Source organism: Saccopteryx leptura, unplaced genomic scaffold (assembly GCF_036850995.1).
Source record: "Saccopteryx leptura isolate mSacLep1 unplaced genomic scaffold, mSacLep1_pri_phased_curated manual_scaffold_20, whole genome shotgun sequence".
Lineage (NCBI taxonomy): Eukaryota > Metazoa > Chordata > Mammalia > Chiroptera > Emballonuridae > Saccopteryx > Saccopteryx leptura.
The window spans coordinates 13,187-85,275 of NW_027095702.1; the positions used below are offsets into that span (position 1 = coordinate 13,187).

The following is a 72,089-nucleotide window of genomic DNA, read 5'->3' on the forward strand; positions in this document are numbered from 1 at the left end:
AAAAGGAACTAAGTGAATCAGATATAACCAAATTACCAGATGCAGAGTTTAAAATAACGATTGTTAGGATGCTCAAAGATATTAGAACAACCATAGATGGCCATTACGAAAACCTAAATAAAGAGATAACAAATATAAAAAAGGACATTGAAATAATAAAAAAGAATCAGACAGAAATGACAAATACAATGTCTGAAATAAAGAATACAATGGAAGGAATTAAAAGCAGGATGGATGAAGCAGAGAATCGAATCAGTGAGTTAGAGGACACAATAAATAAAGGCACGGAAGCAGAGCAGAAAAAAGAAAAGAGACTCAAAAATTCTGAGGAAACTCTAAGAGAGCTCTGTGACAACATGAAGAGAAATAACATCCGCATCATAGGGGTTCCTGAAGAAGAAGAGAAAGAACAAGGGATAGAGACTTTGTTCAAACATATTATAGCGGAAAACTTCCCCCAATTAAGGCAGGAAAACATTTCACATGTTCAGGAAGCACAGAGAACTCCATTAAGGAGAAACCCAAAGAAACCAACACCAAGATACATCATAATTAAATTACCAAAGCTAAATGATAAAGAGAAAATATTAAAATCTGCTAGAGAAAAAAAGATTATCACCTACAAAGGAGCCCCCATAAGGATGACTTCTGACTTCTCAACAGAAACACTTGAGGCCAGAAGGGAATGGCAAAAAATATTCAAAGTAATGCAGAACAAGAACCTACAACCAAGACTACTTTATCCAGCAAGGCTATGATTCAAAATTGAAGGAGAAATAAAAAGCTTTACAGACAAAAAAAAAAACTCAAGGATTTCACTGCAACCAAACCAAGGCTGCAAGAAATGCTAAGGGACCTGTTGTAAACAGATCAAAGGAAAAAAAGAATATAGCAAAAGAGAAAAACAGTTTTAAAGAAAAAAAATGGCAATAAACAATTACATATCAGTAATAACCTTAAATGTTAATGGATTAAATGATCCGATCAAGAGACATAGGGTAGCTGCGTGGATAAGAAAACAGGCCCCATACATATGCTGTCTACAAGAGACACACTTTAAATCAAAAGATGCACACAGACTGAAGATAAAAGGATGGAAAAAAATATTTCACTCAAATGGAAATGAAAAAAAAGCTGGGGTAGCAAGACTTATATCAGACAAAATGGACTTTAAAACAAAGACCATAGTTAGAGATAAAGAAGGTCACTACATAATGATAAAGGGAGCAATCCAAAAGGAAGATATAACCATTATAAATATCTACGCACCTAATATAGGAGCACCTAAATATATAAAGCAGACTTTGATGGACTTAAAGGGCGAGATCAATAGCAATACTATAATAGTAGGGGATTTCAATACCCCATTAACATCATTAGATAGATCCTCAAGAAAGAAAATTAACAAAGAAACAGCAGATTTAAAGGACATATTAGATCAACTCAATTTAATAGATATCTTCAGAACCTTTCACCCTAAAACATCAGAATATACATTCTTTTCAACGCTCATGGTACATTTTCTAGAATAGACCATATGTTAGGGCACAAAAGCAGTCTCAACAAATTTAAGAAGATTGAAATCATATCGAGCACTTTCTCTGATCATAATGGCATTAAACTAGAAATCAACCACAATAGAAAAATTGAAAAACATTCAAACACTTGGAAACTAAATAGCACATTATTAAACAATGAATGGGTTAACATTGAGATAAAGAAAAAATTAAAAAATTCCTAGAAACAAACGATAATGAGCATACATCAACTCAAAATTTATGGGACACAGCAAAAGCAGTCCTGAGAGGGAAGTTTATAGCATTACAGGCATACCTCAAGAAGCTAGAAAAAGCTCAAATAAACAACTTAACCCTGCTCTAAAAGAACTAGAAAAAGAACAGCAAGTAAAGCCCAGAGCTAGTAGAAGGAAGGAAATAATAAAGATCAGAGCAGAAATAAATGACATAGAGGCTAAAGAAACAATACAGAGGATCAATGAAACCAGGAGCTGGTTCTTTGAAAAGGTAAACAAGATCGATGAACCTTTAACAAGACTCACCAAGAAAAAAAGAGAGAAGACTCAAATAAATAAAATTAGAAACAAGAGTGGAGAAATAACAACTGACACAACAGAAATACAAACTATTGTAAGAAAATACTATGAAGAACTGTATGCCAAAAAACTAGACAACCTAGATGAAATGGACAAATTTCTTGAATCATAAAATCTTCCAAAAATCAATCTGGAAGAATCAGAAAACCTAAACAGACCAATTACAACAAATGAGATTGAAACAGTTATCAAAAAACTCCCAAAAAAGAAAAGTCCTGGGCCTGATGGCTTCACAAGTGAATTCTACCAAATATTCAAAGAAGAACTAACTCCTATCCTTCTCAAGCTATTTCAAAAAATTCAAGAGGAAGGAAGACTTCCAAACTCCTTTTATGAGGCGAGTAAAATTCTGATTCCAAAACCAAGCAAAGACAACACACAAAAAGAAAATTATAGGCCAATATCCCTGATGAACTTAGATGCAAAAATCCTCAACAAAATATTAGCAAACCGGATCCAGCAATATACGGAAAAAATCATACACCATGATCAAGTAGGATTTATTCTTGGGAGACAAGGCTGGTACAATATTCGCAAATCAATCAATGTGATTCATCACATAAACAAAAGAAAGGAGAAAAACCACATGATAATTTCAATAGATGCAGAAAAAGCATTTGATAAAGTCCTGCACCCATTCATGATCAAAACTCTCAGCAAAGTGGGAATACAGGGAACATACCTCAACATGATAAAGGCCATCTATGACAAACCCACAGCCAACATCATACTCAATGGGAAAAAATTAAAAGCAATCCCCTTAAGATCAGGAACAAGGCAGGGGTGCCCCCTTTCACCACTCTTATTCAACATAGTTCTAGAAGTCCTAGTCACAGCAATCAGACAAGAATAAGAAATAAAAGGCATCCTAATTGGAAAAGAATAAGTAAAACTATCATTATTCGCAGATGACATGATATTGTATATAGAAAACCCTAAAGTATCAGTCAAAAAACTACTAGACGGATAAATGAATTTGGCAAGGTGGCAGGATATAAAATCAATACTCAGAAATCAAAGGCATTTTTATACACTAATAATGAACTGTCAGAAAGAGAAATCAAGGAATCAATCCCCTTTACCATTGCAACCAAAAAATTAAAATACCTAGGAATAAATCTAAGAAGGGAGATTAAAGACTTGTACTCGGAAAATTATAAAACATTGATAAAAGAAATCAGGGAAGATACGAATAAGTGGAGGCATATACCATGCTCATGGTTAGGAAGAATAAACATCATTAAAATGTCTATATTACCCAAAGCAATTTATAAATTCAATGTAATACCGATAAAATACCAATGACTTACTTCAAAGATATAGAACACATATTCCAAAAATTTATATGGAACCAAAAAAGAACATGAATAGCCTCAGCAATCTTGAAAAGGAAGAAAAAAGCGGGAGGTATCACACTTCCAGATATCAAGTTATATTATAAGGCCATTGTACTCAAAACAGCATGGTACTGGCATAAGAACAGGCACATAGATCAATGGAACAGAACAGAGAACTCAGAAATAAACCCACAGCTCTATGGACAACTGATATTTGACAAAGGAGGTAAGGCAATACAATGGAGTAAAGACAGCCTCTTCAACAAATGGTGTTGGGAAAACTGGACAGCTACCTGCAAAAAAATGAAACTAGACCACCAACTTACACCACTCACAAAAATAAACTCAAAATGGATAAAAGACTTGAATGTAAGCCATGAAACCATAAGCATCTTAGAAGAAAACATAGGCAGTAAGCTCTCTGACATCTCTCGCAGCAATATATTTGCTGATTTGTCTCCACAGGCAAGTGAAATAAAAGACAGGATAAACAAATAGGACTTTATCAAACTAAAAAGCTTCTGCACAGCTAAAGACAATAAGAACAGAATAAAAAGACAAACTACACAATGGGAGAATATATTTGACATAGCGTCTGATAAGGGGTTAATAACCAAAATTTATAAAGAACTTGTAAAACTTAATACCAGGAAGACAAACAATCCAATCCAAAAATGGGCAAAAGAAATGAATAGACACTTCTCCAAAGAGGACACACAGATGGCCAACAGGCATATGAAAAAATGTTCAACATCACTAATGATTAGAGAAATGCAAATTAAAACCACAATGAGATATCACCTCACACCAGTCAGAATGGCACTCATCAATAAAACAACACAGAATAAGTGCTGGAGAAGATGTGGAGAAAAGGGAACCCTCTTGCACTGCTGGTGGGAATGCAGACTGGTGCAGCCACGGTGGAAAACAATATGGAGATTCCTCAAGAAATCAAAAATCGAACTGCCTTTTGACCCATCCATACCACTGTTAGGAATATACCCAAGAACACCATAGCACTGTTTGAAAAGAAGAAATGCACCCCCATGTTTATGGCAGCATTGTTCACAATAGCAAAGATTTGGAAACAGCCCAAGTGTCCATCAGAGGATGAGTGGATTAAAAAGCTTTGGTATATATATACTATGGAATACTACTCAGCCATAAGAAATGATGACATAGGATCTTTTACAACAACATGGATGGGCCTTGATAACATTATACTGAGTGAAAGAAGTAAATCAGAAAAAACTAAGAACTATATGATTCCATACATAGGTGGGACATAAAGATGAGACTCAGAGACATGAACAACAGTGTTGGGGTTACAGGGTGGGGGGAGGAGAGGGAGGGGCACAAAGATCATGGCCTTTCAGCATTTGCCATATAAAGAAAAAAAAAAAAGAAAATTTTAAATATCTATGTAGAAAAAAAAAGTATTTTAAGTTGCCCTAAAAGTTAATTTACCTTTCTTCACTGAAGTGACGACCAATCTTGACTTTACACTTGTCCTGGGGGAGGCATGCTGCTAGTAGAGGAACTGTCAGCAACACTTTGCTTTCCTGTAATTAAAAAATTAATTAACATGTAGATTTTATTTTACTTAGACAAACACAGTTTTAAACATTTATGATGAACATCTGATTCATAACATACAGAATTTTCACGTTTTTCAGACCAGTTTTTAATAAAAAGAACTATAGTTTCTCTGATTTATCAGTAGTAAATATACTACAGATATAGGTTTTAATTCTACCTGAGTATGTTTAGAGGTTGATCAAACAAGATAACATCAAATCATGGTTAAAATAATAAAAAATATAAGTTTGGCCTGACTGGTGGTAGTAGTGGATAGAGCATCAACCTGGGACACTGAAGTCCCAGGTTCAAAACCCCAAGGTCACCAGTTGGAAGACAGGCTCATCTGGCTTGAGTGCAGGGTCACAAGCTTCAGCGCAGAATCATCAACATGATCCCAAGGTCGCTGGCTTGAGCCCAAAGGTTGCTGGCTTGAAGCCAAAGGTCGCTGGCTTGAGCAAGGAGTCACTGGCTTGACTCGAGCCCCCTACCCTGCCATCAAGGCACATATGAGAAGCAATCAATGAACAACTAAAGTGACACAATTACAAGTTGTTGCTTCTCATCTCTCTCCCTTCCTGTCTCTCTCTCTCTAAAAAATAAGTAAATTCATGTTTAACTAAATTCAATTATTTATTCTAAAAAACTTTTTATTCCAATAGTAATTAAATTTTCTAGAATGTAATCTCGAAGATAACTGCCTAGATATTTATGCCCAGAAAGCAAGGAACTGTTCAAAACTAGACAATGGAGCATATCAATGGCACACAGAAGCCCATCTTAAAGAGCTCCCAATGGCCAAACTGGAACATTGAGCAACAAATAAGTAACACAGTATTTGGATTATAACAAAGTATAAAATATAAAGCCCAAGCTGACACAAATAAGTAAATGGGAGAAAAGAGACAAACCTTCCTTACAGAAAGAATTTCCAATAATAAATATAAATAATTTCCACTCAAGGGAATGGAGCATAATCTCTCCCTCCTACTTGAGTATGGGCTAAATATATAACCTTGCTTCCAAAGAATAAAGAGGATGGACATGGAAGAAAAATTACTTTAGAGTAGAGAAATCTGGTGACCATTTGTATAAATTCCATTAACTATCACAATCATTTCTTTTCTTCAATGTCCTACCATCCAACACTAAAAACTACCTTTCATGTCACAGAATTCTATGCTTTATCTCAGTAGAGTAAGGTGATTAGCTATTCTGCCTTAGCCTCCTAGCTTTCTTGGTTATCTTCATTTACAATGCTCAGTCACTCTCTGGCTTTCTTCATTGGCCCAAGTAGGAATATCTGCTTCATCAAATAAGTAACAGAGCCCCTTTCTACTCGGCCTACCTACATCCAGCCCAACATTATCAATTTATATAATTCTGTTTATATGTATCTTCACAGTGAATATTTTGACTATTTTAAAAAATGACAATGCCCTTAAAGAATATAAAACACTGCTTACATTAGGAATATTATTTACTCAGCAAATTAATACACAGAACCATAATGTTACATATAAATTTACTAGAATAGGTAAAAATAAATAAATTTATAATTAAATTACTTTAATAACAGAAAAGAAAAAGTATTGCACCCCTCTCCCCCCATCCCCATGGAAGCTGTTCTGGGCCTGCATGTTTGTAGTGAGCTATGGGCATGAGTCTATCTTTCACAGTAATTACATTTTTAAAGTTGTCTCAAAAGTAAGACCTACTTCAAGAGATGCAAAGTGAAATTTAGAAGACGAGGAAGAGAGGGTAAAACCAGTTACTATGCCTGGAAATACATGATAATCAGGATAAAAATAAGTGCAACACACCCAAATACAGGATAACAGTTCATGTAACCAACAGAGATATCATTTGTTAGATTGCTTGTGCCCATATAGAAGGATGTATGAAAGTCTGTGCATCTTATGCTCATGAACTCCCAAAGTGTGCTCTAAAGGTTGGCTGCATCACATTGTACTGGTCTGGTGCTGGCCTGCAGGCTTCTCAACACATTTGAAATGGACAAGATCTCTGAAGGTCAAATGGAGGTGACTAAGACGAATACAATTTGGAAAGCACCAGGTTGATGGTCAACCTGCTGCCTTCACCTGCTATTTGGATGCAGGGCTCTCCAGAACTACTACTGGAAATCAAGTTTTGGGGAGGTGTGATTAGAGTCTCGTCTATCCTCATAGTACCAAATGATTCCCTGGTTATGATTCAGAGAACAAGGAATTCAATGCAGAAGTACATTGGAAGCACATCATGGGTCAGAACACTGCAGGGTGTATATGTTACCTACAGAGAATCAACATTAGAGTAACTAAAGTTAACAATCAAATCAGTAATTTGGAAGATAAAGCAGAAAACACCCAATCAGAACAGCAAAAAAGAAAAAAAAGAATCCAAAAATATGAAAAGATTTTAAGGAGTCTCTGGGACAACATCCAGCATACCAACATTCACAACATAGGGGTGCCAGAAGGAGAAGAGAACAAGAAACTGAAAACCTATTTGAAGAGTGAATGACAGAAAACTTACCTAATCTGGTGAAGGAAGTAGACATACAAGCCCAGGAAGTATAGAGAATCCCAAAAAAGATAAACCAAACGAGCCCCATATTAAGATACAACATAATTAAAATGCTAAAGGTTAAAGATGAAGAGAAAAATCTTAAAAGTAGCAACAGAAAAGCAGTTAGTTACTTATAAGGAAGTTCCCAAAAGACTGTCAGCTGATTTTTCAACAGAAACTGCAGATCAGAAGGGACTGGCACAAAATATTCAAACTGATGAAATGCACAGACCTACAACCAAGATTACCTAACAAAGTTATTATATAGAATCCACAGACAGATAAAGAGCTTCCCCAACAAGAAAAGCTAAAGTTCATAGCCACCACACCAATATTACAAGAAATATTAAGGACACATCTTTAAGAAGAAGGGAATGAAGATTAAAAATACAAATAATAAAATGGCAATAACTACATATCTATGAAAAATCACTTCAAATGTAAATCAAGACATTAAAAGACATAGGGTGGCTAAATGGATAAGAAAACATGACCCTCACATATGATGCCTACAAGAGACTTACTTCAGATCAAAAGACCAAATAGACTGAAAGTAAAAAGTTGGAAAAAAGACATTTCATGAAAATGAAAACAAACAAAAAAGAGCTGAGGTAGCAATACTTCTACCAGACAAAACAGACTTTTAAGAAAGGCTCTATATCAAGAGACAAAGAAGGACCAGCAATTCTACTTGTGGACATTTATCTGAAAAACCCAAAAAACTAAATTGAAAAGATCTATACACCTATATGTTCATTGCAGCATTATTTACAATAGCCAAGATATGAAGCAACCTAAGTGACCACCAGTGAATTAATGGATAAAGAAGTGGTGCAAATATGCAATAAATGAAATGTGACTCAGCCATAACAAAGGATACCTTGCTATCTGCAACAACATGGATGGGCCCAGGGGGTACTGAGTGGAGTGAAATAAGTCAACAAAGAAAAACAAATGCCATATGATTTCACTTGTATGTAGAATCTAAAAAACAAAATATACAAACAAATAAAACGAAAGCAAACTCATAAATACAGAGAACATTTTGACTATAGCCTGATGGGAGGGGGGTCGGGGAGACAGATGAAAAAGGGGAAGGTATTAAGAAGTACAAAATGGTAGTTACAAAACAGTCGTGGGGATATAAAGTGTAACATAGAAAATATAGCCACTAATACTGTAATAACTATGTATAGTGTCAGATTGGTACGAGATATATCAGGGTGATCTCTTCATAAGTTAAATAAATGTCTACTCACTATATTGTACACATGAAACTAATATAATACTGTATTTCAACTTTAATTGAAAAATAAAAATTATTATAAAACAGTAGAAATAAAAACAAAAAGTTGAAAGTTACTTCTATTTTAACACGACATTAATGAATATAAACTATGATCAAATCATTTAAAAAGCAATGGTTTTCGTAGCTCTTTACTCACAAAAGTCTCATTTTTCCTTCACACAAAATTGTTGAAGTTCCGTATTTCTATACTATCCAAAAATAACAGCTTTTATAAAATAACATCATTTTATCTATTTCCAAAGCATATGGCACTATACTACTATATAATATATAAAAGAAACTATTTTCTCCCAAAAAGAAAGCATTTTTCATTGATTAATTTCCAGAAATGCTGAAGGGCTAGGAGGAATGAGTGTGTTCATCTGTGTCTTTCCTCTTGTACAGTAATATTCTATTTCAAATTCTGTTTTTTACAAAATCTTACCTCTGCCGGATGCTGAATTATGTACAAGTGGGTAGAGATGTGCAGAGGATGCACTGGTAGAAATGGACACAAACACACTTTCTGAGGCCGGCTAAAGGGCAGAAGGAAAAAGAAATGTTTACAATACAATTATACGGCAAAAACCTATAACTTGAACATAATCCAATTTCATTATATAAAGATCTGCTAACGTTGCTTTCTTTTAAAATGAAACATTAAGAATGAATTTAATCACTCAGACTTTAAATATGAGAATTTGGGAAAAGATTCAGGTAAATTCTTTACCATCTATATAGATCAAAGTACCTGAAAATATCTTGTCTTAGTTATCTGTAGTAGAAGCAAACTCGTAAGTCACCACCACGGTCTTTTTTTTTTTTTTTTTTTTTTGTATTTTTCTGAAGCTGGAAATGGGGAGAGACAGTCAGACAGACTCCCGCATGCGCCCGACCGGGATCCACCTGGCACGCCCACCAGGGGCGACGCTCTGCCCACCAGGGGGCGATGCTCTGCCCCTCCGGGGCTTCGCTCTGCCGCGACCAGAGCCACTCTAGAGCCCGGGGCAGAGGCCAAGGAGCCATCCCCAGCGCCCGGGCCATCTTTGCTCCAATGGACCCTTGGCTACGGGAGGGGAAGAGAGAGACAGAGAGGAAGGAGGGGATGGGGCGTGGAGAAGCAAATGGGCTCTTTTTTTATGTGCCCTGGCCGGGAATCGAACCCGGGTCCCCCGCACGCCAGGCTGACGCTCTACCACTGAGCCAACCGGCCAGGGCCCCAACAGTCTTTTCATTCATGAAGCAACACATTCCAAATCAAGAACATATCTCATATCAAAGAGAAACCTGGCAACTTTTCTAAATCATCTGAATCTGAAGTAGGAGGAAACAATATGATGATAAAATATTAGAACAAAATTATTACCACCTAGAAGAGAGTTCTAATCAAATTTAGGCATCGATCAACAGAGAGAGCTGACTAACTGAAAAGAAACCCAAATAGCAGCCACCAAACTACACTTGGCTAGAATTATATCCACAGAGTGTCTACCTATTTTCTGTTTGCTATTGTTGATTTTGTTGTTTTTATTTTACTTACTTTTTAGTGCTTTACTGCTGTTTCAGTACCATTTAATACTCATTAAAAAACTCAGATATAATAATAGGGTGTGACTCCCATCTGAGTCTTCCATCCTAGAGCATTCTCTCTAGGGGTAACCAATAATCAGTTTCTTGTGTGTCCTTCCAAAGGAATTGTAGGAACATATATGGATATTTCACCATGAAATCCTACATTTGATATGTGTGTTTATGGTACAAAATTCACCAAGCACCCATATACAGTATATGATGAAAGTAAATTTTCACAACAGATCACTAGTACAGACATATAACATTACAGTAGTATACACGTGAATGTTCTAACAAAGGAAATTCACAACAGCATACTAACTACTACAAAACTGGCCGCTATCATTTATTTCTGTAATTTTCCTTATGCAGTTATAGCTTAAAGTCAGAAATGTTTGTATTAACAAACCATAAAGTGTGAGTAAATGAGTTCAATTATATCTACTACCTTATTTTACAAGAAACTGTCAAACCCATGCTCCTGCTTAAGAAATTATCTACATGGTAATCTTACAGAGAGGTATAAATGTATTTTACAATATGACCATACTCCCCTCTCCATCATCAAAACTAAAATGGATGATTAACACACAGAAAACCAATATACGTGCTTTCCAGTGACACAGGAAATGATCTGGTATCATTACTGTGCCCTACACTGAATTTCCTCTCAGGAATGGGAGCAGATTTTAGGAATAAATTCATTCAGTAGTCACAAGAAGAGTAAACACAGAAAGGAGTAGAGAGTGACTCATTTAACTAGGTTTATAGACAAACACATCAAGGGCTATGATTGAAAACGATTCTTCATTCAGTGGAATAAAGAGAATGAAGCACATTAAACTTCTAAAATTTTAAGTTTCTGACTTTTTCATATGAAACTATATGACTGAAATGTGCAATTATCAGTAAGATTCTTTTATAAAATGTAATTTCAGATCAGATGAAGCCATTTAAAAATTCAGAATTTAATTTAATATAAACTTAAGTATCTGTAAATTGTATGATTCTAAGAATACAAAAGAATGCAAACAAATAATAATAAGTCAAATGACCTAGGCAGGAAACGTCGGTATATCAACAGAGCCAAAGGACAGCAAAATCCAATCAAGTCAACAGGCTGGGGGGGAAGCTGCAGATTTCTATGGGTGGCAGAAAACTAGGTAAATAAATAAAAAAAATAACATCTTTAGCTCATTATATAATGGTGATTTATAAGTCCTTAGTATGATAGTTCAGACAGTGCAAAGACTGCTCTGATATAGGTAGTTTTGAATTTCAAAATTTCATCTCTGATCAAAACGTCTGTTCAGAAAAGTAAGGAGAAAAAACAGCAACAACAAAACCTGTTACCTGGGATTGTAATTTCCTAACTGAGAAGATATCTTTGAACTTTAGGAATATTGAGTTCCACTTCCAGGATGATAGGGAATGTTGCTTCACAGACCCACTCCACAATGAAACAAGCAACTGACAAAAATTATTTTTAGAAAACAACTAAAGTCTGGAAATTGTCTTAAGGGCATATTTGAATAAACAAAAAACAGAGAACGAGATAGGTAAGCAGAGCACACCTGAAGTCAGAACAAATCTCAAAGAGTAGCCACCAAAACTACCTCTATCACAATGAGTATCAGGCTGCTGAGCCATTTATGCCAAAGAGCAGTGTTTTTCAACTACCAACCCATAATTCACGGACTGGTCTGCAAGAAATTTCATGCCAGTCAAAAAAAAGTTAATCACTCTGATTTTATATGAAGATTGTAGACCTTAGTTGAATTTGCTTATGCTCAGAGTAATTTCTGCCTGAGCAGTCCCTGAAATAATTCTCCTATTTTCACCTGTCCCCAAGTGTAAAAAGGTTCAAAACCACTGCCCTAGGGCACTGCATCAAAATGTAGAACAGTCATCTAGTAATTAGTGGAGCCTAACTGGCAGGACCTAATACCAAAAGAAGAAAGCAGCTTTCAGAGAAAGATCTGAAAAGGAGACACTCAAAGAGAACTCTGCTAAAGCCACTGTAATAGTGGTTTGCAAAATTGGGCTAATAAAACAAAAACCTCAGAATTGTACACTTTAAAAGGATAAATGTCATGGCATGTGAATCATATTTTAATAAAGCTGTTATTTCAAAAAGTGGAAAATGGAATGGAAAATGAATGTTCAACCTAACTAGTAACAGAGGCATTTTTATCAGTGTTTGACATGATGTTATTTATCTGAAGGTGGGTTTCCTCTATACAAAGTAAACCACATGAGGGCAAGAACCTGGCCTACATTTTCCACTTTTATATCTCAGCCTCTAGTATAGTGGGCTATCAATAAATTCTGATGAATATATGAAGGAATATCTGGATGCCTTTCTCCAACACATAATTTCTTATCCTATTCCTTCATTTTCTTACATATTGTTGGGCAAATGAATTTGTAAAATTTGTATTATTTGAGTTTGCTCACTTTCATTGTTAAAAATGGCACTGTTCTATGAAATTGCTAATTACCTTCCTGCTTGGGAAGGTCCATTGCTATGCTAATGTGAGATGGAGGAATGGTTTTTGACACCAGAAAGGTTTAAAAAGGAGAGAAGAAGAAGAAGGAAGAGGAGGAAGAAGGAAACCAAGATGGCAGGGTGCTGAAGAAGCCAGTTTGTGCAGAGAGAAGGGAGAAGATGTGCAGATGGGGAAGCAGAGGTGACTGAGCCGGTGGGGGCCTCTGATTCAAGGAAAAACAGGAGAAGATTCTCCATGTTGCGGAACCGAAATGTGTAAGTGGGTTTGGGAGCCGTAAGTGAAAGGGAAGTGCTTTTCCCTTTGTGTATTTGCTCGCCTGCCAGTGTGAGGCAGAATAAAGGAATAGCCCACCATTTTTTGGCTCCACTGTTCCGTCTGTCCGAATTCAATGAGAACCTACACCTGCAAGACCACAACAGCAGCGTCTGCTGGCCATACACATATCAAATACAGATCTCTTCTTCAATTCCTCTCTAATACTTAAGCAATTCTTTATTAATTTAAACGAAATTCAGAGTCTCAGATCTTCCTTTGTTATCATTTGTGATCATTCTAGTAAGGAGCAGTACAGGAGGCAAAAATAATTACTAAAGAAAATATTTACTAAACAAAAAAGAAAATATTTACTAATAAAAAGAGCTAAGCACTTTATATGTAAATACTGTAATAGTAGTTTGCAAAATTGGGCTAATAAAACAAAAACCTCAGAACTAATTGTTTTGGCTTATGCTTTGACATGCTCATAAAACATCATTACCTATTTATTTAAAATCATGTCTCCTTTATTAACCTAAATCTAATTTCACTTACACCAAACTAAAAAACTATAGCTCTTTAGAATATTCTGTATTACAACTGATCAACTTTATATTTAGCAAGTTACTTTACAATATGAATTTGTGCTTGAGTATAATTTAACAGCAATTTTCCTCATAATTTCCTCCTCCACAATGATCTGTATACGATGTGCTGATGATTAGCTTTCAAAATGTTAAACTATCTCCTACCAAACTAGTAGACAACTGTACAATAATGCCTCTCCTCAATCTAAAATCTTACAAAAATTCTTCCTACATCCAAACTTAACTCTTAAAGATTTAAATATTTCAAATTAATACTGGATTAAACGATTTATAAATTCAGCACATTTTTATTCAAATATAATTGTATGCCCAATTTATATGCCAGATTAGGCACCTGGGACAACAAAACAAAGATTCCTGTTCTCGTGGAGCTTATTTGTCCTGGATGTGCCAGAAAATTCCTTCCTTCCTTTGAACTTATATAGTTCACAGGAAAAAAGTAAAAGAAAAATTACACATCAAAACACTGTTTATAAATAATGAACATTAATTTAAAATAAAAACGAAACTGCTTCTAGAATTTGTATAGAATAAGAAAGGAAAACTGATAAGTGAACAAGCATCAACTGACAATGCCATTATCTTGCTATGTCATCTTGAGTGCATCACAGGTTTTCCAAGCTCTTCCTTTAAATAACTAGAAATAAAGTACCAAGAAAGTTCTAGGGAATAACTACTGAGTGAATTGTAGGCAAATGTTATAAAATTGTAATCACTTATCACTATTATTTTGCAGCTCATGTATAACAGAATGACCTAAGTAAGAGCTGAGCTCTTTCCCTCTTCCCCATGTATAACACATTGGAAATGTATTATAAGTACTGTTTTCCATCATTGTGGTTTATTTTCTTTAAAATACAAATGATCTAATTAATCTTAATTATATTCCTAAAATATAAATGAAATTTTCAAATAATTTCCCTGAGGAAATTTTATAAAATAAGCTTTTTTTCTTTATTTTCTCATTAAGGATTATAGGAATAAATATGTAGGATTCCTGTCAGACTCAGATTGACAGGCTTCTGAAGTGAAATCTGTAATACAAGAGTAATCTGTCTCTCTGGGCATGCTATCTCTGATAACCAGAAGGCAAATGAAATGAAAGCTGAAATGTGACCAGAGATGCTAGAACCAATAAAACACATTTTTCAAAAAATTTAATAAAATTTCATACATAATATTCATTGAAAATGACTTTTCTCCTAATACTAATTTATCAAGAAAACCTCACATAGACTAGTGAAGGTTTTACAAAGGGAAATTATTAGTTTTAAAGATTGATTTTACCCACTTAAAGAAAAGCAAAGTACAATAGAAAACACAGTTAAAAATAGCTGCACCTCAAAATTTCTCAATAATCACATACAAATTTTTATAGTCTCAACAGAATGAAAAAGCAAAGAAAAAAGAGTTTTATCACATTCAATGATTAGTGAATAGAGCACTCCATTACACATAAAAATGCCAACAACTTGGTAATTTTTTAAATACAAGCATTGAAAAGCTAAACAAACCAGTGCCCTCTCTGTCACTGTAAAGAAAAACTTTATTTGCCACTATTAACTGTAGTTTTTAAATACTTCTGAACTATATTCAATATAACCAATTTTTTAAAAGGCTCTTCTTTATTAATTTATTATGGTAAACTTTTACCTCATAAAGAGAAGAAAAATAGATAACTTCTACTATGTCTGATTGCTTCAAATATAAATAACAATAATATTATCATACCTCCCCAAATTATTTTTATCACTACACTTTTCCGACTTCAGGAGTAGAGGAAGGATAAGCTTAGAAAATAAAATCATGTTATAGGAAAGGAAGCAAGTCTATAAAGAAAATAAGTATCTTTAGTTGAGACTTTCAGAGACTCGTGCCCAGACCACGCCTAAAGCAGGGCTCTCTAAAGTAAGTTAAATAAAATGACCCAATGGGGTATAAAAGAAAAGAAAATCACTTCTATTTATAATTAAGTGTTACTAATAATTAGTATGTAGAATAACAAACCCTCCTTGGATTGGTATAGTAGATGCTAATGCATCAAGATATGTGGTATCCTGATAGAAAAGGAGAAGTTCTATATCATGGAGTGTTAACAATGGCACTTGCAAAAAACTATATACAACCACAAAGAATCTATATTGAAAAAAGTCTAACTACACAGTCATTATTAACAAATACATGACAGAGCTGTTTCTTATATCTAGTTCAAACTCTTGTTTAGAATTAAAAATCTAATCAAAGGATGACGTCAGAGTAATGGCGGGGTAGGAAGCGATTCCGATAAATCTCCCCCAAAACTCAACAAGATCTTCAACCAGAAACAGAAAAACCTATACCTGGAGCCTCCAGATGCTTCGCAATACACCCAAAGGTATGGTCGAGTGAAAAATTGGCTAAATATATAACCAAACCCCGAAGGAAATAGGGAGTAAGAAATGCTCCACCTTCCTCACTAACCTAAACAGGGCGGCTTTCTCTGGTAACTGTGAATATAGAAACTGAGGCGGGCAAAGGGGGTGAATAGATTCAGGACACGGCACAAACGGCTGAACCAGGCTGTGGCACGGAGATCCAAGCCGAGGAAAAACTGATCCTGTGGCAACCCGGGCAATACAAGCTAACACTCACGCCTAACCCAAACAAAGAAAGACAAGCGGGGCGGCCATTTTACCCAGTCTCCTGGTTGGTGCGCAGTTAGTGGGCGAGAGATTTCTTCCTAGGCCCCGAAAGTGGGTGCCCGTGTTGCCCCATGGAGAGGCAGGGTCAGAGGCCTTTCTGTGGGCCGAGGGCAGAGTCTCTGGGCAGCCCCAGCGCCCTGGGAAAGCCACGCACGGGAGGGAGTGAGAACTAATTCCAACGGTGGAAATTTTCCGTGCTGCTGGGGGTTTCACTCAGAGGGAAACGCGGCCGGCCTCATATCCTGGTTTGCGCGCGCAGATAGTGAATGAGAGATTCCTCCGAGTGCCTCGGCAGTGCGCGCCCGTGTTATCGCACAGAGGGGCAGAGTCAGGGGCCTTTGTGTGGGCCAAAGCGGAATCTCGGGCCGCCCCAGCGCCTTGCAAAAGCCGCGCACTGGGGACGGAGCGAGACTCAATTCCAACGCTGCAACTTTTCCCTGCGGTTGGGGGTTTCACTCAGAGCGTGAGACTGCTGGCCGGATATCCTGGTCTGCGCACGCAGCCAGTGAGTGAGAGTTTCCTCCAAGCGCCCCGGAAGTGGGCGCCCGCCTGTGTTACCGGACAGAGTGGCAGACAGAGCCAGAGGTCTTTGAGTGGGCGGAAAGCCCGCCTGATTATGCTAGCAGCTCTGACTGACTGAGCCTTACCCAGAGCCCTGTGCTGAGTGGAAATAGAGTGGGGAGTTGCCAGCTCTTTGAGCCTCTTACTATCCAGGCAGAGGCAGCAGCAACTCCATAGCTGGATTATCAGGCTACTAATTGAGGAAGGAAAGACTAGGAGAAAGGCTCCAGGAACACGGACTCTCTCACTGTCGGAGCCTATAAATGCTAATAGCCTCGACTGCCAACGAGACTAAAGCACAATACATGACATTGCCATAGAGACTTATCAACTGCAAACCTCTACCTGAGCGTGCCAAAGGGGCAGAACCCGGGGTACAGAGTCACTGACCAGGAAGAGGGAGAGAAAAGAAAAAGCAAGAAGATAACCTCTCAAAATCAAGAATAATCTGCAGACTTTATAACCTATCCCATTTTATTATATTTGTTCATTTGTTTCTCTTATCTTCATTCTTGATACTTTTTTTCCTCCTCCAATTTGGCCGATTAACTCTCTGCCGGTCTTACTCTCTCCTCTCCTTGAACTACACTACCCGTAAGTGTTACATCTCCCATTATCTTTTCTCTTCTCTTCCTTTCTCTCTATGAGGGTTGCACTCCAAAACCCTTAACTCTCTCTCTCTCTCTCTCCTTTCTTTTTTCTTCTATTAGTGGTTCCCTCTTTTTTTCTCTCTCTCTCTTTCTTTTCTCCCTCTATATTAGTTTCTTCCTTTCTCCTTTACATCTCCTCTCATTCAAACCTCAATAACAAACAAATTATCTTATCTGGGACTCAAACTTATGTTTGTGGCATTTTTGGGGGGGTTTACTTCACCTTTTTAACTCACTAGCAGTGCTCCCATCCCTGGCTCTCCATTTTATCTAGTTCTTATTCCACTAAATACAATAGTAATTTTTTAATTTGTCTCCCCATTTTTCCGTTTTCCTCTTATTCCTCTCATCATAAGTCTTAGACAACCAACACCTAAAAGCAAATCATTTTATTCTTGACCCAAATTTTTTCCTTATTTGCTTTTTGTGGGTCCATACACTCTTTTTTTTTCTTTTTTTCTTTTTTTTTTGCCCCTTTATTACTTTTCCCCAATTCAGGCCCTCCATCACAGGCATTGTTTGTTATAATTCACAGTTCACCACAAGATTTTCTCAAGAAAGAGGGGAGAGGAGAGGAGAGGAAAAAAGGAGGGGGGGAATAATTTCCTTTTTAAAAAAATTTTTATTTTATTATATTTTTCTTTATTTCATTATTAATTTTTTTTAAAAAAAAAAACTATTTTCGATTTTTTATTTTTTTATTATTTTTTTAACTTTTTATTCTTTATTAAATCTCATTAATACTATCAACAAAACCACCCTCAGATGCCATTAAGGAAGAGAAAATCGAATATCATGGATACAAAAGAAAGAGAGGTAACACAGCTAGATGAGGAAAAATCTATGGAGAAAAAATTTAATATATTGGAAACCTTGGAGCTAAATGACAGAGAATTCAAGATAGAAATCCTAAAAATCCTCCTAGATATACAAGAAAACACAGAAAGACAATTTAGTGAGCTCAGAAAACAACTCAAGGAACACAAAGAATATATGTCCAAGGAAATTGAAACTATAAAAACAAATCAAACAGAGATGAAAAACTCAATTCACGAGCTGAAAAACGAAGTAACAAGCTTAGCTAATAGAACAGGTCAGATAGAAGAGAGGATTAGTGAAATAGAAGACAAGCAACTTGAGGCACAGCAGAGAGAAGAAGAAAGAGACTCAAAATTAAAAAAAATGAGATAGCCCTACAAGAATTATCTGACTCCATCAAAAAGAATAACATAAGAATAACAGGTATAACAGAGGGAGAAGAGAGAGAAAATGGAATGGAGAACATACTCAAACAAATAATAGATGAGAACTTCTCAAGCATGTGGAAAGAACTAAAGCCTCAACTACAAGAAGCAAACAGAACTCCGAGTTTTCTTAACCCCAACAAACCTACTCCAAGGCATATCATAATGAAATTGACACAAACCAACAGCAAAGAAAAAATTCTCAAGGCAGCCAGGGAAAAGAAGAATACAACATATAAAGGAAGGCCCATTAGATTATCATCAGAATTCTCAGCAGAAACTCTACAAACTAGAAGAGAGTGGACCCCAATATTTAAAGTCCTGAAAGAGAGGAACTTTCAGCCATGAATACTATACCCATCAAAGCTATCCTTCAAATATGAAGGAGAAATAAAAACATCACAGATACAGAAAAGATGAGGGAATTTATCATCAGAAAACCCCCACTCTAGGAATTACTAAAGGGGGTTCTCCAATCAGATACAAAGAACAAAAAAAAAACAGAGCCACAAGTAAAAGCTCCAAGAAGAACACAATAAAACCAAATTTAAACTGTGACAACAACAAAAAGAAAGAGGGGGAGAAGATGGAGATTAACAGTAGCAAAGGACGATGGAGTGCAAAAGTACTCACAAAATAGTTCGCTACAATGAACAGGGTAGGGACCCTTTTTCATTATTCAAAGGTAACCATCATTGAAAAAACCACCACAGAAGCACATGAGATAAAAAAGATAGCAACAGAGGAAAGATGTATGGAATACAACCAAATAAAAACAAAAGATAGAAAAACGAAAGTGTGGCTCAGCGGTAGAGCGTCGGCCTAGCGTGCGGAGGACCCAGGTTCGATTCCCGGCCAGGGCACATAGGAGAAGCGCCCATTTGCTTCTCCACCCCTCCGCCGCGCTTTCCTCTCTGTCTCTCTCTTCCCCTCCCGCAGCCAAGGCTCCATTGGAGCAAAGATGGCCCGGGCGCTAGGCATGGCTCTGTGGCCTCTGCCTCAGGCGCTAGAGTGGCTCTGGTCGCAATATGGCGATGCCCAGGATGGGCAGAGCATCGCCCCCTGTGGGGAAGAGCACAGCCTCTGGTGGGCGTGCCGGGTGGATCCCGGTCGGGCGCATGCGGGAGTCTGTCTGACTGTCTCGCCCTGTTTCCAGCTTCAGAAAAAAGAAAAATAAATAAATAAATAAATAAATAAAAAAGAAAAACGAAAGAGAAGGATCAAACAAGACACAAAACTAACAGAAAGCAAGATATAAAATGTAAAAAGGGAACTCACAAGTATCAATAATTACACTAAATGTAAACGGATTAAACTCACCAATAAAAAGGCACAGAGTAGCAGAATGGATTAAAAAAGAAAATCCAACTGTATGCTGCCTACAGGAAACTCATCTAAGTAACAAGGATAAAAACAAATTCAAAGTGAAAGGCTGGAAAACAATACTCCAAGCAAATAACATCCACAAAAAAGCAGGTGTAGCAATACTCATATCTGATAAAGCTGACTACAAGACAGCAAAAGTACTCAGAGACAAAAATGGCCATTTCATAATGGCTAAGGGGACACTGAATCAAGAAGACATAACAATTCTTAATATATATGCACCAAACCAAGGAGCACCAAAATATATAAGACAGCTACTTATTGACCTTAAAACAAAAACTGACAAAAATACAATCATACTTGGAGACCTCAATACACCGCTGATGGCTCTAGATCGGTCATCCAAACAGAGAATCAACAAAGACATAGTGGCCTTAAACAAAACACTAGAGCACCTGGATATGATAGACATCTACAGGACATTTCATCCCAAAGTGACTGAGTATACATTTTTCTCCAGTGTACATGGATCATTCTCAAGAATTGACCATATGTTGGGCCACAAAAACAACATCAGCAAATTCAGAAAAATCGAAGTTGTACCAAGCATATTTTCTGATCATAAAGCCTTGAAACTAGAATTCAACTGCAAAAAAGAGGGAAAAAAATCCCACAAAAATGTGGAAACTAAACAACATACTTTTAAAGAATGAATGGGTCAAAGAAGAAATAAGTGCAGAGATCAAAAGATATATACAGACAAATGAAAATGACAATACGACATATCAGAATCTATGGGACGCAGCAAAAGCTGTGATAAGAGGGAAGTTCATATCACTTCAGGCATATATGAACAAACAAGAGAGAGCCCGAAGTGAACCACTTAACTTCACACCTTAAGGAACTAGAAAATGAAGAACAAAGACAACCCAAAACCAGCCGAAGAAAAGAGATAATAAAAATCAGAGCAGAAATAAATGAAATAGAGAACAGGAAAAACTATTGAAAAAATTAATAGAACAAGGAGCTGGTTCTTTGAAAAGATCAACAAAATTGACAAACCCTTGGCAAGACTTACCAAGGAAAAAAGAGAAAGAACTCATATAAACAAAATCCAAAATGAAAGAGGAGAAATCACCACAGACATCGTAGATATACAAAGAATTATTGTAGAATACTATGAAAAACTTTATGCCACTAAATTCAACAACCTAGAAGAAATGGATAAATTCCTAGAACAATACAACCTTCCTAGACTGAGTCAAGAAGAAGCAGAAAGCCTAAACAGACCTATCAGTAGAGAAGAAATAGAAAAAACCATTAAAAACCTCCCCAAAAATAAAAGTCCAGGCCCAGACGGCTATACCAGCGAATTTTATCAAACCTTCAAAGAAGACTTGGTTCCTATTCTACTCAAAGTCTTCCAAAAAATTGAAGAAGAAGCAATACTTCCAAACACATTTTATGAGGCAAACATAACCCTTATACCAAAACCAGGCAAGGATGGCACAAAAAAAGAAAACTACAGACCAATATCTCTAATGAATACAGATGCTAAAATACTAAACAAAATACTAGCAAATCGAATACAACAACATATTAAAAAAATAATACATCATGATCAAGTGGGATTCATCCCAGAATCTCAAGGATGGTTCAACATACGTAAAACGGTCAACATAATACACCATATCAACAAAACAAAGAACAAGAATCACATGATCTTATCAATAGATGCAGAAAAGGCTTTTGATAAAATACAACACAATTTTATGTTTAAGACTCTCAACAAAATGGGTATAGAAGGAAAATATCTCAACATGATAAAGGCCATATATGATAAACCATCAGCTAACATCATACTAAATGGCACAAAACTGAAGGCTTTCCCCCTTAAATCAGGAACAAGACAGGGTTGTCCACTCTCTCCACTCTTATTTAATGTGGTACTAGAGGTTCTTGCCACAGCAATCAGACAAGACAAAGAAATAAAAGGCATCCATATCGGAAAAGAAGAAGTAAAGTTATCACTTTTTGCAGATGATATGATCCTATACATCGAAAACCCCAAAGAATCCACAAAAATACTTCTAGAAAAAATAAGCCAATACAGTAAGGTCGCAGGATACAAAATCAACATACAGAAGTCAACAGCCTTTCTATATGCCAACAATGAAACATTTGAGAATGAACTCAAAAGAATAATCCCCTTCACGATTGCAACAAAAAAAATAAAATACCTAGGAATAAACATAACAAAGAATGTAAAAGACTTATACAATGAAAACTATAAACCATTGTTAAGGGAAATCGAAAAAGACATTATGAGATGGAAGAATATTCCTTGTTCTTGGTTAGGTAGAATAAATATAATTAAGATGGCCATATTACCCAAAGCTATATACAAATTTAATGCAATTCCCATCAAAATTCCAATGACATTTTTTAAAGAAATGGAGCAAAAAATCATCAGATTTATATGGAACTATAAAAAGCCCCGAATAGCCAAAGCAATCCTAAAGAAAAAGAACGAAGCTGGGGGCATTACAATACCTGACTTCAAACTCTATTATAGGGCCACGACAATCAAAACAGCATGGTATTGGCATAAAAATAGACACTCGGACCAATGGAACAGAATAGAAAGTCCAGAAATAAAATCACATATATATAGTCAAATAATTTTTGATAAAGGGGCCAACAACACACAATGGAGAAAAGAAAGCCTCTTCAACAAATGGTGCTGGGAAAACTGGAAAGCCACATGCAAAAGAATGAAACTGGACTACAGTTTGTCCCCCTGTACTAAAATTAACTCAAAATGGATCAAAGATCTAAACATAAGACCTGAAACAATTAAGTACATAGAAGAAGACATAGGTACTAAACTCATGGACCTGGGTTTTAAAGAGCATTTTATGAATTTGACTCCAAAGGCAAGAGAAGTGAAGGCAAAAATTAATGAATGGGATTACATCAGACTAAGAAGTTTTTGCTCAGCAAGAGAAACTGATAACAAAATAAACAGACAGCCAACTAAATGGGAAATGATATTTTCAAACAACAGCTCAGATAAGGGCCTAATATCCAAAATATACAAAAAACTCATAAAACTAAACAACAAACAAACAAACAATCTCATAAAAAAATGGGAAGAGGACATGAACAGACACTTCTCCCAGGAAGAAATACAAATGGCCAGCAAATATATGAAAAGATGCTCATCTTCTTTAGTTATTAGAGAAATGCAAATCAAAACTGCAATGAGATACCACCTCACACCTGTTAGATTAGCTATTATTAACAAGACAGGTAATAGCAAATGTTGGAGAGGCTGTGGAGAAAAAGGAACCCTCATCCACTGTTGGTGGGAATGTAAAGTAGTACAACCATTATGGAAGAAAGTATGGTGGTTCCTCAAAAAACTGAAAATAGAACTACCTTATGACCCAGCAATCCCTCTACTGGGTATATACCCCAAAACTCAGAAACATTGACTTGTAAAGACACATGCAGCCCCATGTTCATTGCAGCATTGTTCACAGTGGCCAGGACATGGAAACAACCAAAAAGCCCATCAATAGATGACTGGATAAAGAAGATGTGGCACATATACACTATGGAATACTACTCAGCCATAAGAAATGATGACATCAGATCATTTACAGCAAAATGGTGGGATCTTGATAACATGATACGAAGTGAAATAAGTAAATCAGAAAAAAACAGGAACTGCATTATTCCATAAGTAAGGTGGGACATAAAAGTGAAACTAAGAGACATTGATAAGAGTGTGGTGGTTACGGGGGGAGGGGGGAATGGGAGAGGGAAAGGGGAGGGGGAGGGCACAAAGAAAACTAGATAGAAGGTGACAGAGGACAATCTGACTTTGGGTGATGGGGTATGCAACATAATTGAACGACAAGATAACCTGGACTTGTTATCTTTGAATATATGTATCCTGATTTATTGATGTCACCCCATTAAAAAAATAAAATTATTATAAAAAAAAATCTAATCAGATATATTAACTTTAAAAAGTAGAAATTATAAAGATTAACTGTACTGTGGATTCACATTTCACTATCGTAATACTGAACCTCACCATACGTATACATTATGCCTCAAAATAATGGATAATAATAGTATGACTCCATCACAATTAGCAAGATATTTGTAAATAGTTTATTTCATACTAGCTCTTCCTTTGTATATCTAATTTTGTCTGTTTTATGCAGCACCTCATACATTAATATATAAATATATAAAATAAATGTATATAACCACAGATAGATATGAACTATAAATATTAGAAGTACATCTTTTGTAACCAATTATGACATGTAATTAAAATAATTTAATCTATAATTATGAAAATTTTAGTGTTATTATAATTAAAGAACCCTTCAGAGGAACCAGATGCTTGAAAAACAAAAGCCTTGTGTAGAAAAATGACTACCTATAGCACTTACATAAAGTACCTACTGTTAATGACAAAGTGACAAATCAACTGTGACAGAGGATCTTCCACAAAGTAATCACCTATATTGTTAAGCCATTATTTACTTTATCCTCTTCTACAGAAATACAAATTTAAAAATAGCAAACTTCTTAATAATAAATTAACTTAATGACTATTCCCTCTGCAAACTCTTATATTTTCATAATTTGTCTTAAATACTAGTTATTTATACATCTTTTCTCTCACACTCAAATCACTATCAATCTTAGAGAGAACAATTTCTTACTATTTTTCTATAACCCAAGTTGTATACTTATTGGATATTGGGTAATAAATAAATAATGACTGAATAAATAAAGACTATCCACATGATTTACCGAAGTGAGCTTCTAGGTCTGTGTGTAACAGAGTCTATGCTCCTTATCTACTGGCCAACTACAGAGAACAACATAACATCCTTCCTGAAATCAAGAAGTCAAAGATTAAAGTGGTTCCTAAAACCAGCTATCCCATCAGTAGAAATATTTTACACTTTTGTAAAATATTTCCATGTTATTAGAAAATATTTTCATTTGTCTGTTTTTTCCTTTCCCTTACCTAAAAACGATCTAGATTTTAAAATACTAACTTTGTACAGCTGATTTATTAAGGAAGTATTCCTCCTAATTATATATGTGTCCATTTCTTCAAAAGAGCTAAAGGAGATTGAGAATTTTCTTTGATATGATAAAGAACATACACTAAGGTTTAAATTAGTGTTACTTAACTACATAAGAGAATATAATACTACTATGAATAAGTCACTGATTTTGATGCCCTTAAGAGTGTTTTTCATCAGTGTAACATTTATTTGTAGCTAGAAAGTGAGTACTTTTGAAAACCCAATGATTAGGCAATTAATTTATGGTGACCTGCAGTATTAACACATGTAAAATTATTTACTATAGAATAAATAAAGAAGGCTAAAAATGTCCTTAATCTCTGAATCTAAAAAAACAAAAAACAAACAAACTACCCAACCATGGAAAAAGTTGACTAACAGCAAAACAAACAAATGTCATAAATAATAAGAATGATATGACATGAAGAGGAAATGAAAATGGGAAAAGGGAGGAAAAAGAGAGGAAGGGATGAAGGAAATAGAAGAAAAAGAAAAAAAAGAGGAGGAAAAGGTAAAGAGAAAGAAATAAACATAAATTAGACATTTTTATATTACTGTGCTAAATACTTCATGTATGGTGTTGGGCAGATAAAATATATTACGCTCACTTTGTTAAAGATGGTGCTGCCCACATGGAAGCCCGTCACCCAGGTGATATTAATGTGTGTTGGGGGCGGGCTGAGGGCAGGCAGAATCCTTGTAACCTAGGGCTTGGTTTTAGGACTAAGCCTTTCCCACCCTTTTTGATGTGGCGTGGTACAATCCCATCATGCCTCAGATAAGTGACTTTGTATTAGAGACTTCCCTATTTTGTATATTGGTTTAAAGGTTTTTATTTCTACAGTATAAAATAGGGGCAGAATAGGAGCTTGCCCTCTTGGTTCCTGAGATTAACATTAGAGGGGAGAGCAGAGAGGAAAGCAGAGAAAGGCCACATGGAGGAGGCCAGGAGAAGCAGCCAAGATGGTGGAGTGCTGAGTGAGAAGCCAGTTTGTGCAGAGTTTGTGCAGGGAGAAGGAAGGAGATGGGGAACAGAGGTGAATAAGTCTGGTGAGCTAGAAACCTTTGATTCTAGGAAACTCAGATAAGTCAGTAGCTTTGTGAGCACTGAATGAGTGGGTTTTGGAGCCCAGTGTGTGTTTTTACTTGCCTGCCGGGTGCAAGCTAGGATTAAAGATGATGGCCGCCAGTTTTTGGCTCCGCTGTTTCTTTACCGACTGTCCGAATCCAATGCGAACCTGCACAGGCCAGGCTGCTGTGATGGTGGCCCTGGCTACTGGTTTCACATATGGCCAGGAGCCATCATCATGGCCATTCACATGCAGGTTCCCATTGGATTCAGGCAGATGGTAAAAAAATGGCGAAGTTGAAGGATGGTGGGCCATTCTGTTTATTGGTGTCTCACCAAGGCAGGCAAGCCACAAGAGAAGCCAAGGGAAAAACAGAAAACCTGCTTTTCCCATGGAGGGCAAGGGATCAGGGAGGCCCCTGCAATGGTGATAGTAGGAACTGAGAGAGCAAGCCCCCAGTTTGTCCCCATTTTATAGTGTAGAAATCAAAACCTTTAATCCAATATACAAATAAAAAAGTCTCTGATACAAAGTCATTTATCTGAGACATAAATGGGATTCCTCATAAGAGTGCACCACCCCCTATCATGCAACAGTCACGGATGTGGGCAAAAGCTGTTTTAAAACTAAGCCTTGGGCTATAATAACTTTGCCAGCTTACCTCCTGTCTCCCACACCCAAAGTGAGCAAACATATGTCATATTTACAAACTTATTTGACAAACATTCCACCCCTTTGCCCGCTTTACAATCTAAACCACAGGCATCTTCCATGATGGTCACTGTGCAAGGAGTGGGATACATTGCATAAACAGAAACAGTACCAACTACAGCAATAGAATTAACAAGTCAAAAGCTATGGGCTAAACGAGACAGCTGTCAGTGGCACCAAGAGAGGCAAATCTTTTCCCTCTGGCAGAATACAGGCCAGAGTTTTGTCTGCAGACAGCACGGTAGCTGGTACAAGAGGCCGCCCTGAGTGGGCATACCAAACCTTATTGGCCAATACACCAGCATCTGCTGGTTCTATGTGTAGTAAAATAGGAGAACTCATTGGCCATAAAGAAATTATGAAGGTGTCCTTCATAATGCTGTCCCCCTGAGCTCTCAAGGGATAATACACTTCTACCTTAGGTGACCAGGTGCTGGTTGCCCAAAGAGTTAACTGGAGATCCACCTCTATCCCCTTTCCCCATGGTGCCAACAAGGCCACCCATCTCAGATGGGGGTTCTATATGGTCCAGGGCCAAGTCCATTGAAGCTGCTGGATTTTCAGAAGGGCTGTTGGGGCAGGCAAGAGCACGTTGCCCGGCTGTCCAAAACCTGACTTGAGTAAAATTTCCTTGGTGCGTATCTGCAAGTGAATGGGGGCAGCTGCCCGATGCAGGAGGGCCTCTACTGGAGCTGGGCTCCCCCGTCAAGGTCACTAATTAAATCTGGAGTACCGTCCATAAGTGGCAGTCCATCCAGTAAGGGAGCCGGTGCCCCCCTCCTGTCCCAGTCCCTGCTTTAAGAGTCCATTTATACACTCAATGATACCAGCAGCCTGGGGGTGGTAGGGAACATGGTACTTCCAGTCCACCCCCAGCTCTTGAGCCCATTGCCTCACCGTTGAAGCAGTGAAGTGGGTACCAGTGTCACTTTCAAGGACCAGTGGTCGCCCATATGTGGCACTCAGGCGGTCCAGAGCCCGTATGACTGCCCTCTGGTCAAGGTTACAGGCAGGGTAAGCAGCAAGCAGCCCGGTGGCAGTATCTACACAAGTGACTGCATACTGGTACCCTTCTGACTTTGATAAGGGTCCAATGATGTCTATCTGCCATTATGTCAGTGGAACATGACCCCTCTGGATCTGTCCAGGTGACACCAGTGGTCTCCCGAGGTGCTCCTGGAACATACTGCACATTGCTCACAGGCTACAAGTACCTCTACAAAGGACACAGGCAAGTTCCACGCCTTAACCGTAGCCCACATAGTTTTCTGTCCCACATGGAGCAGCCACCGGTGGAGCCACTGAGCCACATCACCTGCAGGTGCAGTCTCCAACCATCGCACCCTTGCCAACGTATTAGCCTCATCATTCCCAGAATGGGCTAGAGGGGCATGCCTCGTGACATTATATACTGTCACCTGCTTCTGGTATCCTATTTCCCATAAGTCCTGCCACACGACCTGACCCCCATAGTCGGACGGTTGCATTACCATCCACTGGTTTATGTGCCAAGTAGCAATCCAAAGGGTCAGTCCATGATAGACAGCCCCAGCCTGTCAGTAACAGATCACCAGAGGTGAAGGTTCTAATTATGGGCAACTAGCCAAACAGCTCTTAATTCTGCCCATTGGCTGCTTTGGCCTGTACCCGTGTCCATCCCATTCAACTAGTCTCAGTGGCCGGAGGGAGGCTATTGCCGTCATTTGGCAGGTTGGCCCCTGCTGGACCATCAGTATACCAGGCATCCTCGGGATGGGCACCCACCCCTCCTGGTAGGCACTGACTTCAGGTTTCTGCCTCCTGAGCCCTAGCTGCACCTGACTCTAAGGTCCCATAGGTGACTAGACCCAAGACTTCCTGCAGTTCTGCCCTCAATGGGCTGGTGCTAAGAGCACAGCGTTGTTGCAGGTAGGCACCCCACTTGGCCAGTTTGGACATTTGGGCCATACCACTACGTGGTTTTGTTGCCCAATGCCTCACCCCTCCTGCAATAGGTATGTTGTCTTGACTATAACTGGTGTTGTGGTTGTAATGCTCTCAGTGGCCAGGAGGGCAGCATACACAGTTGCCAAAAACTAAGCCTTAGGCTATAATAACTTTGCCAGCTTACAGCCTGTCTCCCACACCCAATGCGAGCAAACATATATGTCATGTTTAAAAACTTATTTGACCAACACTTTACCTTCATTTATTTCTCATAAACCTGTCAAAGTAAAGTAGTAGTATTATCTTAATTTCAAATGAAAGAACCAAGGCTTAGAGAAGTTTAGTAACTTTCTCAAGAGAAAACAGATATCTGGCTAGAAACCAGTTCTGTCTAATTAAGCAAAATATGCCCCTAATCAATACAATTTGTTGATTCCATATAAACATTTTTATTTTCATTAAAAACTTTTAACACATAAATTCTACGCAGTTGCCCTAGGTCTCAGACGGCCTAGCACTAGAATTAAAACATTTGGTGATAAATAAACCCAAGTGTCTGAAAGAGATGACCAAGAAATAAAAGATAAAATCCAAAACATCCATAAAATTCTTCAGTATAAAATGGCTACAAGTAATTTAGGATATGTGGTTAAAGATACAAAAATAAACAGCAAGAGGCCAAGCCACAGGAATTAACTCTATTGCAGAGAAAATAGACAAAATCAGAAATTAGCAAAAGAAACCATTCAAAGTTGGAAGACAGCAGGAAGGATGATAAATGGTTTCATGCAAGACATTGTATTTGAGCTGGCCCTTGAAATAGGGAAGGGTTTTAGACAGCAGAGATGAGGAAGGAGCACTTGATACAGAGAGAATAATAGAACGGCATGCAGCAAAATATAAACACCTGTTTTGGGAGTAGTTCAGGGTAGCTGGAGAAAGGTTTGTGAAGGGTATGATAGAGAAAGAGACAATCGGGAGAAGCTAAGGTCTGACCTGCAGGGCTTTGGATGCCACATTAGAGTCTGGACTCCATTCTTTACCTAAAATATAAGCGTGGAAGGTCTCCAGAAAAACTAAGCATAAAATAAGCAGACCCAGATGTTAAAAGTCTTATAACTTTCTTGAAAGGGAACCGGACTGATGACAAAATGAAGCTTGGAAAAGTGCTTCAAATAGTACACGACTGTAAAAATTCAGGGTATAGCGATGGCACTGAGAAAAGCGTAGTTTAAATACCACCATCACTGTAAAGCTCTGGGAAGTGGGTCGCTCCCACCTCCGTCCTAAAACATGATTCACGTTATAATTAAAATTGGTTTATATGGCAATAGCCAAGTTTCTCTCATTTTTACACCTAGCTTGATGAAAGACTCATTTGGGGATGGTAACTAACACTCCTTCTTGATACCGTGGCCACAAAGCTATCCTCCTACTACCAAACCCCACATGACTCCTAATAGCTTCCTCAGTGGGTGGGGGTTGTCCTAAGGGGTTATGAGGAATTTCAGTATACGTTCTATTTTATTGATATATTTCTGTAATGGGTAACTTTTTTACTGATCACATACCACTTTCACTTTAAGGAAAAAAACATTTTAAAGAAGAAACATTGAATAGATGCCACCTCAATAATCTGTAGTTTTCATATCTTTTCATCAGAAAAGGTATTTAACACTTTCTTAAGATCATCCTCATATACGTTAGTTGATGGTATGCTACAGTACCAGTCTCATCTCTTTAGTATATATATTATATTAGACAAAATCAAAAATAATTATCAAAGAAAAGATCAAGAGCTATAATGAAGTTAATTAAAAATAAAAGTAGTCTCCAGAATTATAAATTAAAAGTCAATCAGTAACAGTGGTATGGGTTAGCAATTCTGAAGCATTTAAATGTATACCAGGTTTGAACAAATAATATGATATAGTTATGCTATATATACTACAGATAATGCAATATGCTATATGCTATTGATAATGCTGTAGATATGCCATAGATAATGATAGCCAGATTCTCACTATCAAATGAATGTTACAAATAAAGAAAGGAGGAAGGCCAGAATAAACCCTGTGGTATCTGATGAACTCATGATATGTATTATATATATTGGGCTGTGTATATACACAGACACACAGATTCAGAAATAGAGATACAGATGTATGCATGTCAGTATATATATTTACACATAAATATCCTAGCTCTATCTATTGATAAGATGGCCATCCTAGTAACAAGGAGCAAACCTAGAGCTCAGACCTCAGTAATACCTTTCTGCAATTAACCAGTTCTTCTTGGAAAAGTGGTTGATTCCAGGTCTGGGATACAAAAAAGTACAAAGTAAGCCTGAACCATCTTATAGGGCCAGAAAGTAACTTCTCAGAAAAGGATAAGCTTGTCAAAAGAGTCCAGGAGCCAATCTGAAAGAGTTCCCAATGGCCCAAAAGGCATAACCTGAGCAACAAAATAAATAGTAATACTATTGGATTATATACGAGAATAAAATAAATATGCATAATTCCATACAGACAAAAATAAGTTGAATAAATAAATAGGAAGAAACAGCTCTTCCATATAAAAAATTCCAATCAATAAGTGTATTAATGAGGTATATAGAAAATCATCATTAGAACATTGCAACAATAATTGTTACAGACAAGATCTACTCAAAAATGCAAAACTTAGCACATAAAAATTTGAGAAAAAAACAGGATATTAGGACAGTCTCAAATTAACCCCCCCCAAGATATTTATTACTTGCAAAGAGGAAGATTAACTTTATAGTAGAAAAACTCAGCAGACACCATCTTCACCAAGTGATAACGGTTAATCTCATCAGGAATAAGGCATGTTGACATCATGTACCTCTTTGCTAAGAATGACTCATCACACTTTTGTTTTTTCTGGCAAAAACATGTTACTTTATTCTAATCATGGAGAAAACATAAGTAAAACCCAAATTGAGAGACATTCTAAAAATATAACTAACCAATACTCTTCAAAACTATCAAGACCATGAGAAACAAGAAAGGTCTGAGGAGCCAACACAAACTAGAGGGAGACTACGAAGATATGACAATTAGTGCAATGCAGGACCCTGGGTTAGAGTCTGGACCAAGAAAAAGAACATTAGTAGGAAAACTGGTGAATTCTGAAAAAGTTAAGTGTTGTATCAATGTTCATTTCTTAGTTTAGGTAACAGAACTTGTTGGAGATCATTCTCTGTAGGTCTGTTGCATATCGGTATGTTTTAACAGTAAGACGCTAGTTATGCTTCTGTCCGGACTGTTTTTTCAAAGATGTTTATGTGGTGAATTGCCTTTGAAAACAGACAACTGAAGCAAAGGGTAGGTCTGCTTGCAACCCATTATAAAAGATTCAGGAACCCTAAACTGAGGGTTTTTCAGCCAAGATGCAAATCTACAAGGTGCACAGCATCTACCTAGATAGACCCTTATATGAAACCCCTACAAGACTTGGGATAGAAAGGGAGAGCAAAAAAGAGAACGTGCCAGACATGAAGCTCATACTAGATGCTGTGACATGAGTAAAATAATCTTTGTCTTTGACCCAAAAATCTCATGGCTTTAGCCAGCATCAATGAAACTACCGCAGGCTGACAAGTCCACCTGCGAGTAAGCTAAAACCTCAAACCCTTTATAGTTCACGGTAGTATTACTGTTATGTACAATAATCATTTTGGGTTATTGAATGAAGGGGAAATAGGAACTCTTAGAACTATTTTTACAACTTTTCAGTAAGTCTAAAATTATTTTTAAATTAAAAATTAAATCAATCAGTATCCAAATAATACTCCTCCATTACAATGATGATGATGATGATGATGATGATGGTAACAATGGAGTCATCGTTGTCATTGTGTAATCTGTATATACACAATATATAGTATTACATTAGGTTGTCCTCTCAAAGAATTCATGATTTGTTGGGGGCGGGATAGATAGGAGAAATGGGTGAAGGAAATCAAAAGATACAAAATTCCAGTTATAAAATAAATAAGTCATGGGGATGTAACGTACAGGGTGATGACTATAATTAATAGTATTGTATTGCCAAACAGAGTCATTTTTAAAAATTTCTAATTTTGTGTTATTATTTGCTCTTTTTAAAACCTCTAAGCCCTGGCTGGTTGGCTCAGTGGTAGAGCATCAGACGGTGTATGGAAGTCCCAGGTTCAATTCCCAGCCAAGGCATATAGAAGAAGCGCCATCTGCTTCTCCACCCTTCCCTCTCTCCTTTCTCTCTATTTCTCTTTTCCCCTCCCGCAGCCACGGCTCCATTGGAGCAAAGTTGGCCGAGGAGCTGAGGATGGCTTCATGGCCTCCACCTCAGGCACTAGAATGGCTCCAGTTGTAACGGATCAAGGGCTCCTGATGGGCAGAGCATCACCTCCTACTGGGCATGCCAGGTGGATCCCAGTCAGGAGCATGTGGGAGTCTGTCTCTCTGCCTCCCCGCTTCTCACTTCAGAAAAAATACCAAAAAAATTAAAAATAAAAGCCTCTGAGGTAAATGAAAATGTGTAAATTTATAAGAATGCAAGTGAAAAAACTTTTTGTTTAAACATTTCTTAATGTTAACAATAAACAAAACTTTCAGACTCTTAAAAATAATAAATAAAAATAAATAAAAGCCACTGAGAGTAGGAGCTAAATATATCCATAGAGTAGTTGAACTGTTCAAGTAGTTCTTATGTAATTGTGGCATCAGTACAATAGGTTAAGATTATTAAGATAGACAACTTTTCTGGAGTATTACATTCTTGATTATATTAAAAGGAACAGTGGCCTTAACTAAATATGAATGTATAATTAGAACCAGTGGTGGGTTTCAAATAATTTAACAACGGTTCTCTGCTGGTTGTTTTAAGCATTAAAAAATGATATATCAAAAGGTAGTTTATTATTTCATTCATTTAATACTTAAATAAGAACAATAAAAGAGGTACACAAAACTAAATTATAAGAAAGTTTTAAAATACTAATAAAAATATTAAATAATACCTGACACACACAAAAAAACTGTTTTTTTAAGGTATTTCCATATTGCTCCTTGATTGGCATCCACACTTGCAATTTTCTTCACTTTTATCCACGCATCATCAACTGTGTGATTTATACTTAATCATCTTTTCACTGTAGGAGTAGGATCCCATTCCTTTAGAGGTAGGTCAATGAGACTAATAATAATTGTATTTAATATATTAGAAACAGGTGACTTCTCTTCTCTGAACATATTATGTTCATCTTTGAAAAAACCCCTTTCACTTCTGCTGGGTGGCTGGCCAGGTGCCCACCTTAGAAAGAACCCTGATTACAAGTGCCATTTTAACAACTGGTTTGCAGCATTCAACAAAAAATTAGGTATCAGTTCTGCCGAACTTGTACGAACGAGCTGAACCCCACCACTGATTAGTACCTTCTTTAAAATGTCTAGCAAAAGTGCAATTTAAACTCTTGGGTGACTCTTTTTGAGCAAAGGCAATGAATCCAAGAGTCAGGGTCAAAAATACTAACAGACCACAAATAGTAGGCATTCATCAAATAACAAACACTCTTCCCCTACAGGGTGGGGAGGACCATCAGTTACATGTCAGTAGGTATTTTAGTCATCAATCTCCTTAGCTTTTTCTTCAAATGTAGAAAACTATATCATAAAATTTAGGATAAAATTATTATAATTAATTTTATAAAACTGATTTGTGCTTATAATTTCTTTACTCCACAATAACTATATAGAGTATATATACTTTGGGGAAGTTAGAGAGAAAAAGAATGTGAGTATACAGTGCTGATTATGGGAGAGAGTTTATTCTTATATTATTATTTATTAATTATTTTATTATTTTCCATATGAACTGTAAACCTAATCCTGTATATTTATTTCAAGTAATGTCATTTGACTTACCCCTTGTACTTCAACCGCAACAAAATGAATATCCATTACTTAATATAAGTCAAACATAAGGAATTCATATTATTTTTTTATCAAAACATTATCCCTCTTGCTAGTATCATGTGTCTGGTCATTGGTTTCCCTAGTGGGTAATTTAATGTCTGACATGTAAAAAGTATTCAATAAATATTGTGTAATGGTTAAATATATATATATATATATATATATTGTATTGAATATTTGAAAGATGTTATTAAGCAAGTAGATCTTAAAAGTTCTCATCACAAGAAAAAAATTTTTAACTATGTAAGGTGAAGAATGTTCACTAGACTTATTATAGTGATCATTTTGCAATGTATACAATATCAAAGCATTATATCATACACCTGAAACTAAAATAAGATTATATGTCAATTATACCTCAATTTTAAAAATTCATGATTTTCTAGAACAATGATAATCACTGCATTTTTTTTTTTTGGTGATTTCTTCTGTCTGAAGGTTTGCTTTAAACATGCAATTTCAAGTATATTAATGGTTGTATATATGCCTTCTTTGTTGACTGCTTAGGTAACTGTGTGCCATCAATTTTATGGTGAAATTAACAACCTTGTATAGTGCTGGTGGGAATGTAAAGTGGTTGCAGCTTCTATAGAAAACAGTTAAACATAGAATTAACATATGACCCAACAATTCCACTCTTAGGTATATATGAATGAATAATGAATAAACAAAAGAACAGATAATGGGTAAACAAAAATGGTATATATATACAATTCAGCCACAAAAAAAGAATGAAATTTTATACATGCTACAACATGTACAAATTTTGAAAACATTCTAAGTGAAATTACAGACACAGAAAGACATATATCATATGATTATACAATGTATCTAGAATAGGCAAATTCATAGTAACAGAAAGTAGAATAGAAGTTACCAGGTGCTGGGAGGTGGGAAAAGGGGGGGAGAGATGGAAAGTTATTATTTAATGAGTACAGAGCTTATGTTGGAAATGTTTTAAAACTTTTGCGTATAGACAGTACATTATGAATGTATTTTAATACCACTGAATTGCATACTTAAAAATGGTTAAAATGATAAACATTATTTTATGTATATATTAACACAATTAAAAAAAAAGATTATCCCAAGTAACATGTCTACATAAACTCACAGATCAGACACATTTCTGTCAGACCAATCCTTCTAACCCTTCACAAGGAGACTCATTTCCATATATTTTCACATTTTCCTTGAGTAACCCTGGAGAACTTCTACTTCCTTCATGTCATTGTTTCCTCTCTCCCCACAACCTTTCCACTAGGCATCCAATAGAAAAATAAAAAATAAATAAAAAAACTCACCAGGGGAGAAAAAAATTCCTATCAGCAATATCTTTTTTATATTATTTTTTAATTGTTCAATTACAGTTTACATTCAATATTATTCTGTATTTCAGATATACAGCATAGTGATTAGAAAATCATAAATTCTACAGATTGGTCCCTCAGGGTTTCAAGTACCCACCTGGCCCCATACACAGTTATGATATTACTGACAATATTCTCTATGCTGTAATCTACATCTCTGTGACTATTCTGTAACTACTAATGTGTACATCTTAATTTCTTCCCCTCTGACAAATGTGCCTTTCTAACTGAAAAGTGAGGAGCCACTAATATAAATGAGAAGTTGACCATAGGCAGGTAAAGGATTCCAGAGATAAAAGCTCAATCTTAAAAAATGACAATAATTAAAATTACTCATCCCCAATGTAGAGCCAGTAGCTGCAGCCATCACAGCCACCAGGCACATACACATTCACATTAGACTCGGACAGACTGTAGAGAAACAGCGGAGCCAAAAACTGGTGGGCCATACCTTTATTCTAGCCTTGCACCCAGCCGGCGAGTAAACACAAACACACAGAGGGCTGCAAAACCCACTCATTCAGCGCTCACAAAGCTACTGACACATCCGGGTTTTCCTAGAATCAAAGGCCCCACTAGCTCAGTCCCCTCTGGTTCCCATCTCCTTCTCTCTGCAAAAACTCTGCACAAACTGGCTTCTCCTTCAGCACCCCGCCATCTTGGCTGCTTCTCTGCTAAAACCTGGCCTCTTTCCTCGTCATTTTTCCTTCTTCTTCTTCTTAAAACTTTTTGGCGCAGCAACCCCTCTTCTGGCACATATTAGCATAACAAAGCCCCTCCCCCAGCAGGAACGTAATTAGCACTATCACCTGGGCAGCATCCTTCATGTAGGCAGTGCCATTTTTAATAATAAAAATGAGCAAAATCAAATAACACAAATTTTAAAAAATTATTTGCCCAACACCCAAATAATTAAAAATAGCCATGACAAAGGAAAATGAAAAGAATCCATGGATTAGAAGACAAACACTTCATCTGCGGTATCTACTATATGCAACAGAAAAACAAAAGCAGTCATACTGTTCACTTCAGTATGATTCATTATCATGTGGTGTACTAATAAAAGTGTGAGAGCAACAGCATCTGCGCCTCCTACCAGTTATCTGATCTTGAGAGTTCAATAAGGGAGTTCCTATTGAAATCACAAAGCTGTCTTATGTAGAATAAAAATGTTGGTATGAAAGCATTTTGTAACCTGTGAATTGATTAAGTAATGCCAAATTTTAGACTATACTATTCTAAATTCGTTTTCTCACTACATAAGTACTAACAGAATGAATTATTAATTTTGTGCAAATGTACTTTAAAGAATTAATGTGCTTTGATGTTCTTTGAAGAAAATTTTCATCTATCACAGGGTAATAATATAATTCTCATTTTTCTTGGGGATTATAAATCAAACATTTAAAAAGCTCTAATGTGATTTTCAAAATTGGTCCCTCCTCTTTGGAGACTTAAGAAAAAAAAATCCCTTTTGATATATACCATCTTTGCTCAAATTTGAACATACATGATTATCTTGCAAAGTAATCTGTAAATCAGCTTTCCACATATATTATGAATGAACTACTTCAAAAAATAAATATATTTTCTGTACTAAGAGAAAAGAACAAATTAATTTCTCTTGAAAATCGATACTTCTGAAATGCACAAAAAATTAAATTTGCAGATTATCTAAGTTTTTTACCCTAAAAATCATTGTTGGGCAGATAAAATATATTATGCTCACTTCGTTAAAGATGAAGCTGCCCACGTGAAAGCCCGTTGCCCAGGTGATTGCTTAGGATGGGCGTGGTTATGTTAATGTGTGTTGGGGAGGGCTTTCCTGCAAAAAGGTTTTAAAAGGAAGAGGGATCACATTGTTCCGAAAGAACAGTGATTACGTTCTAGGAGAAGCTCATGCTGTAGGAAAGCAGAGAAAGGCCACGTGAAGGAGGCCAGGAGAAGCAGTCAAGATGGCAGAGTGCTGAAAGAGAAGCCAGAGTTAGTGCAGAGTTTGTGCAGAGATAAGGAAATGGGAAACAGCGGAGAATGAGGCTAGTGAGCTAGAAACCTTTGATTCTAGGAAACTCGGATAAGTCAGTAGCTTTGTGAGCACTTGTTGGGCAAATAAAATATATTATGCTCACTTTGTTAAAGATGGCACTGCCAACATGGAAGCCGCTCGCTCAGGTGATATTAATGTGTGTTGGGGGCGGGCTGTGGGCAGGCAGGATCCTTGTAGCCTGGGGCTTGGTTTTAGGACTAAGCCTTTCCCACCCTTTTTAATGTGGCGTGGTGCAATCCCATTATGCCCCAGATAAGTGACTTTGTATCAAACTTCCCTATTTTGTATATTGGATTAAAGGTTTGGATTTCTGCACTATAAAATGGGGGCAGAACGGGAGCTTGCTCTCTTGGTCCCTGAGATTAATACTAGAGGAGAGAGCAGAGAAAGGCCACATGGAGGAGGCCAGGAGAAGCAGCCAAGATGGCGGAGTGTTGAGTGAGAAGCCAGTTTATGCAGAGTTTGTGCAGGGAGAAGGAAGGAGATGGGGAACAGAGGAGAATAAATCTGGTGAGCTAGAAACCTTTGATTCTAGGAAACTCGGATACGTCAGTAGCTTCATGAGCACTGAATGTGAGTGGGTTTTGGAGCCCAGTATTTGTTTTTACTTGCCCACTGGGTGCAAGCTAGGATTAAACATGATGGCCCACCAGTTTTTGGCTCTGTTACTTCTTTACTGACTGTGCGAATCCAATGTGAACTTGCATGGGCCAGGCGGCTATAATGGTGGTCGTGGCTACTGGCCACACAGCACTGAATGAGTGGGTTTTGGAGCCCAGTGTGTGTTTTTACTTGCCCACTGGGTGCAAGCTAGGATTAAAGCTAATGGCCCACCAGTTCTTGGCTCCATTCCGTTGTTCCTTTAACGACTGTCCGAATCCTATGAGAACCTGCATGTAAATGGCCACGATGGTGGCTACTGGCTTTATAATCATCATCAATACCTAGTTGAGTTTAAACTTACCAAAAGTTTGTGTTCTAATTCTAAATGTTGACATCAATTCAACAATTTTAATTATTCTAAACTGCCATGGGAATTACCCATTTTCATGCTTACCTACCAAACTTGTGGACTGATTTATTCTCCTGCTCAGACAGACTAGCCACAATGATGTACATGACACCCAGATCAGAAACATATGCCTACAAGGGGCAGGGACTTAATCAAAGATGGATTATGCAGGAATGACTGGGAGTGATGGTGATCTGGAGATATCATGCCCAGTCTAAGTTTATAGCCAATACGCAGCTGAGCCAACTACTGCTCAGGAAGATGAGCCCCAAGCTCCTGGATATTCCCATTCTCACAGTAGCTGGAAATCTGGCTTTAAAAAACAAAACAAAACAAAACAAAAACCTTGATTTTTAACTGTTAGCAACTAATTTAAAAACTGAAAAAAAAAACCCAGCAGTTCAAATCATCTGTGGGCTGCCTGTTTATGGTTTCTGCCCTTTCCTTATTTTTTTTTTAAATGAATGCATTAAAAACATACTTTGGCTGTAGTACTCCAGCCCTCTGGGAACTATGGGTGTTGCGTGGAAAAAACCTATTCAAGACACAAACTTTTGTCAAGAGGAAGAGAGAGGGGGCCTGCCAAGGGAGGCAAAGAGAGACCTCCTGAATCTCCTTCTCCTTCAGCTTTTATTATCAGAAGCAGAACAGAGGGAACAGGATTATAAGGGAGGGAGATCAGGTGACAAGGGGAAGAATGATTAATGGCCATTTTGCTGACATGGAGAAAGGGCTAATTTAATCAGAACATTCTTTTCTTTTGCTAGTTAACAAGCACAAAGGAAAGGGCAATCCAGAACCTCTAGGCTAATTTTCTAAGGCCCTTTGACATGCATTCCTTTCTGTCTGCACAAAGGTCACCGACTCACACTTTCTTGGTGTTTGCATCCAAGAGACATTCACTCAGGGCTTTTAACTAAAGTTCCCCAATCCAAGTCATAGAGCAGGGGTCCCCAAACTATGGCCCAGGGCCGAATGCGGCCTCCTGAGGCCATTTATCGGGCCCCTCCGCACTTCCGGAAGGAACACCTCTTTCATTGGTGGTCAGTGAGAGAAGCATAGTTCCCATTGAAATACTGGTCAGTTTATTGATTTAAATTTACCTGTTCTTTATTTTAAATATTGTATTTGTTCCCGTTTTGTTTTTTTTTGTTTTTTTTTTTTTTTACTTTAAAATAAAATATGTGCAGTGTGCATAGGGATTTGGTCATAGTTTTTTTTTATAGTCCAGCCCTCCAACGGTCTGAGGGACAGTGAACCGGCCCCTTGTGTAAAAAGTTTGGGGAACCCTGTCATAGAGGGTTCAATGTTAAATGGGTGATTCCCTACATTTGGCCAGTTGGCTCAGCAGTAGAGTGATGGCCCACTGTGTGGAAGTCCAGAGTTCAATTCCTGGTCAAGGCACACAGAAGAGACCATCTGCTTCTCTACCCCTTCCCCTTATCTTTCTCTCTCACTCTCTCTTCTCTACCTGCAGCCATTGCTTGAATGGTTCAAGCAAGTTGGCCCTGGATGCTGAGTATGGCTGGGTGGCCTCTGACTCAGGCCCTAAAACAGCTCAGTTGCTGAGCACAGGTGCAGCATCCCCAAATGGGCAGAGCATCGCCCCACAGCTTGTGTAAGGCCAGGAGCCACGGCCAGGGCCACCATCACAGCAGCTGGCTCACGCAGGTTCACATTGGATTCAGACAGTCGGTAAAGAAACAACGGAGCCAATAACTGATGGGCTGTCATCTTTAATTCTAGCTTGCACCCGGCGGGCAAGTAAAAACACACACTGGGCTCCAAAACCCACTCACATTCAGTGCTCACAAAGCTACTGACTTATCCGAGTTTCCTAGAATCAAAGGTTTCTAGCTCACCAGACTTATTCACCTCTGTTCCCCATCTCCTTCCTTCTCCCTGCACAAACTGCACTAACTGGCTTCTCACTCAACACTCCGCCATCTTGGCTGCTTCTCCTGGCCTACTCCACGTGGCCTCCTGCTCTCTGCTCTGCTCTCTCCTCTAATGATAATCTCAGGAACCAAGAGGGCAAGCTCCCATTCTGCCCCTATTTTATAGTGTAGAAATCCAAACCTTCAATCCAATATACAAAATAGGGAAGTCTCTAATACAGTCATTTCTCTGAGGCATGACTGGATTGTACCGCCACACATCAAAAAGGGTGGGAAAGGCTTAATCCCAAAACTAAGCCCCAGGCTACAACAATCCTGCCTGCCCCCAACACACATTAATATCACTTGGGCAATGGCCGCCACGTGGGCAGCATCATCTTTAATAAAGTGAGCATAATACATTTTATCTGCCCAACAGCTTGCCAGGTGGATCCTGGTCAGGGATCACACAGGAGTCTATTTCTCTGCCTCCCTGCCTCTCACTTAAAAAAAAAAAAAAAGTACTTTGGCACCACATAGAAACTAACACTTATTGAAGCAATCATGAGGTCAGGTCCTTTAAATTTTCAACGTATTTTATTTATTTATATATTTATTTTTATTGAATGTATTGGGGTGACACTGGTTAACAAAATTAGACACGTTTCACAATTGGGGGAACAGATTCTCTGAATAACTTACTGAAGTGAGAAATTCTGGTATTTGACTTAAGAAGACAAGAACTCAGAATTTGGAGGAGTCAAGTGTAGTGTACAGAAGAGGGAACATTATAACTGGCTAGTGTAAGTCACTAATACCTGTTAACTTTCCCCTGTGAAAGATTAACTACTGTGGGTCAAATAAGTTTGCAAATATGATATTTATGTTTGGTCGCTTATGCTTTGCATTGGATGTGGGGGACAGGCTGTAAGCAGGCAGGGTCCTTATAGCCTAAGGCTTAGTTTTAAGACTAAGCTTTTCCCCACACCCTTGACATGATAGGGGGTGGTGCACTCTTATGAGGAATCCCATTATGCCTCAGATAAGTGACTTTGTATTAGAGACTTCCTTGTTTGTATATTGGATTAAAGGTTTTGAATCTATACTATAAAATGGGGCAGAGGAGTTCATGCTGTAGGAGAGCAGAGAAAGGCCACGTGGAGGAGAGCAGAAGCAGCCAAAATGGCAGAGTGCTGGAGAAGAAGCCAGTTTGTGCAGAGTTTATGCAGAGAGAAGGAGATGAGGAACAGAGGTCAATAAGGCTGGTGAGCTAGAAACCTTTGATTCTAGGAAACTCGGGTAAGTTGGTGGCTTTGGGAGCCCTGAATGGAAAGAGAAGTGTTTTCTCACTGTGTGTATTTCTTGTCTGCCGGGTGCAAGCTAGGATTAAAAAGCTAATGGCCCATGTAAAGCCAGAAGCCACAGCCAGGGCCACCATCAGAGCAGCCCCGGCCTATGCAGGTTCGCATTTGGATTCGGGACAGTCGGTAGAGAAACAAGTGGAGCCACAAACTGTGGGCCATCGTCTTTAATCCTAGCTTGCACCCGGCGGGCAAGTAAAAATACACACTGGGCTCCAAAAGCCACTCACATTCAGTGCTCACAAAGCCACTGACTTTTCCGAGTTTCCTAGAATCAAAGGTTTCTAGCTCACCAGCCTTATTCTCCTCAGTTCCCCATCTCCTTCCTTATTCCAGATACAAACTCTGCACAAACTGGCATCTCACTCAGCACTCCGCCATCTTGGCTGCTTCTCCTGGCCTCCTCCACGTGGCCTTTCTCTGCTCTCTGCTCTGCTCTCTCATGCTAATCATCCCAGGAACCAAGAGCGGGCAAGCCCCCGTTCTGCCCCTATTTTATAGTGTAGCTTCACAACCTCTAATCCAATATACAAAATAGGGAAGTCTCTAATACAAAGTCACTTCTCTGAGGCATGATTGGATTGTACCACCCCTCATCAAAAAGGGTGGGAAAGGCTTAATCCCAAAAACCAAGCCCCAGGCTACAATGATCCTGCCTGCCCCCAACACACATTAATATCACCTGGGCGACGGCATCTTTAACAAAGTGAGCATAATACATTTTATCTGCCCAACAGCCCACCAGTTCTTGGCTCCATTGTTTCATTACCGTCTGTCTGAATCAAATGAGAACCTGCATGGGCCAGGTGGCTGTAATGGTGGCCGTGGCTACTGGCTTTACAACTACTTAGAGAAATTTATTAACTTCATTAGTCCATTCAAGAGAAAATTCATGGCAAGAAGTGATAGATGAAGGAGAGATTTCTGATCAATTAGCAATAGTTACAATAACTCCACCAGTCTAATGTAGTCTCTGTTGGTCAAATATGTTTGTAAATATGATATATATGTTTGCTCACTTGTGATTTATATTGGATGTGGGGGACAGGCTATAAGCACGCTGGGTCATTGTAGCCTAGGGTTTAGATTTAAGACTAAGCTTTTCCCCACACCCTTGACTGATTGTATGATCTGGGTGGTGCACTCAGATCCAATTATGCCTTGGATAAGTGACTTTGTATCAGAGACTTCCTTGTTTGTATATTGGATTAAGGGTTTCTGGTTTTCTACTCTATAAAGTGGGACAGACCAGGAGCTGGCTCATACAGTTCCTGCTATCACGATTGCAGGGGCTTCCCTGATCCCTTGCCCTTCATGGGAAAAGCTGGTTTTCTGCTTTTCCCTTGTCTTCTTTTGTGGTTTGACCTATTTGTGGAAACACCAATAAATAGGATGGCCCACCATCCTCCGACTCCGCCATTTCTGCCCAAATCCAATGGGAACCTGCATGTGAATGGCCATGATGGCCTTTTACAGTCTCCAAACCACTCTTTTTACTGTTTAGTCTAATTTGCCTGCATTCTTCTTAAACACCCACAGTCTTCCTTCCTTCCCTCTCTCATGATTTCATCCTAATCACTTTTGTCTCCAGAATATCCAAGCCTTAAAGAATAAGTGTAAAGCCAGTAGCCAAAGCCACCATCACAGCCACCTGGCCCATGCAGGTTCGCATTTAATTCGGATAGACAGTAATGAAACAACGGAGCCAAGAAACTGGTGGGCCATTAGCTTTTAATCCTAGCTTGCACCTGGCGGGCAAAAAATATACACAGTGGGAAAACACTTCCCTTTCCTTTCAGGACTCCCAAAGCCACTGACTTATCTGAGTTTCCTAGAATCAAAGGTTTCTACCTCACCAGCCTTATTCACCTCCATTGGGCAGATAAAATATATTATGCTCACTTTGTTAAAGACGGCACTGCCCACATGGAAGCCCGTTGCCCAGGTGATAGTATTGGTTACCCTTCTTGCTTGAAATGGGCATGATTATATTAATGTATGTTGGGGGTGGGCTGTGGGCAGGCAGGATCCTTGTAGCCTGGGGCTTGGTTTTAGGACTAAGCTTTTCCCACCCTTTTTGATGTGAGGTGGTACAATCCTATCATGCCTCAGATAAGTGACTCTGTATTAGAGACTTCCCTGTTTTGTATATTGGATTAAAGACTTTGATTTCTGCACTATAAAGTGGGGCAGACTGGGTGAAGGCAGACTGGGAGCTTGCTCTCTCGGTTCCTGAGATTAGCATTAGAGCAGAGAACAGGTTGGAGAGCAGAGAAAGGCCACGTGGAGAAGGCCAGGAGAAGCAGCCAAGATGGTGGAGTGCTGAGTGAGAAGTCAGTTTGTACAGGGAGAAGGAAGGAGATGGGGAACAGAGGTGAATAAGTCTGGTGAGCTAGAAATCTTTGATTCTAGGAAACTCAGATAAGTCAGTAGCTTTGTGAGCACTGAATGAGTGGGTTTTGGAGCCCAGTGTGTGTTTTTACTTGCCCACTGGGTGCAAACTAGGATTAAAGATGATGGCCCACCAGTTCTTGGCTCCGCTGTTTCTTTAATGACTGTCCGAATCCAATGCGAACCTGCATGGGCCAGGCTGATGTGATGGTGGCCGTGGATACTGACTTTACAAACTCTGTTTCCCATCTCCTTCTCTCTGCACAAACTGGCTTCTCCTTCATCACTCCGCCTTCTTGGCTGCTTCTCCTCTCCTCCACATGGCCTTTCTCTGCTCTCCTACAGCATGGGCTCTCTGCCCCCTTTTTATAGTGTAAAAATCAAAACCTTTAATCCAATATACAAACAAGGAAGTCTCTGATACAAAGTCACTTAGGGTGGGAAAGGCTTACTCTTAAAACTAAGCCTTAGTCTGTAACGACCCTGCCTGCTTACATAGTCTGTCCCCCACACACCCAATGCAAACTATAGTGAGAAAACATATATATCATATTTACAAACTTATTTGACCAACAATAAGGGAAAGGTAAGAAGTGGAATAAAGGACCTAGATGTTTAAAAACTTAAAATTAGAAAATCAGTAAGTTCTGGAGATCTAATGCACAGCAGGTTATTATAGTCAATATCCGTATATTTCTAAATTACACAGAGTCTAGATCTTACATTTCACCTCAACAAAAAGAATTCATAATTATGGGAAGATAGACTAACACTACCTGTGTTATCTATATTGCAAAATATAAATGCATCAAGTCAACATTATAAACCTAAACTTACATAATGTTGTACTTCCAATTATATGTCACTGCTTTAAAAGATGAGCTAGAGAACACTAAAGTTCAGGCAACTGGTTATTAAGCTTGAAGTAAACTGCTGGGCAAAATGAGTTTGTAAAATTTGTATATTTTTGAGTTTGCTCACTTTTAGTGTTAAAAAATGGTGCTGGGTAGCACCACGTATGTGATCTGTGAAACTGAAAATTACCTTCCTGCTTGGAAAGGGCCATTGTCTTGCTAATGTTTGCTGGAGGAGAGGTTTTCCCACCAAAAAAGTTTGAAAAGGAGAGGAGAAGAGAGAGAGAGGCCATTTTTGCAGAGTGAGAGCTCAGAGAAGGCAGAGTGCTGAAGAGAGAGAAGCCAAGATGGCAGGGAGAGAGAGAAGCCCGTTTTGCAGAGAGTAAGAAACCATGTTGGCAGATGGGGAACCAGAGGTGAGGGCTTTGGGACTGGTGAGGCCTTTGATTCTAGGAAGAACCGGAGAAGACTGTCCTGGTTGTAGACCAGAGAATGTGTCAGTAGCTTTGTGAGCTCTGAGAGAAAAGGAACTGTTTTCCCTGTGTGTTTGTTCGACGGCCAGTATAAGACTTGAATTAAGGAATGGTCCACCATTTTTGGCCCCACTATTTCTTTACTATCTGCCTGAATTCAATGAGAACCTGCATGTGGATGGTGACGACAGCCGTGACTATTGGCCGTACATAAACATACTTCAGCTTCAAGAGGATAAAAATCAGAGCTACTCTTGTAGGCTTAGTGGCTCCACTTCAACTGGTGACTACAACTACTTGCAAAATAAAGCCTAAGTTTTCTTCAGCAAGCGTAAGTGTGGAGCAATGGTCAAGTGCTTGCATGAGCTGGGGAACCAAATGTGCTGGAGCTGGAGACCAATTCTGCTACTTACTTGTTACCTTGACCCTCATCATTTAATAATATCAGCTCTAGAATAAAGTTACAAGGAATATCGTACATTAAAATACCTAGACCTGACAGGTCAGCTGCAGATGATCCGTGCTCAATAAATGGGTACTAAATACATTGGTGTGTTCATTATAATCCGTATAATTTTGTACTTTAAGTAGAAAAACACTGGAGAGAAAAATGTCTGTCTCAAGGTCTAGCTGTGTCAGTTTGTCTGTGTGCTCTCCTTCCTGTTTCCCTCCCTCAGACAGATTTAAAATATATATCTGGTCTTTAGACATTATTCCCATTATTCTTATTACCAGTAATTTGCAAGTGCTTCTGCCTTTTGTCCTCAGGCTCTTAGCAATAGCCACAGAATATAAAAGTATACTTAAGATGACTAGCTACTTTACTGGAACGAGGCCCTAACTCTTCCTACTTAAGCCTTTCACCACTGTTATCACCTTCCAGATGACATTTTAAATAAATAGAGAATAAATTAATAGCTAACATCCATAGAAGTAAAACTTATCACCCCCTCCCCGATCACATATAAAAATACTTTAGTGGCTGATATGTTGGGTTCTAGTGCATTAGGCTCAAACCACTCAGCAAAGCTTATCTGGCCCCTTCCAGTGTAACAACCAACCTGTGCAGCCTCCTCTCTCACCTCAATTCCTCCAACCTCTCCAAGTACATTATACTCTAAACACTGCACTCTGTACGTGCTGTTCCTTCCACTAAACACACCTTTTCATAAAAGCTGTATCTTGCAGTAACAAAATTAACTTGAGATCTTTTAAAGAATATTCATTCATGTTTAATACAGTTGTATTTCTAAAGAGCATGTTCTGCTGAGAAGTTAAATTGACTTTGAACTTCCTGAACAAAATCATATTTTCGAACTACCCAGGCTGTGACAATTATAATAATATGTTTAGAGAAATGAGTATTGTTTTAAATAAATGGCCAAATAATTGTGACTTACTAATCACTCAAATCTAAGGTACTTTTTAATTTTTAAAATTATTATACATAAATATAAAGGTCACTCAGGAGACTTATAAAACCCTAACAGTCTAATGAAATAAAATATAAAGAGTCATCAATTAGATTGTATTTTATTGATATTCACCTAATTTTTTAAAAAATTTTCTTTATTAATTTTTAAGGGGAAGAAGGAGGAGGAGACAATCAATTAATTCCCACATGTGCCCTGACTGGGAATAGAACTAGCAACTTCTGTGCTTCAGGACAATGCTCTAACCAACCAAGCCATGCAGCCAGGAAAACTATCACCTAATTTTATTGATAACATCAATTAGTTTATATTTTATTGATAGTAACTAATAGAAGATATTTCTAGAATTGTATTCTAACCAATTAAAACAAAGAAAATGCACAGCATGCCAATAGGGAGAAGAGCTTTTAAAAGGTAGAAAATTTTAGTAGGAAAAGCAAAGTGCAGAAATGTTGGCACACATCATAACCCTAAAATATCAACTAAGTGTAACAGAAAACAAGATAAACCCCAGCAAGTCATTTTTATTTTTTAAAAAGCAGATCAGGTTAGGGGGTATGGAAAGATAAAAATACAGAAGAAAGGATTTTTAGGACATGAAAATACTCTGTATGATACTACAATGGTACGTATATATTATTAGAAATTTGGTCACACTTAAAATATGCACAACACCAAGAGTTCACCTGAATGTAAACCATGAATTTTGAGTGATAAAAATGTATCATTGTACGTCATCGGCTGTGATAAATGTGCCACTCTGGTAGGAAATGTTGATAATGAAGAAACTATGCTTGGGTAGGAGCAAAGCCTATATGAGAAATCTCTGTAACTCGCACTTCCATTTTGCTGTAAATCTAAAACTGCTCTAAAAAATAAAGTCTATTAAAAGAGAAAAGCAGATCATAAAAATTATAAATCATTGCTAAACATAGGAGACTAATTTTTTTAAGGTTTACTCCGCACTTATAATTAGCAGTTTTAAATAGACTAAAAACGGCATGATAAAGCTAGCATGATAGCCTAGCCCTGGATTTATATATGAAACACTTTTCTTTCAGAATTTTTAAGTATTATCTCTAAATACTGTTAGAAAACTTGTTTCAATAAATCGTATTCAACACTCCTTCTGTTCATAGACTGTATACAGTCCCTTCTTTGACACGAAGTATTAATCATCCTCAAAAGTTTATTGACTGTCTATTATACATAGTACACTTAGAAAATATAACAAGTTCCTTACATTCAAGATTCCTTCTCTGAGGTCTTACATTCCAGCCCTGGGAAAAGGTCAAAATGTCCAAAGTAGAAAACTCCAAGTCCTCAAGTGGCACAGACCTTCCATCAGTCTGTCCTGTTCCCCTCCTGGTAACACTTTCCTCCTGTCTGGATTCTCCTCCTTTCAAAGTTCAACATAAGTGTTCTCTCCTGAAAAATCTTCCCTGACACCTTCTTGCTATTTTCTATCACAGCAACTCTTTCCTTCATTGCAGGGGTTTTTCTTAAACCATAATTAACTATTTCATTTCTTGTTTACTGGTTTATAATCTGTATCCACTAACAACCTGAATAAACACTGCATATGGACACAGATGCCACTGTATTACAATTGATTAGCAAAGCACTCATTAAATACTGGTTAAAGGAAGGCATAGGTCTGGTATTCAGGAGAAAGGTATGGGCCAGAGCAGCAATTTTCAACCAGCGTGCCACCAGAATTTTTAAAACATGCGATATCTCACATTTTGTCAAATGAAAAAAATGACAACAGCCAATACAATTGCCATCTGGTATAAATCAGTGAAAATTATACCTATTTTTTTATCAGATCAGTAAAAAATATATTTTTTGGTATGCCACAGAATTTTAGTAATTAGTTTGTGTGTGCCATGAGATGTAAAAGGTTAAACACTGGTAGGCTAGAGATATTGGTAATAACTTACTCATGGAAACTGGTTGGATCACTTGTATGAAGTGCGTGGAGTTAGAAGAGAAGAGAATCTAGGATCAAGACATGAAGAAGCCCAACATTTACAGTTTGAGTAGAACAGGCAAAGAAGACAAGGGAAGAGAAGTCAGATAAATCAAACAGAAGCCAAAGAAAGAGTGTTTCAAGAAGTGAGTATTCAACTACAAAATGTTGCCAAGAGATCTGGTAAAAAGTGAACAGAAAAGGATCCATTGGGTTTCATATCATGGAGATTACCGGTGACTTTAGCAAGAATCATTGCACAACAGTGTAGGATCTGATGACAAACTGTAGTGATGCGGAGGAGTGGAAGCAGAGGTACTAATGGTTATAACTGTGAAGGGCAACAGTGAGACAGGTGATAGATGGAGACCTTCAGTAACCAAAGAATCCTGAACACCCAGGAAATAAAGAAAACAGTACATCTGAATAGCAAAAAAATTCAAACAAGCAGGGAAAGCAGCCCTTCAATCCTTTAGTGCACCAGCACAATGGGGTAATCCTGAAAAGTAAACAATCCACACATTGCGAGCATTCAATAACCTTAGCGGCTAGTGGCCTTGCCTGCTTAATAAATCGTCTCTTCATTAGACCTTAAGTGTCCCAAGAAGGGTAGAGACCTTGTCTGTTTAATCCATACCTGCATTCCCCGGACCGACCTCTGAATACAATCTTAACTACTGTCATAGCCATTTGGATTGTCTCTATCTTCTCATTCACTTTGGCGTTTTCGTGAGATAACTGTCACTTATGCAAACAAGTGTGAACTATTACAAGCACTACTGTTATTCAACCTTGCTTCCCCATCAGACCCTTAAGTTTCTTGACAGCCGAACTTAGGTCTGTGATTCACATGACACGCTGAGTCTTGCAGGAAGTGAGGCTAAATAATAACGAACCTAAATAGCCGGCTTCTTCCTAAAAAGCTGTGACAAGTATTTCACAGTGATTACAAGGTCAGCAATCCGACCCGCCACCCCAGGAGCTGAGACGCCAGAGCCAGTGCTCCTCGGGGCCGGGTCGCCGCAGCCTCCTCCAAAAGCCGACCGGCCCCAGTCCCCGCGCTCCGCCCCGCGGTCACCTGCAGCGGCTGCACTCGGGCCTCCGCTCAGCCGGCTCCACCGGCAGCTCCCACAGCCCGTCGGCACTGGCGCCGTCCGCCTCCTCGCCCGGGTCCGCCGCCGCGGGCGCTCTGCCGCTTTCCCGCTGCTCCCACTCGTCCAGCGTCTGAGACCTCCAGGCCTCCGGCCGAGCGACTGGGCACCTGGACGTTCGCGCCTTTCCCTGCGGCTCCATGGCCGGCGCTAAGACCTCGAGGCCACACTGAGGCCCCGCTGCCGCCTGAGGGCGCCACACGCTGGAGAAAACGGCTCGCGCTGCATGGCAACACGCAAGTACGCATGGCAGGTAGGGGGGGGGGGCGGGTTTCCAAGGTTTAGGTTCGAGGTCCCACCCCGCAGCGGAGAAGGAAAGAGCCCATTGGCCAATGGCCGAAGTCCATGACCTCTAGACCCAGAGCAAGATTAGGGTGTGTGGATTGTCCTGCGGAGAAAGTGAGATGAGGTTAGCGTTGCCTGGGGCAGGTAAGGGAATCCACTCTGAATACACAACAGGTAGCAAACCCAAATAAACTTTCCTTAATTTCACTTCTTTAAAAGTGAAAATATGAGGGAATTCTGCATTTTCCGCCTTAGCATGGCACCTTATGAATTAGCTGGTGAGCGTACACTGTACTGACTGAAAACTGGATTCACGCTGGTCTGTTTCATGCGAATTTCTTGCTCTAGAAGGACAGAGACCTGTTTCCTGTAGCTTGTACTGCGTGGTATTTCTCCCAACATCAAGCATACTGTTTTCCAGTAGTCATCAAATATTGGTTAAATGAGGTTTTACATTTTCTGAGACACTTAAGATCAGGAGGCAATAGGAAGGCTGGTATTTTATGGATGAGGGGGGAAAAAAAGACATAGAAAGAGAAGAATTTTACCCAAGTTTTTAAAGCTCCTGGGTAACAGCAGTATAGCCCGCAGTTTTTTAAAAGCGAAAATGAAGCCCATCTTAGAATGAAAGCAGAAACTCTACTTGCCCCAAATGGTTGCTGCTTCTTTTCATCTATTAGTACTTTGTTAGTCCTACCAATAAAGTAGTTTACCACTAACAGTATTTGTATTTCTTAAAGTGTTTATTTCATATTAGGTTTTCAGTTATCTTAGAGTCAAGTTTGTGAACAGAGTACAGACAGTGCTTGCTTTCAACTGTCTTTCATTCTCCCCCCTTCACACACACACACACACACACACACACACACACACCCGCCCCACAAACAGCCACCATCATTTCTTCTGGACAACTGTAAGGGAAGGTTAGGAGAAGGCTGAAACATCCACAGGTAATGAATGTAAGATGTGAGAAAGAACTGGCACTCATGCCAACTGGAATTGGGAGATAGTCAAACCCAGAGATTATAGAAAGGGAGATGACTCCAAAAATAAAGAAATCTTCGCTGCAGGTTTAGGTTGGAGAACTAACACTTCAGCTCCCATAATTAGATTCTCATGTGACATTTAAACTCTTGTTTCTAGTTTCAAGATGTGAAATGTTCTCTTAAGCCATTTATGGCCCCTCTGGAATCCCAACTCTGAGGTAAATGAAGGCAGATGAATCCTGAGAAGCCTGTTTATACTTAACTTTAACAACCCTTTGTCAAATTACTGGCTCTAACCTTGGAAGTATTCAAAATCCAACCATTTATCATTTTTACTTCTGCCCTAGTTCAAGCCCACCATCTTTGCCTAAGATTTTATCATAGGCACATAAGGGATCCCCCTGCGCCATCCATGTTGCTGTATAACCTATTTTACCAGATGTTGACCAGAATCAGAGAGGAATACAGCCAAAATTTGAAGAAAAAGAAAAAGATTCAGCTTCCTCCAAAAAAGCAAGAAATTCACCTAATATCTAGGTTTATGAACCCTGAGCTGGAAAGCCTAGGAAAATCTATTTCCTGCCCAGCCAACTGCCACTTTATTAATGTAACCAGCCTGGGACAGACCCAGGTAACAGAATGAAAACCATCAATGATATAACATCTAGGAAATGCCAAGATACGAAGAAGAAAAGAACTTGTATAAGATCAGTTCATTCTTCAGAACATATATCCTTTCAACACAATTCTTAATGCTTTATTACATGGCTCATTTAGTTATTCTTTGTATGCAGGTTTCTGCTAACATGATTTTCAATTTTTATGAAGTAATGTCACTCATGTGTATGTTTGGTTGCAAATTTAATATAGCATTTTCAAGACTTACACAGTTGTCTGCTCTTCTGGTATAACTACATTACTGTGAAACAAAACTGAGCCCTATCCCAATTCCTAACGCCCATATAATGAAATGGTTATGTTTAAAATAAATTTTAGTTTACTTTTCAAAAAACTTGTATAAGATGAGTTCATACTTCAGAACATATATCCTTTCAACACAATTCTTATTGCTTTATTACACAACTCATTTACTTATTTTTTTATGCGGGTTTCTGCTAACATGAGTTTCTAGTTATATGAGATAGTGTCACTTATGTGTATTTTTGGTTGTAAATTTATTGTAGTATTTACAAAACTTACACAGTTGTCTGCCCTTCAAGTACAGCAGCATTAGGAATTGAAATAGGACTCAGTTTTGTTACACAGTAATGTACCTATACTGTGTGTGCTTAGCCTCTCAAACTGAATGAAATGGTTATGTTTAAAATAACTGTTTGTTTACTTCTCGAGAGAACTTGTAAAAATCAGTACATACTTCTGAAGATATATTATTTCAACACAATTCTTAATGCTTTATTGCACGGCTCATTTAGTTATTCTTTGTATGTGGTTTCTCCTAAGATGAGTTACAAGTTTTCAGAGATAGTGTCACTCATATGTATGTTTGGTTGAAAATTTACTGTAGTATTTTCAAGACTTACACAGTTGTCTGCTCTTCAGTTAAAGCAGCGTTTGTAATTGGGATAGGGCTCATTTTTGTTACACAGAATTGTACATATACCATTTGTGCTTAGCATCTCAAACTGAATGAAATGGTTATGTTTAAAGTAACTTAGTTTACTTCTCGAAAGAACTTGTATAAGATAAGTTCATACTTCAGAACATATATCCTTTAAACACAATCCTTAATGCTTTATTACACGGCTCATTTAGATATTCTTTGTATGCGGGTTTCTGCTAACATGAGTTTCAAATTATCTGAGGTAGTTTCACTCATCTGTATGTTTGGTTGCAAATTCACTGTAATATTTACAAGACTTACAGAGTTTTCTGCTCTTCAGGTAAAGCAGTTTTAGGAATTGAAATAGGTCTCAATTTTGTTACAAAGTAATATACCTATACCTGTGTGCTTAACCTCTCAAACTGAAAGAAATGGTTATTTTAAAAATAACTGTTAGTTTACTTCTCAAAAGAAATTGTAAAAATCAGTACATACTTCTGAAGATATATTCTTTCAACATTCTTAATGCTTTATTACACGGCTCATTTAGTTATTCTTTGTATGGGTGTTTCTTCTAAGATGAGTTACAAGTTTTCTGAAATAGTGTCACTCATGTCTATATCTGGTTGCATTCCTGTAGTATTTATTTACAAGACTTACACATCTGTCTGCTCTTCAGGTAAAGCAGGGTTAGGAATTGAAATAGGACTCAATTTTGTTACCTATTAAAGGTATAGTAATGTACCTATTCCAAGTGTCCTTAGCCTCTCAAACTGGATGAAATGGTTATGTTTAAAATAACTGTTAGTTTACTTCTTGAAAGAACTTGTATAAGATCAGTTCATACTTCAGAACATACATCCTTTCTTCTCAATTCTTATTGCTTTATTACATAGCTCATTTAGTTATTCTTTGTATGTGGGTTTCTGTTAAGATAAGTTTCATGTTTTCTGAGATAGTTTCACTCATGTGTATGTTTGGTTGCAAATTTACTGTTGTTTTTACAAGATTTACACTGGTGTCTGCTCCTCAGGAGAAGCAGCATTTGGAATTGGGTTAGGACTCTGTTTTTATACACAGTAATGTATCTTCACCATGTGTGCTTAGACTCTCAATGTGAATGAAATTGTTATGTTTCAAATAAATGTTTGTTTACTTCTCGTGAAACCTTCTAAATGATCTGTTCATTCATCTGAAAATATATTCTTTCAGCACAATTATAATGCTTAATTACAAGGCAGATTTAGTTTTTTGTTGTATGCTGCTTTCTGCTAACATGACTTTCAAGTTTTTAGAGATAGTGTAACTCGTGTACGTTTGGTTGCAAATTCACTGTAGTATTTTCTAGACTTACACAGCTGTCTGCTCTTCAGGTAAAGCAGGGTTAAGAATTTTAATAGGACTCAGTTTTGTTACACAGTAATGTACCTGTACCATGTGTGCTTAATCTCTCAAACTGAATGAAATGGTTATGTTTAAAATAACTGTTAGTTTACTACTTGAAAGAACTTGTATAAGATCAGTTCATACTTCAGAACATATATCCTTTCAACACAATTCTTAATGCTTTATTATATGGCTAAATTATTTATTCTTTGTATGTGGGTTTCTGCTAACATGAGTTTCAAGTTGTCTGAGATAGTGTCACTCATGTGTATGTTTGGTTGTAAATTTAATGTGGAATTTACAGAACTTGCACAGTTGTCTGCTCTTCAGATAAAGCAAGTTAAAAATTGATGTAGGACTCAGTTTTGTGTACCTATACCGTGTATGCTTAACCTCTTAACTGAATGAAATGGTTATGTTTCAAATCACTGTTAGTTTACTTCTGAAAGAACTTGCATAAGTTCATACTTCAGAACATATATCCTTTCAACACAATTCTTTATGCTATATTACATAGCTCATTTAATTATTCTTTGTATGCGGATATGTGCTAACATGAGTTTCAAGTTTTCTGAAATAGTGTCACTCATGTGTATGTTTGGTTGCAAATTCACTGTAGTATTTACAAGACTTACACAGTTTTCTGCTCATCAGATAAAGCAGCGTTAGGAATTGAAATAGGACTTAGTTTTGTTACCTAGTAATGTACCTATACCTTGTGTGTTTAGACTCTCAAACTGAATGATATTCTAACACTAATGTAAACTCATTAGCCTTTCTTTGTCTCTTCCTACCAAAAGAGTCAGAATACCAATTTGGTTATTTAGAAAATATTACATTTTCACTGTGTACATAACTAACATACTTTGCCAGAATTGCAACAATTTCCTGAATAGTATTACTCTGTAATGAAGTACGTTTTCTGTGACATGTATAATGAATTGTTGAAATACATTGTCAATATATCACATTATTTCTTTCATGTTTAACATACACAATTCAAAATTGTCAGCCTCTATTTTATTAGAAACAGTGTCTGATCGCATTTGTAATCCAATTGAAAAAATAAACCACATTTTAGATTTTGCTCCTTAAAAAGTAAATAGCATTTGAAAAAGAACATTACAGATAAGAAATGCATCTCTATTAGAACTAAAATTAATAATTCATCAGTATACCTTCTTTCTTAAAGGAAGACAGCAAACATAAAAACTTTAAAAACTTCTGTAGACTGTAAAACTGTCTATAACAACCACAGCATAGAATCGTTCAAAAGTGAGCATAGATATCATTTGTTTTTTCCAAATTTTACAAACACCACCAGAATCTGTAGTCAAAATTTCTGTATTATTTAATAGAGTTGCACAGTTGTTTGCTCCTCAGGAAAAACAGTGCTTGTCAATATTTTGATTTTCATTAGAAGTTGCGATAGTACTCAGTTTTGTTACACAGTAATGTGCATACACGAACAGTGCTTAGACTCTTAAACTGAACGAAAAAGTGTGGTTTCAAAAAACTTTTACTCTACTTTTCTTAAGAACTTGTCCAAAGATCTGATCATACTTCCCAAGATATTCTATTTTTCCTGGACAATGATTAATGCTTTCTTACAAATCGGATTTACCTTTGCGTTGTATCCGGTTTTTAGCCAAATCCAGTTTCAAATGTTCTGAGGAAGGTTTTTTCATCTGCATGTTTCTTTCTACTTGAAAATTAACTTCAGGCTTTCTTGATAACATAGTCTGTATTTCCTGCTCAGGAAGCTTTCAAAGCTTAGGCTACATAAAGTCTTTTTTTAAACTAACAGTGCTTCATTTATGAATTGCACTTTTACCCACAAACAGAGTTCTATGTAAAATCAAATTTCTCCAGTTAAGAAGTCACCTTATTGTGTAAATAGGCTTAAAAAATCAGGTGGAAAACAGCTGTTAGCCCCAAATTTAAAGATAACTTCAATCATCTAGCAAACTTGAGTAGCAAGTATATCAAACTGCACATGTACAAGAAGTGTTACAAAAAACATTTAGTTTAAACTAGAGATATTTTCTACATTACACAGAGTACTTGGCTGAAGATACGTGAATGAACAAAGAGCCACTGTTAAATTACCAGTCTATGAAATGTCATGGTTTCCTCAGCCTTTACATAATTCCAAATAAGTAATTCATATAGGTGACCCAGAAGTGTCCTAGAAATGAAAAGAAATGTTTCTCTATCCTTCCTGCTATTATGCTGGGGGATTTTTTTTGTTTTTGTTTTTGTTTTTGTTTTTTTGCATTTTTCCGAAGCCAGAAATGGGGAGGCAGTCAGACAGACCCCCGCATGCACCCAAACGGGCACGCCAACCAGGGGCGATACTCTTCCCATCAGGGGAGTTGCTCTGTTGCAACCAGAGCCATTCTAGCACCTGAGGCATAGGCCATAGAGCCATCCCCAGCACCCGGGCCATGTTTGCTCCAATGGAGACTCGGCTGCAGGAGGGGAAGAGAAAGACAGACAGGAAGAAGAGGAGAAGGGGTGGAGAAGCAGATGGGTGCTTCTCCTGTGTGCCCTGGCTGGAAATTGAACCCGGGACTCCTGCACACCAGGCCGACACTCTACCACTGAGCCAACCGGCCAGGGCTATTCTGCTCTTAATATCAAACTCTACACCACACAAAGCTCCAGAAGATATTCTAACATTAATTTAAACTTATCAGCCTTTCTTTGTCTTTCCCTATCAGAAGAGTCAGAATACAAATTTGGTTACTTAGAAAACATTGCATTTTCACTGCGTACATAACTTATATACTTTGCCAGAATTGCAACAATTTCTTTAATAGTATTACACTGTAATCAAGTAGGTTTTCAGTGATACGTATAATGAATTGTTGAAATACATAAAAATACATCACATTGTTTCTTTCATGTTTAACAAACACAATTCAAAAAGTTCAGCTTCTGTCCTATCAGAAAGAGTGTGTGATCGCGTTTGGATTCCAATTGAAACATAAAACCCATTCTAGAATTTGCTGCTTATTAAATAAACAACCTTTGAAAAAGAACATTGCAGGTAAGAAATGTGTCTTTCAGTTCATCAATGTACCTTCTCCCCTTTTTTTTTTTTGTATTTTTCTGAAGCTGGAAACGGGGAGAGACAGTCAGACTCCCCGCATGCGCCCGACTGGGATCCACTTGGCATGCCCACCAGGGGCGACGCTTTTCCCAACAGGGGGCAATGCTCTGCCCCTCCGGGGTGTCGCTCTGCCGCGACCAGAGCCACTCTAGCACCTGGAGCAGAGGCCAAGGAGCCATCCCCAGAGCCCGGGTCATCTTTGCTCCAATGGAGCCTTGGCTGCGGGAGGGGAAGAGAGAGACAGAGAGGAATGAGGGGGCGGTGGAGAAGCAAATGGGCGCTTCTCCTATGTGCCCTGGCTGGGAATCGAACCGGGGTCCCCCGCACACCAGGCCGACGCTCTACCGCTGAGCCAACTGGCCAGGACCTCCTTCTCCCTTTAAAGCAGACGGGAAACATAAAATATCTTTAAAAACTTCTGTAGGATTTAGAACTGTCTATAACCACCACAGCATAGAATCGTTTTAATCTGACCATAGATATCATTCATTTCTTTCCACCTTTTACAATCACGACCACAATTTGTAGTCAAATTCACTGTAGTCTTTAATAGAGTTGCAGACTTGTGTGCTCCTCAGGGGAAGTAGTGCTTGGCAATATTTTGATATTCACTAGAAGTTGCAATAGTACTCAGTTTTACACAGTAACGTGCATACACGAACAGTGCTTAGACTCTCAAATGTATGAAAATGTGTGGTTTTAAATAACTGTTACTGTACTTTTCTTAAGAACTTGTCCAAAGATCAGATCATACTTCTGAAGATATTTCTTTCTTCCAGGAAAATGGTTAACGCTTTTCACACATCAGATTTACCTTTTCGTTGTATCCGGGTTTTTCCCAAAACCCGTTTCAAGTGTTCTGTATATGGTTTTCTTGTCCGCATGTTTGTTTCCACTTGAAAACTAACTTCAGGCTTTTGTGATTACATAGTATGTATTTTTTGCTCTGGAAACTTTCAAATCTTAGGCTACTTAAAGTCTTCTTTTAACCTAGCAGTGCTTCATTTATGAATTGGACTTTTACCAACACACAAAGTTCTATGTAAAATCAGATTTCTCCAGTGAAGACGTCACCTTATAGTGTAAATAGACTTAAAAAATCAGGTGGAAAACAGCTGTTAGCCCCGAATTTAAAGATAACTTCAATCGTCTAGCAAACATGAGTAGCAAGTCCATCAAACTGCACATGTACAAGAAATGATACAAGAATATTTAGTTTAAACTAGAGATATTTTCTACATTACACAGAGTACTTGGCTGAAGATACGTGAATGAACAAAGAGCCACTCTTAAGTTACTGGTCTATGTAATGTCATGGTATCCTCAGCCTTTACATAGTTCCAGATAGGTAATTCATATAGAATTATAAAGACATTAAGTTTAAACTAGAGATATTTTCTACATTACACAGAGTACTTGGCTCAAGATACGTGAATGAACAAAGAGCCACTCTTAAGTTACCGGTCTATGTAATGTCATGGTATCCTCAGCCTTTACATAGTTCCAGATAGGTAATTCATATAGAATTATAAAGACATTAAGTTTAAACTAAAGATATTTTCTACATTACACAGAGTACTTGTCTCAAGATACGTGCATAATCAAAGAGCCATTGTTAAACTACCCGTCAATTTTCTGTCATGGTATCCTCAACCTTTAAATAATTCCAGATAGCTAATGCATATAGATGAACCCAGAAGTAACCTTGAAACAAAAGGAAATGTTTTTCTATACTTTCGGCTATTCTGCTCTTAATATCAAACTGTATACCATACAAAGCTCCAGAAGATATTCTAAAAAACACTAATGTAAACTCACTAGGCTTTCTTTGTCTTTTCCTATCAGAAGTGTCAGAATACCATTTCGGTTATTTAGAAAACATTACGTTTTCACTGCGTACATAACTTACATACTTTGCCAGAATTGCAGCAATTTCCTGAATAATATTACACTGTAATCAAGTGGGTTTTCAGTGACATGTATAATGAATTGTTGAAATACATTGTCAATATATCACAGTTTCTTTCACGTTTAACACACACAATTCAAAACGTTCAGCTACTGTCCTATCAGAAACAGTGTCTGATCGCATTTGGATTCCAATTGAAACGTAAATTCCATTCTAGATTGTGCTGCTTATCAAATAAACAACCTTTGAAAAAGAACATTGCAGGTAAGAAATGTGTCAGTATTAGTACTAACAGAAACAGTTCATCAATGTAGCTTCTCCCTTTAAAGCAGACAGCAAACATAAAATATCTTTAAAAACTTCTGTAGACTTTAGAACTGTCTATAACAACCACAGCATAGAATCATTCAAAAGTGACCATAGATATCATGTTTCTTTCCACTTTTTACAAACACCACCACAATTTGTAGTCACAATTACTATGTTATTTAATAGAGTTGCACAGTTTTGAGCTCATTCATCAGTGTGTGTCCTCCGCCCCCGTCTCCGTGGGGCTCTGGACCTGGCTCCTGGGCCGAGGCCTCCGCACACTACTGCTCTGGTGCTGACGGGGCTGGGACACAGACAGGTGCACAGGAACAACACTGGAATCCAGAAGATACTAAGACCCATGGAGTAAACAGACTCAGGTGATGTGAGTAGGGAGTGATGCGGTTCTACTGGTTTTCTATTGCTGCCCTAACAAATGACCTCAAACAGGGAGGCCCACACAACAGTGTGTGGTCACAGGGAGTGTGGGTCAGTAACCTCAGGGGGGTTCACCGGGCTGACTCTTTCCTGACGGCTCCTGGAGGCCCCATTTCCTGCTCACGGCGTCTTGCAGAATCCACTTCTTGAGGAACAGCTTCCTTCTGTGGCCCTGCCGAAGCCATTCCTGGCTTCAGAGTCCACTCGCCTCCCTTGGCCCACATTCCCTTCCTCCAGCCTCAAAGACAGGACAAGGGTTGAGTCCTTCCTACAGCATCTTTGACCCCTTCTCCTGCCCCTTCCCACTGTTGAGAACACCTGGTACCTTGTCCAACCTGGCTGACCCAGGGCTGTCCCTACTTTACCTCTGTGACCTGTCTTACCTTTGTGACCCGTCTTACCTCTGTGACCTGTCATACCTCTGTGATCTATTGCCACATTTTACCCCACAGGTTTGCATTGGGACTTCTGCAGGGTGACTCTCCAGCAGGTTCAGGGAAGGGCTCCCCAAGTTCTTGTAATATTTATGCTCAGACTTAGCATTTAGACAGAGCTGCCCACATTCAGCACTGGGGAAGTCACCACCAAAGACAAGAGCCCCAGGGCAGGGAGAGCGGGACAGGCACTCTCGGAACAATAATTTTAAGCATGAGAATGACATGATCTGGTATGTATATATATATATATATATATATATATATATATATATATATATATATATATATATAGAGAGAGAGAGAGAGAGAGAGAGAGAGAGAGAGAGAGAGAGAGAGAGAGAGAAGAAGAAGAAGAAGAGAGAGGAGTGAGGGGAAGAGATAGATTAGAAGCATCACCTGGTAGTTGTTTCACTTTAGTTGTTTATTGATTGCTTCTCATACACGCCTTGAGGGGGTCAGGGGAGAGATTAAGCCCAGTAGTGACCCCTTGTTCACCGGCAACCTTGGGTTCACATCGATGACTCAAGCCGGTGCTCCAGTGCTCAAGCCAGAGACCTCGGGGTTTTGAACTTGGGCCTCATCGTCCTAGATCACCACTCTCTCCATTGGTCAGGTGATCTGGTTAATATTTTTTAAAGATCATTCTGTGATTTGACACCTGAAATGATATTTGAGATGTGTCTGGAGAGCACAGGTAAGATTTAGACAGATGAAGATGGTGAGAAACGTGATTCAGGTACGGAGAGTGGGCACGCAGCCTGGTGGCCGACAAAAGATGAGAGACTGGAACACACGCTTCTCAGAGGTTAGTGAGTGAGGGGACAGGGCCCTCCATGGAGAAAACAGGGAAGGGTGAACTGGGGACCCTCCATAAAGGAAACAGTACAATGGGGACAGGGGACCTTTTATGGAGGGTACAGGGCAGGGGAAATAGGGAAGGGGGGACAGGGCAGGGGGAACAGGGAGGGAGGGACAGGGCAGGGGGAAACAGGGTAGGGTGGGGGGGACAGGGCAGGGGGAACAGGGCAGGGGGAACAGAGTGGGGGGAACAGGGCAGGAGGGACAAGGTGGGGGACAAGGTAGAGGTCAGGGCAGGGGGAACAGGGCGGGGGGAACAGGGCGGGCGGAACAGGGCAGTGGGGACTGGGCAGGGGGAACAGGGCGGGAGTAACACAGCAGGGGGAACTGGGAAGAGGGAACAGGGTAAGGGGGACAGGGGATTCTGAGTAAAAGGAAAAGTTCAGGAGTGACAGGGGATGCTGGGTGGAGGGAACAGGGCAGGGGGGACAGGGCAGGAACTGTGCAGTGGAAACAGGAAATGGGAACAGTGCAGGGAGAACAGGGTAGTAGGGACAGGGCAGGGGGGAAATGTATTAATAATGTGCCTTGCACATGGGCGTTAATATGACAATTCAAAGAACAAGCATACAACATTGAATCCACCCAAGTTTACAGATTTATTAAGACAAGAGGAAACAAATATTCTTTTTTTTTCAAAGATAATATGTCCAGTTTATCTTGTCATTCAATTATGTTGCATACCCATCACCCAAAGTCAGATTGTCCTCTGTAACCTTCTATCTAGTTCTCTTTGTGCCCCTCCCCCACCCCCCTTCCCTCTCCTTGTCCCCCCTCCCCCCGTAACCATCACACTCTTATCAATGTCTCTTGGTCTCACTTTTATGTCCCATCTACGTATGAAATAATGCTGTTCCTGGTTTTTTCTGATTTACTTATTTCACTCCGTATAATGTTATCAAGATCCCACCATTTTTCTGTAAATGATCCGATGTCATCATTTCTTATGGCTGAGTAGTATTCCATAGTGTATATGTGCCACATCTTCTTTATCCAGTCATCTATGGAAACAAATATTCTTTAACTGACAAGCAATTAGAAAAATTGGTCTTCCCTGAAGCATTGTATAATTATTTTTAAATTGTAAATAGTAAGCCCTTGGTTAACCGTACCGACTAACTGCTCCATTAGAAGGTGGGTGTCACTAATGACTCATCTTCAGTGGGAGCGGATATCGTGGGTCTCTAGGCCACTTGAATGATTATGGCCATTCCTCCTCTATTCTCTGCCTAATTCACAGGAGGGATAAGAGCAGTTTAACATATATTTTACTGTTTGAAAAATAGAGTTTTCCTAAAAGATTATGTGGTTGTTCATCTTCTTAATATTTTAAGGATAATGTTATTGAATTTTCTTTAAATTGTATTTCTTTCTTTGAACAGATAGAAGTCATATGGTTTAGAATTTTAATGGGACAAAAGGGTATATACTGAGATGTCGCTGTCCTACCTGTGTCTGTGAACCACCCAGTTCCTGCAGGCAACCACTGTGTTTGGGGTGCTCTTCCAGACATAATCTCATACTGATTTATGAACATCTCATTTAATCTAAGCAGACATCCGACTCAGCCCCTTAACATCAAATTCAGTTATTTCCTAAAAGAGTCATTTCCCCTGCTGGCCATTTGCTACAAATTGATTCACAACAATAGAAAAGTTCAGTACAATTAAACTTTCATTCAAATGAACTTAATAAAATGTCATAATTGCTAGGATTAATTTACATAATATTTTGAAGCAAATGAATTACTGCAATGTCAAGATGGCATATTCTAAAAAAAAATAAAGGTAAGATGCGTCTGCCAGTGGCTTTTCTACTAGGAAATTCTTTGTAGTTTAATCTTGTCGTGCAGAAAATTGCAAGTTAGACATCAACAATATTCCCACAGTGTCCCTTCCTTTATCTGTACCTCTTTCTACATGTTTTGAGCAACGACCTTGTTCTTAGCTCACCTCCTTTCTCCTGCCAACACCTGAGCGTTCAACCTTCTTAGAGCTGCCCATTGGGTCCATGAGTGTATGCCGCACTTCCCTGTCCTTCTCTGTCTGCAGCCCAGCATGTAATCAGTTACAGCATAAGGAATTCATTCCAAGATAGTCATGGTTGGATATACCCGTGTCTGGAAACAGTGTTTCTATGTGTGCCTTTCCTCTCCATGCAATTGATTGAACTATATGATGTGACTTACTATTATAATGGGTCATTTGCTTGGATATAGAAATTCGTTCATTATACAGAAACTTAAGTTAAACAGGTATTTAGGGAAATTGGACTTTCCTTGATGATGCAGGACTGTCTTAGACTCATCTAGACAAAATTATTTAGGATGTAATCATGAAGGAAGATCGGTGGTCCATCCCCTAAGGAGTTCTCCATTTAGGGCTCTGTGAAGGGTGTTATAATGAAGATAGGCAAGGAATTCTCCTCAGAGTACGTGCTATGGGTTCATGAAAACATGACTCTCTAATGAGGACTTTTCGGTATTTCTCAGTGTTAATACTATTTCACTAAGATTCTACAAGTCTTTATTTTATACTCAGTTACATTATACACTTCATGCAAGTTCCCAGAGTTTTATTAGTTTTATTAATTTAGATTAAAAAAAACACATACTAACCAATAAAAACAGTGGTTTTATTTTTTCATTATTAAGTTCTGTAACTAAGCAACCAGGAGTTTGATTAGATCTGCTGTTTGCTTGAGGCAACAGTTATCCTTGCCCTTAGGCCTCCACCAAGAAGGTTAGAGATTCCTGTGACAATGTCAAGCAGTTCGAGAATTATTGGATCATCTGTGTTAATATATTTTGACCCAGTGTGCTTCAGATCAAGTATTTTTTTACTTCCTGGGTTTTTTTAAAGTCATTTAGTTTTAAATGTGTGACCTGAACTACAGTCTCTTACTGAAACAAGTTTGTACATCATAGGTTGAAAACAAGCTTCTCTGGGCCCACCCTATCTTTGGGTGTAAGTGAAAACCAATTTCCAGAGAAATTCGGAATTGTATATAGAATGTGGGCATTTTAGTCTGATATCTATTCTCAAGAAACGTTATCACTATAGGAAGGGATCTTGAAAACTCTGCAGTCAGAAATTCTTGGTTCAGGGCATTCAATTATTTCATAATTATGTTTTCTGCAGTGCTGTTATTTGTTATACTGTGTTACTTATAAGGTGCTCACGTGAGAAGCTAAGGTATTGAGATAGTAATGAGAGAATTAACAGAGAGCTATTGACTTGTCTCCTCTACTTCCTGTAAAGGCACAATAACAGGAGAAAGGGCCTTGGAATAGGATTTAAGTTCTAAGTGGCTGAGGTTACTATTTGTCCCTGATTAGAATATATGCAAAAGATATAATATATAATTGTTTAGAAGGTGAGAAACATCTCTTTATATTCAGTTTAGCAGTATATTTTGATATTTGAACTCTTCCAAATTTCATCTTAAATAACTTAATGTTGAAAACAAATAGGAAAATGTCTCCTTTATTTCCTTACTATGATTTCAGATGGTTTATGTTGAAGTAATTCTTGTGAAAATTACTTTACGACTGACAGCTAATGACTCAATGGAACAGTCCACCTCTGATTCATGGGGAATTTGGCATAAGTCACTTGACTCAACTGCTTCTCTCACTTAGGAAATGTCACTATCAATGTACCATCATGCTTGTGAAATCTTGAATTCTTATATAAAAAGTGCTAGAAAATTACAAGGTTAGTGTAAAGCCAGTAGCCACGGTCACCACCTCAGCCGCAGGGCCCATGCAGGTTCAGGTTTGATTCGGACAGATGGTAATGAAACAATGAAGCCAAGAACTGGTGGGCCATTATCTTTAATCCTAGCTTGCACCCGGCAGAGAAGAAATACACACAGTGAGAAAACACTTCCCTTTCCATTCAGGGCTCCCAAAGCCACTGGCTTATCCGAGTTTTCTAGAACCAAAGGTTTCTAGCTCACCAGCCTTATTCACCTCTGTTCCCTATCTCCTTCTCTCTACACAAACTCTGCACAAACTGGCTTCTCCCTCAGCACTCCACCTTCTCGGCTGCTTCTAGACCTGGCACCCCCCACATGGCCTTTCTCTGCTCTCCTCTCCTGGGCTCTTCCTAGAACATAATCACTCTTCCCCTGGAACAATGTGATCTCTCTTCTCTTATAAAACCTTTCATCACAAAAGCCCTCCCCCAATACATATTAACATAATCACACCCATCCCAAGCAAAAAGGGCAACTAATATAATCACCTGGGTGACAGGCTTCCACTTGGGCAGTGCCATCTTTAACAAAGTGAGCATAATATATTTTATCTGCCCAACAGTTAGAGAGTCCATTTTAAATATAGTAGTTTTATGCCCTGGCTCTTTGTCTTCGTGGTAGAGCATCGGCCCAGCATGTGGATATCCCAGTTCAATTCCCAGTCAGGGCACACAGGAGAAGTGACCCTCTGCTTCTCCACCCTTCTCTCTTCTCTCTCTCTGTCTGTCTTTCTCTGTCTTCTCTTCACACAGCCATGGCTTGATTGGTTTGAGTGAGTTGGCCTTATGCACTGAGGATGGCTCCATAGCTTGACCTCAGGCACTAAAAAAATGCTCCATTGCTGAGCAATGAAACAATGGCCCCAGATGTGCAAAGCATTTCCTCCTAGTGGGATTACCAGGTCTGTCTCTGCCTCTCCTCCTCTCACTAAAACCAAAAGTTTATATAGTTCTGTAAAACTTCAAGCAGCCTGACCAGGTGGTGGCGCAGTAGATAGAGCGTTGGACTGGGATGTGGAAGGACCCAGGTTCGAGACCCCAAGGTCGCCAGCTTGAGCGCGGGCTCATCTGGCTTGAGCAAAGAGCTCACGAGCTTAGACCCAAGGTCGCTGGCTCCAGCAGGGGGTTACTCGGTCTGCTGAAGGCCCGCGGTAAAGGCACATGTGAGAAAGCAATCAATGAACAACTAAGAATTCACACACAGAACGAGAAACTGATGATTGATGCTTCTCATCTCTCTCCGTTCCTGTCTGTCTATCCCTGTCTATCTCTGCCTCTGTAAAAAAAAAACAAAAAAAAAAAAACAAAAAAAAAACTTCAAGCAGAAGTTTTAGTTTCATTAGTAGATCAATTTTGAATAAACTATTTACATGTGTGTAGGGCAACCTATCTGCCCTCCAAATGAAATTGTTGTAAAATATCATACCTCACTTCCACGGGTTGATGTAGAGACACCAAGTCCAGATGAATTTTGAAGGGTTTTATTAAAAGGAGGAGATTTATTAAATATATCGGCCGCATATGGCTAACACGGAGCATTGCAGACCCAAATCATGTGTGCCAAATACATCTCAGAGGCTGGTTATATACCCTTTGACCACATACAGGTTGGGGCAAGCATGACATCATGACACAAGCTTATAACATTTGTTTAGGGGATTCATAAGAACATTAAAACTTTTAAGGTAATACAATCAAAGACATTTACAAATTTTTTAGTGTCTATCTCTCCTTTGCCTAGAGGTATGTTACTCTCAGGATTCCAGGAAGGGAGGAAAAGCCAAAATCTATGTAGAGTAATATGTAAATTCTGTCTCTTATTGTAAGAGAAAATAAGTTCCTCAGACAACCTTTATTCTATAGTTAAAACTAAATGACCCCTTGGCCTTGTAAGTCAGGAAACTTCTACATTCTTCTCCCTTCCCTTCCCAAGGAAAGTATGGGACAGAAAGCCTGACCTTTCCTCCTAAAATATCAATATTAATTTTGCAACCTTTTGGTACCTTACCACAAAATATCTCATTAAAAATTTTATACGCCTGACCAGGCAGTGGTGCAGTGGATAAAGCATTGGAATGGGATGCTGAGGGCCCAGGTTCGAGACCCCAAGGTTGCCAGCTTGCACACGGGCTCATCTGGCTTGAACATAAAAAGTTCACTAGCACCTGACCAGGTGGTGGCACAGTGGATAGAGTGTCAGACTGGGATGCAGAGGACCCAGGTTCAAGACCCCGAGGTCGCCAGTTTGAGCAAAAGGCTCACCAGCTTGGACCCAAGGTCGCTGGCTCGAGCAAAGGGTTATTCGGTCTGCTAAAGGCTCGCAGTCAAGGCACATATGAGAAAGCAATCAATGAATAACTAAGGTGTCGCAACAAGGAACTAATGATTGATACTTCTCATCTCTCTCCATTCCTGCCTGTCTATCCCTATCTATCCCTCTCTCTGACTCTCTCTCTGTCCCTGTAAAAAATAAAAAAATAAAAAAAATTTATATTTTCTCTATACTTCTGGTCATTAGGTTAAATAAAATAAATTGAGGAAAACAAACATTCAGTACTGGATTTAATTTAAATATTTTTCTTAATTAAGTTTAAAAATCTGCACAATATCCAGATCCTACCCTAAATTAAATTAATTAATCAGTTGCTTATTCCACTTTGGTTAAGTAGAATTAAATTTGTCAGCAGGATACTAAATTTTTAAGATTAACCAATTTCAGTCTCCTAAAATTACTTCAATTAAACAGAAACATAATGTTTTATGCAGCTAATATGCTTTTATTAGAATAACTGACTACTTTCTTTTTTTTAGGGTGAAAGAGAAAGGAAAGGAAGAAAATGAAAAGCATCAACTCATAGTTGATTGACTTTACTTGTTCAGTGATTGCTTCTCATACGTGCTTTGACCTGAGGGCTGAAGCTAAAACACTGACCCATAGCTCAAGCCAGTGACTTTAGGTTTTAAGCCAGCAATCCTGGTATCCTGTTGATCCTGTGCTTAAGCCAGCCACCTCACACTCCAGCTGGAAACCATGGGGTTTTGAATTTGGGACTTCATCATCCCTGGTCAATGCTCTATTCACTACACCACCACCGGTCAGGCTGACATTTTAAATATAAGACTTTATTTTTTTTTCTTTTTTTTTCTTTCATTTTTCTGAAGCTGGAAACAGGGAGAGACAGTCAGACAGACTCCCGCATGCGCCCGACCGGGATCCACCCGGCACACCCACCAGGGGCGACGCTCTGCCCATCCTGGGCGTCGCCATGTTGCGACCAGAGCCACTCTAGCGCCTGGGGCAGAGGCAAAGGAGCCATCCCCTGCGCCCGGGCCATCCTTGCTCCAATGGAGCCTTGGCTGCGGGAGGGGAAGAGAGAGACAGAGAGGAAAGTGCGGCGGAGGGGTGGAGAAGCAAATGGGCGCTTCTCCTGTGTGCCCTGGCTGGGAATCGAACCCGGGTCCTCCGCACGCTAGGCCGACGCTCTACCGCTGAGCCAACCGGCCAGGGCTATAAGACTTTATTTTTTAGAACTGTTAAGATTTGTAAAAATTTGAGACAAAAGTTCAGAGTTCTCATATAACCCACATCTAGTTTCTCTTAATATTATCTTACTTTACTATAGTAGTACATTTGTTAAAATTAATTAAGATTTTTGATATAATATTATTACTATTTTTATTATTAATATTGATACATTAATTTAAGTAAACTCCATGTTTACTCAGACTTCTTGGTTTTGCCTAATGTTGTTTCCATCCCAGCATTCCAGTAAAATACATTATTACATTTAGTCATTTCATGTCCTTACGTTTCTCTTGGCTGTGACACTTTCTCAGACACTGCCTTACTTTTAAGACTAACTGTATGGCCAGTAGCCACAGCCACCATCACAGCCACCTGGTTAACAGAGGTTCAGGTTTGATTTGGACAGACTGTAATGAAACAACAGAGCCAAGAACTGGTGGGCCATTATCTTTAATCCTAGTTCGCACCCGGTGGGTAAGAAAATACACACAGTGGGAAAACACTTCCCTTTCCATTCAGGGCTCCCAAAGCCACTGATTTATCCTAGTATTCCTAGAATCAAAGGCCTTACCAGCCTTATTCACCTCTGTTTCCCATCTCCTTCTCTCTGCACAAACTCTGCATAAACTGGCTTCTCCTTCAGCACTCTGCCATCTTGGCTGCCTCTCCTCTGCAATGCTGATGACAGGATCTGAGCCAGAGTGCCCCCAGTCTGCCTCATTTTAGAGTGTAGAAATTAAAGCCTTTAAGCCAATATACAAATAAGGAAGTCTCTGATACAAAGCCACTTATCTGAGGCATAAATGGGATTCTTCATAAGAGTGCACCACTTCACATCATGCAACAGCCAAGGCTGTGGGAGAAATGCTCAGTTTTGAGAAGATCTTAGTATTAAAAGGGTGTGAAAGGCTTAGTTGTAAAATTCAGGAGAGAATCAGAGCTCAGCCTCCTACTGCTTTTACCTCCTCTCTCCACTTCAACCACCATTTGACCAGAGTCAGCCTTCCAAATAGACCTCTCATCTTAGCTAAGAAAATTAAAATGAAAAAAAAAAAAATAGAAGTCGCACTGGAAATCTTAGAGGGGATAAAGGGGGGAAAACAATATTGAACTATACCCAGAATTATAAGAAACAAAATGTTTGTAAAGAGTAAGGTTGGGTTGGACATGATGAATTTGTTTTGAGCTGCTTTTGAGCCCAAAAGCAGCTCAAGGATAAACACGGAGCAAGCCCACTGGCCACACTCACTGCCCAGTTGTAAAACTAAGCCTTAGGCTATAAGGACCTTTCCGGCTTACATCCTGTCTCCCACACCCAATGCAAACTATAAGCAAGCAAACATATATATCATATTTACAAACTTATTTGACCTACAACTAAAAGTAGAGTTCTTCTAATCAAGTAGTTTGAATGATGTTCCTCTGCTGAGCTGTGTATGATTTTTTTCTCATAATTACTGGGGCTGTGGGATTTTGGGCGAAGAACACAGAGATAAAGTAGGTATCATCTTCATCACATCATAGTAAGGCTGCTAATATGTACTTGATCCATTTACTGTTAATGTTGACCTTGATCTCTTAGCTGATGTAGTGTTTCTCATGTTTCTCTACTGTAAAGTTATTCTTCTCCCCTTTCCCATACATACTCTTTGGAAGTAAGTCACTGTGCACAGGCCACAAAAAGCTAAGAGCTCCCTTAACTCCTTAAGTTTGGAGTTATGCTCCCTCCCCTTGAGGGTAGAGTATCTATATAATTTGATTGTTAATTGTTTTGCATGAGAGATTTGTCTCTTCTCCATTTATTTATTTATTTATTTATTAAATCATTGATTATATGGGTATAGACTCATGGATTTTTACTTTATATGTTCGTTTATAATTTTTTTTTTTTAAATAAATTTTTATTAATGGTAATGGGATGACATTAATAAATCAGGGTACATATATTCAAAGAAAACATGTCTAGGTTATCTTGTCATTAAATTATGTTGCATACCCCTCGCCCAAAGTCAGATTGTCCTCGCCACCCTCTATCTAGTTCTCTGTGCCCCTCCCCCTCCCCCTAACTCCCTCCCTCCCCTGTCCTCCCTCCCCCCACCCCTGGTAACCACCACACTCTTGTCCATGTCTCTTAGTCTCGTTTTTATGTTCCACCAATGTATGGAATCATGTAGTTCTTGTTTTTTTCTGATTTACTTATTTCACTCCGTATAATGTTATCAAGATCCCACCATTTTGCTGTAAATGATCTGATGTCATCATTTCTTATGGCTGAGTAGTATTCCATAGTGTATATGTGCCACATCTTCTTTATCCAGTCTTCTATTGAAGGGCTTTTTGGTTGTTTCCATGTCTTGGCCACTGTGAACAGTGCTGCAATGAACATGGGGCTACATGTGTCTTTACGTATCAATGTTTCTGAGGTTTTGGGGTATATACCCAGTAGAGGGATTGCTGGGTCATAAGGTAGTTCTATTT

The 72,089-nt window shown here is 38.5% G+C and overlaps 1 protein-coding gene and 1 pseudogene across 1 annotated transcript; one reads left to right on the forward strand and one right to left on the reverse strand.

The window, feature by feature from the left end:
• Positions 1-4,917: 4,917 nt before the first annotated feature.
• LOC136386902 (tRNA-uridine aminocarboxypropyltransferase 2-like) lies at positions 4,918-56,955 on the reverse strand (the record flags this gene model as incomplete). Its single annotated transcript, XM_066358022.1, has 4 exons — positions 56,886-56,955; positions 50,971-51,265; positions 9,330-9,420; positions 4,918-5,012 (listed from the first exon to the last, which is right to left on the reverse strand). Coding segments are annotated over exons 1-4 (551 nt in total), but the record flags the coding sequence as incomplete, so codon positions are not given.
• On the forward strand, positions 5,420-7,848 carry LOC136386907 (large ribosomal subunit protein uL18 pseudogene; annotated as a pseudogene).
• Positions 56,956-72,089: the final 15,134 nt, after the last annotated feature.